Genomic DNA, 71,008 nt, shown 5'->3' with positions numbered 1-71,008 from the left:
CTGCTCAAGAAGTCCAAGCCAGAAGCAAACTCCAAACTCCTAAGTACCTTGAAGCATTAATGGGCCCCACTGAGGGCTGTTACTGACAAAGCCTCCCCAGGGACTCGTTAGAGCAGATAATTGGAGGCAGTGATTGCATCAGGCAAAGGCAAAGTGCAGCAGCTCTGATGCTGAGAAAGCCCTTGGCTTGTCTGATGAAGGTCAATGGCCAAGCCTCGAGCCCCTGCCCCTGGGAAGGGAGATCCTGTCCCTCACGTGTGGCTCAGGTCTCTTCCTGGGGCTGTGGGGAGTGCGATGCCCAGTGCAGGACAATGGTGTGACACTCCCTGGGGGTGCAAGGAGGCAATGGGGTGCCATGGCCATGACAACCATGTGTTTCCTCTCAGGCCTCGGTAGCAGGGGCACCAGCTATAGCCAAGGGGACAAAGACCTTGGCTGTTTCAGGGACATCCAGCCTTGCCAGCGCCCTTGGCCATCTCCACCATGGCCCATCCTGCACTGTCCCAGAACTGTGGCTGTTTCCCCACAGGCTGCAGACACCCCATGAGCTTCCCCACCTTGTTCTCACCCCAGTGTGTCCCCACCTGTGCTGCTGTCTCTCCATCCTCACCAGCTGTTCCTTGAAACACAAAGTCATAGCTGATCCAGAGTCCTTCTGAATGACCACAGCACTGCGCTCAGAATGACATTTCTTTATCCTGAGCTCCACTCTGAACCTCCAGAGCTGCAGTTTCTAATGGTTTTCCTTTCTCATGCTGTTTCCCAAGAACAACAAAAAACATTAAATATTGACACCATCTTGGAAAGTGATTTTCAAGATTTCTGAAGCTACTACTGCCCTTTCTTGTCATGGTTTTACCACAGCCACCAACCAAGACCATGAGAGCTGCTCACATCCTGCTCCCAGGCCCCAGGTGGGATAAGGGAGAGAACTGAATGGGGAGGGAGAAACTTGTGTGTTTAGAAAAAATATAAAAAGACAATAGAAATAATACACTAATAATAATAATATACTAAGATATACATAAAGTAAAATATATGACACTCAGTGCAATCCCCCACATGACTCCAGTTGTGCTGAACAGGCAGCCCAAAAGAAGAGAGCACCCTGGTCCTGAACAGCTGATCCCAGCAAGAGATAGTACAGGTGCAAAAGGCAGAGAGGCCCAAGGGCCAACTGAAAAACAGCAAAACATCATAAAACTGAACTAACACTGAACTCCCAATAGAATGGAACTTCCAAACAGAGCTAAGCAAAGTAGCCGGAAAACCAAAATTAACAGTCTGGAAAAGGCATCTCTAGCTTTATACCTAGCATGACACTAATGGTAGAGAATAGTTGTTGATTGACCTGGATGTCAATCAAGGTACTGTCCTGTCTGTGCCTCCTCTTACCAGTTTGCACCTGCAGCTGCTCTCCAGAGAAGTCTTTGGTTTCACTGACAATAGTCCAGGTAAATTAAATAGAAATAGATAAATTAAATTAAGAAAATATACTCAGTGCTACCCCCTGTGTAACTCCAGTCACACGGAGCAGCCAGTCCTGCAGAAGGGAGCACCTTGGTCCTGAACAGCCCATCCCAGCAAGAGAGAGCAAAAGGGCAACAGGCAGAAAGGCCCAAAGGCCAACGGCAAAATGGCAGAACGGCAAAAGGCCGAACTGACATCGAACTCCTGACAGAATGAAACTTCTGAATGGAACTGACCAAACCAGCTGGAAAACCCAAAGTAACGGATGTAACAAGCCCTAAAAGCCGGCTCCAGCTTTAGACTGAGCATGACGCTAATCATAGGCAGTATTTAATTGATCAGCCTGCACGTCAATCCACGTGCTGTCATGTCTGTGTCCTCTCCTGCCAATCTGCATCTGCAGCTTGATGGCCAAAGAAGTCCTTGGTTTCCCTGACAACAGCCAAGAAATCAGTGAGTTCTGACATTCCTTTCATAGCAAATGGCAAACACTGTAAAGCTGTTAAAAGAAAAAATGAACTCTATCCCAGGGAAGAAGCAGCGTTATCTCATTATTCTCACAGTAAATCTAAACAAAAGACTGTACTGGCTGTGAAGGAGACAGGTTCAAAATGCATGAAGAAAATTAACTCAATTTCAGTAAAACCAGCACGTTTCCTCAGGCTCCACTTCACCAGGCTAAAGAAGTTTGGGTCTCTCAGCATGTCCACACATGACCCAGACTTTCTCTGGCCACAGGACAGCTCCTCCCGTTCCTCCAGAATGGGCAACCTCACACTGGGACACACGGCTCCAGATGTGACCACACCAGTGCTGAGTCACGATGGACAAAAACTGCCCTTGTCTGGGTGGCCACGCTCCTCCCAGTGCAGCCCAATGTGCTCATGGGCATGTTCCTGTTTAGCACCACTGAGAACTGGCTGATAATCCAGGCTCAGAGGGTTGTGACCAGTGGCACGAAGCCCAGCAGGAAGTACCATGAGGAGCACTAAAGGACACCATATCCCCACCGAACATCTCCTCCTACAAGTGTCCTTGGGTCCCTGGAACCACCTCAGTGCCAAGGGGGAGAGCACTGCCTGTATGGGGTGGAGGAAATGGGGTCTGGAATGAGGGTCCATGGGCAGTTTCTGCTGGTTGTTCAGACAGCAACAAGGTGGGCTGGATATTTGGAGAGAGGAACTCTTCCTAAGGGCCTCCAATGGGCTTGGGGATGGTCTAGATGCATTCAAGGACCTTTACGTCCTTGTTGTAAAAGTATGTGGGGCCCAGAACTGCACACAGCTCTCAAGGTGATGCTGCACTAATGCTGAATACAGCAGCATATTCACCTCTTTTGATCGCATGGCCATGCTGTGTTTGATGCACCCCAGGGTGGGGGTTACTGTCTTGACTGCTGGGGGACAGTGTTGGCTCCTATTGACCCTGTGGCCAACCATCACGCCAGATTCCTTTCTGCAGGGCTGCTCTCCAGCTGTTCTCTCCCAATCTACACTTGCACTCAGTGTTACTCTATCCCAGGTGAACAATCCAACACTTGGACTTGTTCAATTTCATGCCAAGTGCTGTATCCTGAACTTGGGTCACAACAACCCCAGGCAGCACTACGGGCTCAGGGAAGAGCGGCTGGAAATACGCCCAATGGAAAAGGCCCTGGGGGTGTTGATGGACAGTGACTGAACATGAGCCAGCATGTGCCCAGGTGGCCAAGAAGGCCACCAGCATCCCAGCATGCATCAGGAATAGTGTGGTCAGCAGGACCAGGCAAGTGATCATCCCTCTGTTCTTGGCACTGGTGAGGATGCACCTCAAATCCTGTGTTCAGTTTTGGGCCCCTCACTACAAGAAAGACCTTGAGTTGCTGGAGTGAGTTCAGAGAAGGGCAACAAAGCTCGTGAGGTGTCTGGAGAACAAGTCAGATGGGCAGCAGTGGAGGTAACTGGGGCTGTTCAGCCTGGAGAAAAGAAGGCTGAGGGGAGACCTTATTGCTGTCTACAGCTACCTGAAAAGAGGTGGTAACATGGAGGGTGTTGGTCTGTTCTCCCATGTAGCAAGTGGTAGAAGGAGAGGAAACGGCTTCAAGTTGCACCTGGGAATATCCAGTTTGGATATTAGGAAAAATTTCTTCATGGAAGAGTTTGTGAGTCATTGGAACAGGCTGCCCAAGGAGTGGTTGAGTGACCATCCCTGAAGGTGTTTAAAAGACATATAGATGAGGTTCTTAGGGACATGGTTTAGTGCCAGAGTTAGGTTAATAATTGGACTCAATGATCTTGAGAGTCTCTCCCAACTTAAATTATTCTGTGATCTCTTTGGGATGAGAAACGTGATGGGGCAGCTCACCCAGATGGAGAACTGGGATGGATGGATGGACAGATGGGTGGATAGATAGATGGATTGGGACAGGGATAAGGATCAGCCTATCAGCCTAAGGCCTGGGGCCAGCCATGGCATGATGGAAGCAAGGCCATCCCCCTTTGTCCCCTGCTCTTGTTTCCAAGAGATCCTTTACACCCGTTGCTGGCAGCCCTCCTGTGCCAGCCCCTCTCACCAGCACACGACTCCTGGCCAGGAGCTCTTCATGCTGCTCCTGCTACCGCAGTGACAGAGCAGCCTGCCCTGAGCTGGGGAATGCAGAAATAGGGTTCTGTGGGTCATTCATTCTCCTGCTGAAGCACAGAGCACAGGGAGCAGGCTGTGGTGCCTGGAAACCACAGCGAGACAGTCCAAGGCAGATCACTGAAGGTCCTTCACCATCTCCAGGAACACTGGGCACCCACAGATGGACACTCAAACCAGCACCATGACGTAACATGGTGCCCCATGTCCTCCCCTGAGCCATGAAAAACACAAGTACAGCAGCATGGCCTTGTGGGGGAAATTTATTCAGGCTGACCACAGCTTTGGAAGAAGAGCCCAAGCTCCAAATACTGAGACTGAGGAAATCCCCTTTTGCAGGGTGTTTCAAAAAGATGGCCCCAATTTCAGAAATACAGTGATTTCAAAATGGGTCCACACCTGTATTACAGAGATCTGACACAGGGCACCAGCCGTACCAGGGTCCCAGAAACAGGTAGACAGGCCTCTGAGTCACTGCTCTGGAGAAATGCCGTGGGTGAAGAAATTCCTTGACAAACATGGTTATCACAGATGAAATGCTCAATGCACAGGAGGGTCCTGAGATGAACTGGAAATCACTTCTGAAGAGACACAGGTAACTTACTGTTGCTGACAGAAAAATGATTGAATCGGCCTCTTCAGTGCCACTTTCAGTTCTTGGTTCCTCATGCTGTAGATGAGGGGGTTCACTGCTGGAGGCACCACCGAGTACAGAACAGCCACCACCTGGTCCAGGGATGGGGAGGAGATGGAGGGGGGCTTCAGGTGAGCAAATATGACAGTGCTGACAAAGAGAGAAACCATGGCCAGGTGAGGGAGGCAGGTGGAAAAGGCTTTGTGCCGTCCCTGCTCAGAGGGGATCCTCAGCACGGCCCTCAAGATCTGCACATAGGACACCACAATGAACACAAAACACCCAAATCCTAAACAGGCACTGACCACAAGAAGCCCAATTTGCCTGAGGTAGGAGTGTGAGCAGGAGAGCTTGAGGATCTGGGGGAGTTCACAGAAGAACTGGCCCAGGGCATTGCCCTTGCACAGGGGCAGTGAAAATGTATTGGCCGTGTGCAGCAGAGCATTGAAAAACCCAGTGGCCCAGGCAGCTGCTGCCATGTGAACACAAGCTCTGCTGCCCAGGAGGGTCCCGTAGTGCAGGGGTTTGCAGATGGCAACGTAGCGGTCGTACGACATGATGGTGAGGAGACAATACTCTCCTGTAACAAAAAAGACAAACAGAAAGACTTGGGCACCACATCCCAAAAAAGAGATGGTCCTGGTGTCCCAGAGGGAATTGGCCATGGATCTGGGGACAGTGGTGGAGATGCAGCCCAGGTCGAGGAGGGCGAGGTTGAGCAGGAAGAAGTACATGGGGGTGTGGAGGTGCTGGTCCCAGGCTATGGTGGTGATGATGAGGCCGTTGCCCAGGAGGGCAGCCAGGTAGATGCCCAGGAAGAGCCAGAAGTGCAAGAGCTGCAGCTCCCGTGTGTCTGCGAACGGCAGGAGGAGGAACCGGGTGATGGAGCTGCTGTTGGACATTTGCTGCCTGTGGGCATGAGGACCTGTGCAAGAAGGAAAGACAGTGACAAGTTAGGGGAGACTTCTCTGAGGAAAATAAACAGACTGTTTCTCATGGAAAACCTGATGGAGGGATGTTTCAGCTCATTCTTTATTTCTAACAAGTGAGAAAAACAGTTCATCACAGTTTAAATGCAGCTTGGGCATCTAATTTCTATGAACACACCTCTGCGTCAAGACCCCCTAAATTGCTGTCAGAACAAAAACTGACCCACAGTGCCACCCCAACCCCAGAGAGCAAGAGCACCAGGGACAGGTGCAGAAACAGGACACTGCGGTGCTACCAGAAAATAAAGCAAGGACAGAAAGGCAGACGGACATGCTGTGGAACCTTCTCCTGACCCGGCTGTGCTGCTGCCACTCACGTGGTGACAGCGGAGAGCAAGTACTTTTAGCACCTTATTTGTGTGCCACGTTGCAGGAACCCTTCACCTGGAGGTCCAGCTGCTGAGGTGGAGACTCGTGACCTGGACCCCATGGCTTTGGGGCAGAGGGTCTGCTGGGGAGGAGAGGAGACCAGGGGTTGCACTGGGAAATGTGTCTGAACTGCGGGGGATGGCAGGGGGGTCCTGAATCCCCTCCCCAGCGTTTGTGGTCCATCTCCCTCTCCCTGCCCATGTCTGTGCTGCCTGCAGCTGTGTGTCTGTCCCTGGTCTGCTCCCTGTCAGTGTCACAGACCCCGTCCCACCCGCTGTGTGCTCAGCTCTGTCCTGCTCACACCTCCTGGCACTGCCCAGGGGCAGCTCTGTGTGTGCAGGGGCTCAGGAGCAGCTCAGACACGTCCTAACGAGAACTGGGGTCTCAGTGTCTTCTCCAAAGAGAGAAATAAATCCCCATCTCCCACTGCACACCCAGACAACCCAGAGTGGAAAACTGAAAGCACAGACTCCTTCCCTTGCAGCTGTTCCTGTATTGATGTCCTTGTTCAGAAGGACCCCCTGCCATGTTTGTGGGGGGATCTGGAGCTCTGAGCAGCCCTGACCCACACAGCCCCCTTCAGCCCCACAAGCTCCCTGCCTGCCCTGCCGGGGGTCGCTCCTTCCCCCCACAGCTGCTGCCATGGGATCTCCCGGGCAGGCTGAGCGCTGACCCTGGCAGGCGGCAGAGTCCCTGCCCGGCACAGCCCTGGGGTGCAGGGACCCTGCTCTGCAGGACAGCCCTGGGCACCCCTGGGTGCTCACCCGGCTTCACAGCTGTTCAACATGGCCTGACAAGAGCCCCGTCCTTACAGATCCCACCAGCTGTGCCTGTGCCAGTTTTAGGAGATGCCTCCAGGAGCTACAGCTGCACTGCCCTGCACCAGAGACTTACCTTGGCAAAGGCTGCAAAGGTTTCTCCTCCAGTGAGCTCTCAGTCATCCTCCAGTCCTGACCACCTTTAATCTCTCTCTGCCTTGCTTGTCTCCTGAGATCCCCAGGCAGAGCCCTCAGCCCTGCTGCGTGTGCAGAGGAGCTGCTCCTGGGCAGAGCTGTCTCTCTGCAGCGCTGCCGCTGCCATGAGCTCCCTGTGTCCCAGGAGCCCAGCCCAGCTCAGCAGCGCAGGAGCAGCCCCAGGCGCTTTAATGACCCCTCTGGTGGGTTTGGTGCTGAGTCCATGAACTTCAGACCCTGGAGGAAGGTGATGAAACTTCTCAAGACGTCAAAGTCAGATGCAAACTCCAAAGTTTCTTGTAATGTTAATGGGTCCCACTGAGGGACACAACTGAAGAACTGACCCCAGAGTTTGGTCAGAGCAGAAAACTGGAGGCAGTGATGACAGGTCAGGAAAAGCAATATAAAGGTCTCTCTGATGCTCAGTAAACCTGGATGTGTTTCATTAACCAAGGGACCAAACCTTGACTCCCCTTTGGAAATCAGATCCTGTCCTTCCCACGTTGCCCAGGGCCCTTCCTGGGACAGTGTGATGTGGGGCTGTGCAAGGCCAAGGGCAGGAATATGGTCCCACACCTCCCAGGTTCCTGGCTGGGGACAAGGAGGCCATGAGGCCCCTGTGCTGGAAGGACAAGGTGTCTCCTCACAGGCATCAGAGGTGCAGACAACAGCCAAGGCCAAGGGGAGAAGGAGCTCATGTCTGTTGGGGCTTTCAGCCTCTTTACATCCCTTGATCATCTCCACGACAGCCTGTCCTGTGCTGTGGCATCCCCTGCACCTCTGTCCCTGCAGGCTGGAGACATCCCCCCTGCTGCCCCACCTTGCTCTTGTCTGAGCATCTTCCTTCCTTTGCTGAGATCTCTCCATCCTCCCCAGCTGTTCCTTGAAGCACAAAGCCTTGGGCTGATGCAAACTCCTTCTGGTGACCTGCTCCACCACAGCACTGCCCTTTCATCACATTCCTTTCTGCTCATGTCCAGCCTGGACCTCCCCAGCTGCACTTTGGGCCATTATTTCTTTCTCATGCTCTTTCCCACTCTGCAGAAACCTCCACCACCTCTGAAACCGCCCTTCAAGCACTGTCAGGCTACTCCTGCACTGCTGCAGCCTCCCCAGCACTGCTGGGCCAAAGCAGCCCAGGTCCCTCAGCACCCCACCCCATGTGCACAAGGTGCTGAACCTGCCTTGGCACAGCCCTGCACTCTCCAGTTCCTCCCTGCTGCTCCAAACTGGGATGCCACACACTGGCACACACCCGTGTGTGTGGGTCACACCAGTGCTGAACCGAATGGGATGAGAACTGCAGGTGTCTGGGTCCCCACGCTCCTCCTCATGCAGCCCCGTGTGCAGCTGCCTTGTTCATGGTGAGCGTGCACCACGGGCTGGGGTGGGGACCTTGTAGTGCCCAGGCCCTTCTCCTCAGGGTCACTGCTCAACGTGTCAGGTCCTGCTCTGTCCTGGTGGATGGGGTTATTGTCCCACCATGATACAGCACTGCTCATTTCTCTGTGTACAAATTAGAGACCTTTCAGATGGGTGAATCCCAGATTTTCTCACGGTCTAGACCCTCCTTTGACTGAAGCTCCATTTGCTCAGCTGTTAATATTTGCATGCAGACTGTTTATCCTGATGGGTTGTCTCTCCCAACATAACAGTATGAGGAGTTATACCGTACTATAAATACCATCTCCTGTAGAAACAGCAGGGTCTTGGGGCACTGGTGCTCATAATACCGGAGATCTGGATTTAGAGAGCAAGTTTCTGTTCATGTTGGAGAGCAGCAGGAATGTGTGGAGCTCTGCCTGGGGACAGACAATGTCAGCTGAACGTTGAGGAGTCAGCATGAGAGGGCAGAACAACATGGGCAATGTTGTGGTGACTGGACATCAGCTACTGACTCACTGATGAGGAAGAGGAATTAGATGAGGCCTCCTTCAGACAAATGAAAGAAGCCTCATGTTTCCAGGGCCGTGTTGTCATGACAAAACTAAGATATCCCAATATCTGCAAGGAAGTGGCCATCCAGCAGGGTTTGGAGCTCATTGACAACATCTTCCTGACACGGGTGACTGAGGAGTCAGTGGGTGAGGTGCCCTGTGGGACTTCACACTTACAAACCAGAAAGAGTTGGTCAGGATGGAACAGTCAGGGATGGGAAAGTGGAGCTGAGGCTCCTGGGAGATGATCACAAGGCCAAGAGCAGGATTTCAGGAGAGCAGGATTTGGCTGCTGAGGGACCTGCTTGGGTCCTGTGGGATATGACCTCGGTGTCTGCAGAGCTTTTCTCTCCCATCTCCTCCCTCCTCTCTCCCACCTGCTGTTGTGCAGCGTTTTTTACCCTTTCTCAAATACAATATCCCAGAGGTGCTGCCAGCATCACTGAGTGGCTCAGATTTGGGAAGGAGTCCATCTTGGAGCAGCTGAAATCGGCTCTGACTGACATCGGTCAAACTCCTGTTGTCTTCTCAGAGAGGTGACAACTGTAGCACATCAACACCTACACCCAGTTCCAAGACTTTGTCATGTAAACCCAACGGAGAGTGACAATGTGTTGGGTGTTACAGACTATATGATAATGTAGAAGAAATGGACAAGGTCTTCTGTCAGTAACTCAAGGAGTAAGTCTGCAGTCAATGAGCAGGTTCCTATGGGGAACTGTAATTGCTCTGATATTCACTGGCCTGACAAAGTTGCAAGTGCCAACAGTCCAGAGGATCTTGGGCCAACTGCTTAACAAGTCTGCATCGTGGGCCAATGAGAGTGATGCTCACCTGGGTCTGGAACTGGGAAACAAGGAAGGGCTGGTGAGGGATGTGAACACCAGTGTCCACCTTGGCTGTTGTGAGCAGGACACAGAGGGGTCCCAGGCACCAGAGGGGAGGGAGGAAGGCCAGCAGCACAGCACAGGCTGGTGGGCTCCAGAGGAGAAGACTTTGCCAAACTGGGGGGGCTGATTCAGGTGGTGCTAAGGGACAAAGCTCAGAAGGGTGAAGGAGGTGAGGAAATCTGATCAGCCTTACAGGACAGGCTGCTCCAAGCACAAGAATGATCTCTCCAAGTACCCAAGGAAAGAAGTATTTATGTCATGAGGCTGCTCGTCTGAACTGATGGAGCTGCAGGGCACAAAGGCAGCACACAGGAGGTGGGAGCAGGGGAAGCTGCAAAGGAGTAATTTAGAAACCTTGTCCATGGATGCAGAGAATATGCCAAAGATGCCCTGGAATTGATACCTGCAGGGGAGGCTGAGGGCAGCAAGATGAGCTGACAGAGCTTCCTTACAGAAAAAGACCAGGGTAACATAGACCTGCTGCTGAACTTTGTAAGAATAGAATCAAACAGGACTGAGGTACTTCATGGCTTCTTTGTCTCCATCTTCACCAGCAAGGTCTCCTGGGCCTTTGTTCCTGAAGGCAGGAGTCAGGAGAACACCCAGCAGTGGATGGGGCTCAAGTCAGGGGTGACCTGAGCAAACTCAGATGCCATTACAGAACAGGAGTTGGGTCACTTGACCAGCACCCTGAACACAAGTATCACTGTGCTGTGGCACCTGAGATTCCCAGGAACACCCACCTCTTGGTCCAGAGGAGTGTGACTCCTCTAGAGCTGTCCTGGCCTGTCTCCTCACTCACATGGTGATTTAGGCACCCACTTTTCTGACATATTCAGTCTTTATCAGGAGATGCAACACATCAATATGAACTGGAGGCTGCTGATGCCACCTGTTCTGGAAAGGGAGGGAAGGGCAAGAAGGGAAGGAAATAGAAGAAATTTGGCTTAACTGCTATTTATTGTGGAAATGCTCTCTGTTTGGCTATTCCTGAAATCTCTCTAATCATCCACACCAGACTTGAAGCCTTTAGGAAAATGATGCACAGAGCCTTGGCTTGTAAGAGCATTTTAGATGTTCATGAGCCCTCTGCTGCCATGATCCTGAACTGCAGCTGCTGAAAGGATGAACAAACCTCTAATGAAGTGAAAGGCAGAAGCAAACTGCAAGTTTCTGCCATGTCAGCCCTTGATGCTTGTTCATCACCAGAATGGCTGAGCCCTGACCCCTAGGACCTGGTAGATTTTTCTCAAATATTTTTCAAGGCTTTTCCTGTGGTCAGTGTGAGTGTTTTGTGTTTTGGTTGTGGGTTTTATGTCAAGTGCTGTTGCTTTAACTGCAAGGCTCTGGATTTCTGTGGAGTTGGAAATGCCTGTGAGCTCCTCACAACTCATCCAGCTTCTTTCATTCACCTGGCAATGGTCACCAGTCACCTCAATGTCCCAGTCCCAAACTTGCTTGAATCCCCTATTTTGATCCATAGCCATCACTCCAGGAGGTTCACACATTCTCCAGGCTCATGGATGATTCCTGAGGACCATCCAAGTGTGGGCAGTGTAAGAGAGGAGCAGAGCAGGGTCAGCTCATGGGCCATGACTGAGCACAGCCACCCCAGCAGCAGCCGTTCCCCATCTCCCAGGCACAGCCATGCCCACAGCATGCAAATGGCACTGCCATACATGATCAGCCCAAGAGAGGCCTTTCTTCCTTCCATATTCCCAGGAAAATCTTCCTCCTGTTCCTCCTCCACCTGCAGACATCAACTGCTTTCCATTTCTGGGCTCAGACATGGCTGGAAGGGTTCACTAAAGCCATCAGCCATCTCATTGCTTCTCCCTGACATGCCCTGACCCTCTCCCACACCTACAATGGCCAATCACGGCTGCTCAGGCCTCCCGCTCTTCAGAAGAGGCCTCGAGCTTCTTGGTTCTTCCTGGTGCTTATTATAAACTTCCTCGCTCTCTCCAGAGTTCATGGTTACATTTCTTGTCCATAACAGCCCTTTATGACCATGTCTCACTAAACGGTTGTGTTTGTATGATCATTTGTGCAGAAAGGGCAGTCACAGGACAGCACCCAATATGTCAAAACTGATGCTGAGTTAAATGCCGTAAAGCCCTGATGAATTCCCCCTGTGTCTGTGTCTCTCCTGGAAGGAGTCTGTCCCGAGAAGGGGATCCAGCTCCTGCCACTCTGTGCAGAGGCACATGAGCAGTGTCCATCACCTGGGGACACAAAGGGTGACGTTTGCCAGACACCCGTCATCTGAACCACTTAGATGTGTGCTTGTGGATGGGGTATGGAGCCTTATAGTGCAAATGCGTATTTAATTGTCATTGCCGGAGGGGCTACCAGAGATGCAGAGTACTATTTTACCAATATGTAAATATAAGCATATACGACTGACATTCCTAGACATATTACACAAACACTTGAAAGATTATTGATGCCTTTTAACATGATTATCCTCAGAAGCCCCATCAGCTTTGCATCTCAGGAAATGGGATCCAGAGTCCAAGGGCAGGATGGTTTGGGCTCTGTGCTGGGATCTGGAAACTGAAACGTGCTCCCATCTCCCAGCCCCCTGCCCTCCTCAGTGAGGGTGTGAGACATTCTGCCAGCGAGGGCTGAACTCACAGCCATGACCAGTATCTTATGTCCAACTGCAGCCAATGGTGTCCTGCCAGCTCAGGATTGGAGCTTCCATTGCGGGAGGTGTTTAAAAGATGTGGAGATGTGGCGCTTTGGGACATGGTTTAGTGGTGGAGTTGGCAGTGTTTGATTTACGGATGGACTCCATGTTGTTAACGGTCTTTTCCAGCCTAAATGATTCTACAATTCTCTGATTTGGGTTGAAACCATTTCAGTTCTATCACCTCCAGCTTCCCTCAGAGGCTGCTGTTGTGTGGCACAACTGTCCTGGCTCTCCAGGCAGGTTGGGCACTGGGTTGGTGCCTGCATTGGCAGTTTTCCCCTTCCTGGGGTAAAAGGCTGTTGAGCAGAGACAGTTGTAGAGATTTGGGTCACAGGGGTTTGCAGCAATCCTGTCAAACTCTGAGCAGGCTGAGCTTTGGAGCCCAGGAAAAATGGAGATGGGCTGAAGGATGTTTGTGAACAGTGGTGCTGTCACTAGTAACAGTAACAGGGAACTCCTTCTTCTCACTGATGATGATGATGATGATAAACAAAATGTCTTTGATTTCATTCCTAACAGTCATTCTTGCTTTTCAAAACAACTACCACATCTCAGCAGTTGTGTCTTGAAAGAAGTTCATAGAATAATGATTTTTCTCTCCTTTTTTTTTTTTTTTTTTTTTTTGTAATCATATAAAGAGTACACCTCTTGGACAGAATTAACACAAAATCATGCATCTTTCATAACTTTTTTTTTTTTTTTTTTTCCTGTTGTGAGGTGTTGTTGGCACAGGAGAATAGTTTCTTTTTGAGACAAAGGTGGCCAAGGAACAGATCCCAGGTCAGTGCAAAGGCACAAAGGAAGCCAGAATCTTTATGTGTGTGCACTGACACACGCTGTCACCTGCATTTCCAGTCTCTGCAGTCCCAACTGTGCAGCAGAGCCTGGAGTTCTGAGCTCCCTTCATCTGGCCTGTGTGACACGTGTAAAATGGAACTACCCCAGTCCAATGGCTGGTTTTTATTCTCTTCACAGCCTGAAGCACCACATGGGTCAGGAGACGAGCCAGGATACCAAACCAGGACTCACATGCTCTGCTCTTACAGTTCAGGTGTCCCCAGGAATCTGAGCAGACATGTCACGCTGATATCTGGGTGCAAGGAGCTGGTCAAGAGCCTCGTCTCCGTTTCTGCAATGGTGGCTTTGCTGCCTGGCTGCTGTGCAGACTCTGTACATGGAGGCTGACACCTCTTGAACAACCTGCTATGAACAGATTAACAAGGGGGGCTGTTCTTTCTGCAAGGGCATTAGACCCTGGATTCCCACTTGTAAAGCAGCCCTGCACCTCATATGAATTATTCCTGTGCTCAGGGAGAACCTGAGAGCTGTCCCTAAATTGAAAACATGAAGGGGAAGGAAGGACAGCGTCATTCAGGCTCAAAGGGACCTCGGCAAGTGTCTTGACCTACTTCCTGCTCACAGCAGGGTCAGACCAGATTACTCAGGGCTTTATCCAAACACATCTTGGTCACTTTCTGGGACAGAGTGAGTGCGCACTCCTGGAAAACAGCTTCCAGTGCTTGACTGTCCTCATGACTGGAAAGTTTCTCCCTTTCTACAGCACCTGCCCTGGGCAAACCCCGTCACCTTCTCTTCCAGACACCCAGAAATGGGGTCCCAGTGGACATGTTCTGGGGCACAGCCCTTAGTTCCCCTGCTCACCCATTGGCCATTTTGAAAAGTGCACACAGTGTGTGAGAGCTGCCAGTGGTCAGGGAGTCCCCCCAGTCTCCATGAGCTTTCACAGACGGTGGAGAGTGGCCTCACTGTGACATGGTCCTGCTGTCCCAGCTCCTGGGATGCTGCCCCTGCTGTCCCATAGACTGGAAAGGATTGTGTTAGTTACAGTGACCCTTGACCTGATCTCCAAGCACTGCTGGTTGTTCTGACTCCAGTCACAGAGACCTTGCTGGTGAAGAGGGAGGACAAGAGCACACAGAGATTCTCACCTCTTATTATATTCATCAGTGTCCGCACAGTGTCTTTGTTTCTCCTTTAACTGTTCCTGCAGTAGTAACAGCTCATTATAGGGCCCTTGAATGTCCTTCCAGGTCTGGACTGAGTTCTGATCTGCACTGTTGCTGTGCTTGGTGGCTGCTGTCCTTGCAGACCAGATGAACTCACTCCTGCCACCCTGCCTGGCAGTTCATTCCATCCGTGTCACAGCTCTGTCTGCAGCACTGACAGCTCCAGCTCCCCCAGTCAGGTCCCTGGCTGAGGACATTGCCTCACATCAGGGCTGAACCACCCCAGCTGTGGCACCAGCCCAGCTCTGACCTGCACAAGAAACCTGGTACCAAGTGTCCAAGAGCCCATGTGTGCAAAGGCTTTGAATGAGAGCACAGACATGCCATGGCCAAAGACTGATGAATGTCTCTCTAGCCCTAGGAGTATAAAACGAGAACAAAATACCTAAAGTCATTCAAATGAAGATATTTCTCCCCTAGCTTGGAGAAATTAGATACTTTGCTGTAATATTCCTGGTGTCCTGTCTAATGGTGGGACAAGAAAATATGATTCTCATACCGATTTATTTTTTAAAATGAAAAATACAATGCTGGAAAGAAGTGTCTCTGAAGAGGAGAGAGAATCAACATCACTGATTGCTTCAGCTTCGAAGCTGTGCCATCGGAGCCCCAGAGACACCACGATGGAGCCCAGAGTGGACAGAGAAAGGGACATCATGGGCTGCTCCTGTGCTGCTGAGCTGGGCTGGGCTCCTGGGACACAGGGAGCTCACGGCAGCGGCAGCGCTGCAGAGAGACAGCTCTGCCCAGGAGCAGCTCCTCTGCACACGCAGCAGGGCTGAGGGCTCTGCCTGCAGCACCGAGGGCACAGGAGCCAGGCAGAGGGAGGGAAACGCAGTCTGGGGTGGGAGGATGCTGAGAGTTCACTGGAAATGAAATGCTCTCAGATATGAAGCCTGTGGCTGCAGGACATTGCATCTGCAAATCTTGGTAGGATCTCAGAAAGCTGTCACATTGCAGAGCCTGCGAGAGATGTAAGTACAGCTCTCAGAGATTCTCTGATCAGAGGAGAGGATGTGCTGCAGAGCAGGGATTGCCTTCTGCACTGTCAGTGACAAGACGTGAATGCTGCGTTCTCCCCAGGGTGGCTGTGGGGTGCAAATGTCAATGTGCAGGATGGGTGCCCAGGGCTGTCCTGCAGAGCAGGGTCCCTGCACCCCAGGGCTGTGCCGGGCAGGGACTCTGCCGCCTGCCAGGGTCAGTGCTCAGCCTGCCCGGGAGATCCCAGCAACACTGAGGGGAGAAGCTGCCATGTGAAGGAGCAAACCCTATTGTGCAAGAAAGGTCCTTCTGCTGTGGAGGGTGCTGTGTGGGTCAGGGCTGCTCACAGCTCCAGATCACCTGCAGGATTTTCTAAGGCGATGCCCCAATGACAAGATCAATGTAAGGATTATCAGACAGATAAGGAGCTTTCCTGAGCCTGTCTTTTCAGTTTCCTCTCCCAAGGGGTGGGGGGTGCAGGAAAGGATAAAATGAAAATGAACTCTCATGCTTAAACAAGTCACTGAGACTCCTGAACTGCAACTCTGAGTGGTCAGTACATCTGCCAGAAGGCTCATGACATCCCTTCCCCACCCCTCTGCCTGTGCACAGCACCTGCATCACCTTGGCTGGACCCAGCAGCCTTAGTCTGACCTGTCCTGTTTTCCAGCCTGCAGACAGGAAGATGCCCCCAGGCAGTGCCCTGTGAACAGGCAGGATCTGTAGGGCCAGGGGGAGGGCACAGAGGGTGGGATGGTCTGTGAGCACTGACAGGGAAGAGACATGGACAGGGAAACACCTCCCAGGGGGAGAATCTACAGGCAGCGGGGAAATGATCAGACATGAGAGGAAACTAAACCCAGAATTGTTATGGGAGGGAGAAGAGAGAAAAGTCCCTGTGATCCCCTGCAGGTCAGATCCCTCCTGTGAGCAGCCCCCTGGCCTCCTGTCCCACCCAGCAAAGCCTCTGCCCTCAGGGCCGGGGGCTCCAAGGCATGAAGCAGCTCCTGTGCAGCCAGAGCTGCAGTTCCTCTGCAGAGCACAGGGGCTGAGAGCAGCTGCCCGGCACTGTTGGTGTCTGGGAGGTGGCTGCACAGCTGGGGAAGGGTGACGCTGTCTGAGTGCCCGGCTGCCTCTGCCCTGGCCTCTCTCACACCCACCCTCACCGCATTTTCCTTCTCGCTCCCCTGCTCTGGGTCACTGCTGTTGGGATCTTGTTCTTGCTGTCAGGCTCTCTGGGGATGGCAGTTTCAGCTGCAGAGTCACAGCCTGATCTTGTGGGTCCTTTCCTGCAGGTGTGTCCATGGGAACACGTGTCCCAGCTTTGCTCTGACCTGTGGGCTGTGGCAATGCAGTCTGTGGGGCTGGGGAATGAGCTGAGTTTCCCTTAATCAAATGCCATCGTCAGGACACTTGTATATCTCGTTGAGGTTTCCTTAGAAGCTCTGTACTACCCTCCAGGCTGCAAACCTGTCCTACAGCATCTGTGTGTTATCTTAAAGCCCCATGGAGAAGCACAGAGATGCTGCAACAGAGAAAATGTTGTTGGGTTTGTGAGATGAGCCGTGTGTGTCCTGGGCTAAACGTGGGGTGCTTAGACCTTGGGAAAGGGTGAGACCTGTCATGGTCTGAGGTGGATCCCTCTGCTCTCAGCAGTGCCTGGTGGCTTTTCAGGGTAACATGGGAGTGTGATCTGCCCCCATCTCAGAAAGGTGCCAGCCCAGGGCAGCTGGAGCAAGACAGAGGGACAGAGCAGCTGCCCTCACTCTGCACTGACCCACAGGCACCCTCTGGTCTTGCAGGACTCGCTCTGTTCTCCCTGAGTGCAGCAGAAATGCTGAGGGTTTCTGACACCCAACAACATTCTCTAGGGGAGCTGCGGGACTAGACTGGATGATCTTTCGAGGTCCCTTCCAGTCACTAACTTTCTGTGATTCTGTGAAGCTGTAAAAAACCCAAACATTTCAAACTTCATTCTACCATCCTGTTTCATTCTGGTGATACTGCAGATGCTGACAGGCCCTTCTTCACCTGCAGCAGTTTCAGATGACAACTTTGAACCCCAGGTCTGGCCCCTGCCACTATTCCCATGCCCCCTGCTGCAGAGCAGGGCTGACTCCTCAGCAGCCAGCGGGCACAGGCCCTGCTCCTCACGGCACCTCCAGCCAGCACCACCCAGGGCTCAGACACGGAGCTGAGGGAAGGTCTGGAAAAGGACAAGGGGGTGTGGAGCAGGGGAGAGTGTATGAGAAATGGCTTTGATTTTGCTCAGAGAAATTTCCCCTGTCTTGTCACTGTCTTTTCTTCTTTTGTCAGTGTCCTATGTCCAGAGGCTGCAGATGTCCAACAGCAGCTCCATCACCCAGTTCCTCCTCCTGCCGTTCACAGACACACGGGAGCTGCAGCTCTTGCACTTCTGGCTCTTCCTGGGCATCTACCTGGCTGCCCTCCTGGGCAACGGCCTCATCATCACCACCATAGCCTGGGACCAGCACCTCCACACCCCCATGTACTTCTTCCTGCTCAACCTCGCCCTCCTCGACCTGGGCTCCATCTCCACCACTGTGCCCAAATCCATGGCGAATTTCTTCTGGGACACCAGGAACATCTCCTACACAGGATGTGTTGCACAGCTCTTTGTCTTTACCTTCTTGGTAGTAGCAGAATATTGTCTCCTCACCATCATGTCCTACGACCACTACGTTGCCATCTGCAAACCCCTGCACTACGGGACCCTCCTGGGCAGCAGAGCTTGTGTCCACATGGCAGCAGCTGCCTGGGCCACTGGTTTCTCTATTCTCTGCTGCACACGGCCAATACATTTTCACTGCCCCTGTGCAAGGGCAATGCCCTGGGCCAGTTCTTCTGTGAAATCCCCCAGATCCTCAAGCTCTCCTGCTCACACTCCTACCTCAGGGAAGTTGGACTTCTTGTAGTCAGTGCCTGTTTAGCATTTGCGTGTTTTGTGTTCATTGTGGTGTTGTATGTGCAGATCTTGAGGGCCGTGCTGAGGATCCCCTCTGACCAGGGACGGCACAAAGGCTTTTCCACCTGCCTCCCTCACCTGGCCGTGGTCTCCCTGTTTGTCAGCACTGCCATGTTTGCCTACCTGAAGCCCCCCTCCATCTCCTCCCCATCCCTGGACCTGGTTTTGTCCTTTCTGTACTCGGTGGTGCCTCCAGCAGTGAACCCCCTCATCTACAGCATGAGGAACCAGGAGCTCAAGGATGCTCTGAGGAAACAGATGACTGGATTTCTTCTGAAGTAATAAACTGTCTCTAAATTCTTCTATATAAGAGTTATAGTCTAACTCATTGCAGGTTCATCCTGTGTGCAGTATTTTTTGTTTCTCCTTGTGTTTGTTTATTATTAAAATATTTTAATTCCCTTTGTAATTCACTGCCTGCTTTTCTTTTCTCACTGAGTGGCTGCGTCAGTGACCAATTCATGCTCTCTGTGTTTAAGTAAAATAAAGGGACCTTCCACAATTTTTTTCTACTGACATTGTAACTCCGAGGCCTTTCTGGAGCTGCAGGGACAGTTCCTGTGATGGGAAGAGGGGAAACGTATCCATCATGGCAGCCCTGCCAGGGAGCACCAGCGCTTGGTCTTCCAGAGCTGTTCTGGTTCCACTCCCACACTCTCTTTCTCATCCCTTGTGTTGGTGCAAGGCCTGAGTGCTCTGGCAGCTTGGTCACGTCCTGCTGTGTGTCAGTCCTGTGAGCGCAGGCAGGGACAGGCCACGGGCACTGCTGTGACAGAGCTGGCCTCACAACAGCCTTTCCAGATAGAAAGGTGATCTCCTATGGGTAGTACATGATGGTTTATGTCTTCAAGCATATGAGTATAAAAGTGTCCCACAGATTCAAACACCATTGTACAGCTGAACAGCGTGTGTGTGCAGGGCTGGCACACAGCAGTGTCCTCTCACAGCCAGGCTCCTGCCAGAGACCTGCAGGACCAGCAGAGCAGGGGCTGGGCTGTGCCCCTGTGCACTGGACACCCCGTGGAAGGAGCCTCAGGTCAATCACCATGGACTGGCCCCTCACAACCACCATTTGCTGCCCTGGCCTATCTCCCCAGCTCACAGAGGTTGCTCTTCCCTCCATGGAGGGACCCTGAATGAGTAGGTCAGAAATCCATGTTTGCACTGTGGGACAGGCAGTTTCTCGAGGTCACTTCACATTGGGAGTAACAGCCCATGGGAAACCACCCACTGGGATCTTCTTCCTTGAACTGAGGTCCCTGCGTCCATTCCTCATGATGTGGGTGTCCTGGTTTTGTTAAAAACAAGTTTCTCTTTCAGTGAATTTTGCCTGTCAGCTATAGCCTTCATATTAACTGCATTTTCCTGGAGAACCAGACACATGTTTTGGTAAACCTAGCAATGGAATGCAAACTTATTGATAAGCATGGATGGACATCTCGCGAGAGGGGCGACGAGAAACAAGTGACTAAGAAACTGACCAACTGTGTATAACATTCCATTCACGTGAATACTTCATATAAAAGTGGGAGATCACAAGGATCTCGTCCCTTTTGCCCTTTTCCCTTCTGCTTATGGCCGACCTTAGGAGAGGATCTTGCTGGTCGTCCCTGAGAACTGAGGCCTAGTAAGAGACTGAATCCAGCTCCGCTTGGTTGTAGAGTCTAATCCAGGACTTTGGTGGCCGGCTCTGCAGTTGCTGAGACTTTCAAGATTGGTTTTGTATATTTTGTATTATTTTCTCTATTCTTATTAGTAGCATTAGTAAAACATTGTTAATTTTTCCAACTCTCTTCTCTCTGTCCTTCTTTCCCTCCCGATCGCCTGTCCTTAGTGGGAAGGGGGGAGAGGGAGGGGCAAAAAGGGGGAAGTGGGGGGGGAGAGGGGGTTAACAATACATCTGCCAGGGTTTGATTGTCACCCCGCAATCTAAACCTCGACAGATAATTGGCACCCAACGTGGGGCACGAGAAAGGGGCAAATGTGAAGATTTTTGGCTTTTCTACTGCTCTGACGTACATTTCAGTTTTCTTGGCACAGTGCCAACTCATAGAGTTGTGATACTCGCGTGTCTGTTTGCTTTGGATATTATTTAGTGGTATTAAGGTAAAGTGAATTACACTGATTTAAAGATGCTATGGCATAAGTTGTATCAGCTGTTTTCTACATTGTGCTCACTGATTCCATATCTGTGTTGGGCTTTCTTTTTAAATCGAAGTATTCATTATATAACAACAAGGAACTGGACAATGATTATGATGATACTGTGTGGTTTGTCACTGGTTTATTTCGTTATACTGCAGCTGCTAATGAATTTCTACTCGCTTCTGCTTTACCTTGAAAAGCCTCCAGGAGAGATTAAAGAGCAGTACAGCTCTGTGTTTGCTAATTGGTCAAGCGAGTCTTTAGAAAGGCTGACTAACAATACTTTTGTTTTTTCGCTAGGACAGTTCGCAAATGTTTTAGAGGATTTTGAATATCCTTGGAGTTTGGATAGAACTTTGATGGTGTTATCTGGTTTGCTGAATGTGTGTCAGTTTGTGCTTCTGTTAAGAGAAATGGCGTTCAACAGGAGGTTTGCGTCTCTTTTTAGTCCTGAGATTTGCGGTGCGTCTTCGGAAGCTTTAACAAAAAGCTCTCCTGGCCGCTCGAGAAAGAGCAAAACAGCAAAAGCTGCAGCTGCTGCTGCCCCAACCGCGGCTTCGCAGGCTGAAGGTACAGCTCCTACGCAGAGTTCCTCTGCCGCTGCTGATAACATTACTTCTCCAGCCTCACAGGCTAAGGCAGCCCCCCTTTCTTCACACACTGGGCACTGTTGCTGCTGTAACCACAGTAACCACTGTGACAGTCATTCAGACTCTGGAAATGAATCAAATGATGGTAAACCCGTATCAGCATCAGTTGCCGGTTGTAAGAAAGTCACTAGAAAGACTACCCGTGCAGCAGATGATGGCACAGGGCCAACATCAACCCAAGGGGCACCATCAGGACAGGGAGGAGATGAAGTGTCCACCACTCGGTCCTTCTCTCCAGGTGAGCTGAGAGATCTGTGAAAAGACTTTAGTCGTCGTGAAGGCGAGAATATTTTAACCTGGCTGCTCCGATGCTGGGACAATGGGGCAGAAACAATTGAATTGGAAGGTGGTGAAGCCAGGCAGCTGGGATCTCTGTCAAGAGATTCCACCATTGATAGGGCAATTTCAAGAGAGTCTAATGCCACTACCCTCTGGACCCGACTCCTGGCAACTATGAAAGTAAGATTTCCCTACAAGGAAGATTGTATATCCAAGTTAGGGACATGGAATACTATGGAGAGAGGTATTCAATTCCTGAGAGAATTAGCTGTGTGAGAAATCATCTATTTTGGACCAAACAGCCAAGAGGGGACAGACCCAGATAGAATCAATTGTACACGACCTCTGTGGCGCAGATTTGTACAAAGTGCACCACCTGCATATGCTAAGTCATTGGCAGGAATGGTCTGGTCAGCTGGAGGTAGACAAGATATTACTGAAGTGATTGAGCAGCTCCGGAACTCTGAGGACAGCCTTGCTGGTTCTCTATGGGCTTGTGTCTCTGCTGTGGAGAAACTGTGTGAAAAATCTGATGACCGGTTTGAAAAGCTGTTGCAAGAAATCAAAGAACTCAGAGAAGACTCGTACCATTCACAACCTACACAAACCTATGTTTCAGCTGTTAGGAAAAGGCGTTTCCAATCTCGAGAGAGAGGACAGAGGCAGCCCACAAAAAGAGGTTCACTGTGGTTCTTCCTACATGAGCAGGGAGAAAACATGAATAAGTGGCATGGAAGACCTACCTCAGAACTTCAGGAACGAGTACGTGAGATCAAAGGAAAAACTCCTAGGAAGGTGTCTGCTCCAGTTTACAAAAGGAGCAGAAGAGATTCTGATGCTCTTGAAGGAACCTCTAATTCACACCCAGAGACTGTGCAAAACAGAAATTAGAGGTGCCCTGCCTCCAACCAGGTGGAGGAAAGGGATAACAGAGTTTATTGGACTGGCAACATAAAGGTGACCTTTTCCTAGCTCGGTGGGCCCATGATGCTTCAGGGCATCAAGGTAGAGATGCAACATAGAAATGGGCTCGCGATCGAGGGGTGGATTTAACTATGGACACTATTTCACAGGTTATTCATGAATGTGAAACTTGCGCTGAAATCAAACAAGATGAACGGTTAAAGCCCGTATGGTATGTGGGGCGATGGTTAAAGTATAAGTATGGAGAAGCTTGGCAGATTGATTATATTACACTTCCACAAACACGTCAAGGTAAGCGTTACGTACTTACAATGGTGGAAGCAACCACTGGATGGTTGGAAACATATGCTGTACCTCATGCTACAGCCCCAAATACTATCTTGGGCCTTGAAAAGCAAGTCCTTTGGCGACACGGTACGCCAGAAAGAATTGAATCAGACAATGGTACTCATTTCAAAAACAATATTATAGACAATTGGGCCAAAGAACATGGTATTGAGTGGGTATATCATATTGCATACCATGGACCAGCCCCTGGGAAAATTGAAAGGTACAATGGTTTCTAAAAACTACACTAAAGGCACTTGGTGGTGGAACCTTTAAAAACTGGGAGTCACATTTAGCAAAAGCCACTTGATTGGTCAACACTGGGGGATCAACCAATCGAGCCGGGCCTGCCCAATCAGAAATTCTACGGACTGTAGAAGGAGATAAAGTCCCTGTAGTACACATGAAAAACATGTTAGGAAAGGCAGTCTGGGTTCCTCCTGCCTCAGGCAAAGGCAAGCCCATTCATGGGATTGTTTTTGCCCAGGGACCTGGCAGCACCTGGTGGGTGATGCTTAAGGATGGAGAAGTTCGGTCTGTGCCTCAAGGAGATTTGAGTTTAGGTGAAAATATTCAATACTGAACTGCAGGATGTGAATTGCCATACTAACAGTATTTAATAAGTGTCTTTCAGATCAAGACAGTGATGATGAAACCAGAGCTAGTTTCTTCGAGTGGCGCCTGACATCTTCTTCGAAGTTGATGTCTTTAACCCACAAACAGTGGTCATGAGATGCACTTGCACCATTTTTCCTGCCCTGGGAGACTGTCGTGACAAAATGAACTTAATGAACTTTTTAAAGGATGGTCCACTGATTAATTAGTCCTGTGTATATATGCACATATGTGTATATATATATATAGTAGTAGTGATTAATTAGATTGTATTGACAGATTGTATTGATAAGGTTTAAGTGTTCAGTGAATGGTATATTATAAGGGGTGGAATGTCCTGGTTTTGTTAAAAAACAAGTTTCTCTTTTAGTGAATTTGCCTGTCAGCTCAAGCTTCCTATCAGCTGCGTTTTCCTGGAAAACCAGATACATGTTTTGGTGAACATAGCAATGGAATGCGAGGTCATTGATAAACATGGATGGACATCTCGCGAGAGGATGCCATCAGCGTGCCCGGGCTCGGAGAGGGCAAACGGCGTCTTGGGGACGTCAAACACAGCCCGACCAGCCAGCCAAGAGAAGGGATTGTCCCACTGGGTCCAGGCTTGGTGCAGCCTCACCTGGAGCACTGTGTGTCGGGCTGGGCCCCACCATTTGAGAAGGACTTGAATGTCCTTGCATGTCCTTGCATGCATCCAGAGGAGAGGAACAGCTCCCACTGGCTCCAGCCCGGACGCTTCTGCCAGCTGGGAACAACCCCGGTCCTGACACCAGCCTGGTGGGGAACAGCTCCAAAGCCCTGCACATGTGTACGTTCAGAGCCTTAAACAGCAGCACCTACAGCTGCAAAACCTTCTCCCTGATCCTGGCACAAGCCGTTCCCAAGGCTCTCATGGCCCACTCGTTGCTGGTGACAGCTTTGCTGTTGGGGACACCGCTCTCCAGCAACCCATGAACCAACCCCACTGGTGCCCAGTGCCATGTCTCTGCAAGGGGGACCCCTCTGTGCACAGGGACCCCCTGTCCCCGGGGTGGCCGTGCCAGCACCCCCCGCCACCCCCAGCCCCAGGAACCCAGAGCGAGCGGAAACCACAGCTCTGCAGATACAAGAAAATGACAGAGAGCACAGGTCTGAAAAAACATAAATCAATATATTTACCAAAACAAACAAACACACAAAGAAACAAAACTATGTACAGAAAAAACAACTACAGATAAGTACAAAAAAACCTAAAACTCCTGTCTACTGTATAACCCACCCACCAACATTATTGCAGCGGCTGCAGGCAGTGGCTGGGGAGCATGTTCCTATCCGGCTGCTGGTACGTCCATCTGTGATCATCAGCTATGCATCCACATCCATTGCCTCCTCCATCTCTGCATCTACCTCCATGTCTTCCTCTGTCCCTTCGTCCACATCCATCATCTCTTCCTCCACCATCACATCAACCTCCATCTCTTCTTCCATCACATCTACGTCCATCTTCTCCTCCATCTCGCCTTCCTTGATCCCAGCAGCCGGACATGCAGCTCCCCAGCAAGAGCTGGTGTATCCTAAGCCAAAATACAAGCAGAAAAGTGCATTGGCCCTGCCCTGACCAGCCCAGTGCACCTGTGGGACGGGGGTCTCAGCACCCCTAACCCCTCTCACTGCCCAGGGAGAGCTGTGGTGTGACAGGACCCCATGGTATGTCCCCAGCAGGAGCTGCCTGGAGTTTGGGCAGCTCCTGGGCCACCAGCACCCACGGGCCAGCACCTGCAGCCAGTGGATCCTGCGCTTTGTGCCCTTCAGCAGCTTTGGGAGTGACGCGGTCTTGCAGATGTGCGGGAGCAGAGAGGGCAGGGGTGAGCAGCCATGTCCCTGCCCTGTGGGGCGCCCCAGGCACAGACCCCAGCCCCACACCTGCCTCGGGACCCAGAAGCTCCTTACCTTGCACAGGTGGGGTTTTTGCCTCTGCGCTGCTCCCCGGGCAGGGCTGGGCTGCCCTGGCTCCAGCCTGGAAAGGGGCAGAGGAGGCACGGGCTCAGGCTCCGGGCAGCACCAGCTGCTCCCGCTGAGCATCCCTCTGACACGAGCCCGGGGTGCCCTGGGCTCCCATGGGGACGTGTCCCCCAGGCAGGGATGCTCGATTTCAGCAGGGGACGAGCAGCCCAGAAGGGCTTCTCCCAGCCCGTGGCCTCGCAGGGGTGGGTGGAGAGGACGAGCTGAGCTCCTGGTCCCCAAGCTCCCCAGAGTGGGGTCCCATGCCACGCCATCCCCCCAGGCAGTGGGGGCTGTACCTCCAGCAGCGCAGTTTTCCTCTTCTTCAAGACCTTCATAACAAAAAAAAAGTGGGAAGGGAAAGACGGGACTGAGTTGGTGGGAGCAGGTGAGAAGGTTGGATTTTGCAGCCAAGGCACGGGGAATGGGATACAAGGGCTGGACTGGGAACAGGACAAGCGGTAAGAAAGCGAAAAGGGAAGACAGGATGGGCTTTGCTCAGTGCTGGTGGGATTCTCTTTGTTGTGGTCGTTGCCGGGCACCAGCGCTGCGGATGGAACATGGGCCGTGACATCACACCTGGGTGCATGGGCACTCTGGTTTGGCTGCGCAGCAGGGATGGGGATGACACCCCTCAGTGGTGGTTATGGAGGTACTACTCTACCCCCTCCACCGAATTTTTAATCCCAACCAGTTCTACTTCCATGCAGCCTTGAGCGGTTCTTCCCAACCGTCCCGTCATGCCCGGCAGCCATCCTCACCCCTCAGCTCTGCAGATACAAGAAAATGACAGAGAGCACAGGTCTGAAAAAACATAAATCAATATATTTACCAAAACAAACAAGCACACAAAGAAACAAAACTATGTACAGAAAAAAACCACGAAATACAACAAACCACAAAAGTCCCTCTCTAATGCACAACCCACCCACAAAGCCCAACAACATCATTACACCATCTGCAGGCAGTGGCTGGGGGAACACAGGGGACCTGGAGGGGACATGAGGATCACGGGGGGGACACGTCTCCCACTTTTCCCTCCCTGCGCCACAATTTACCCCCAATTCCCTCCGGTTTTAGAATCCCTGAATAATTTGGGTTGGAAAAGACCCAACCGTTCCCCTGACACCTGAAATCAAAACACCCGACGCTGATTTACCACGAATCCCTTTGGGCCTCGAGCGTTTTATTCCCCCCGAGCGACCCCCGGATGAAACACTCGGATGCTCAAGTTCTCGCGTTTGCAGCAAAATCCCCATTTTGCCCTGTTTTTGTTTCTCAAACTGGGATGAACTCCCCGGGCTCTTCTCAAACGCAAAATAACGGGGGTTTCGCTTCCCTCTGGGCTGGGCTTTGCTGCTGCTTAATGGGGATAAACTGGGCATTTTTATCAGCGTGAATTTCCTTAATTAGGATCTTCCCCACAATGCGTCCGCGTCTGTTGGTTCCAGTGGGAGAATCTTGATCTGACACAATTTATTTAAACAATGTGAAAAGGCGTCTGTGCCGGCCCTGCTCAGAGGGGAGCGTCAACACCATCTGCACGATCAAAACACCCCCAAAAAAGCAAAAAGCAAACGAGACGCAAGCACAAAAATCCTGACTTCACGTCCCTGAGCTTGAGGATCTGGGGGATTTCCCAGAAAAAGGGCGTCGGGAGAGGCCGGAAACGCCGCCGTCACCTCAGGGCTGAAGGACGCCATGGATCGGGCTCCTTTTCCAGAGTTATTGTCAGAAAATGCAGGTGTTTCGGTGAGAAAAGCTGCACTTAAGCCGGGCTTAGCGGCGCCAGCAGCAGAGGGACCACGGGGTCGGCCGCTGTCTTGGCTGATTCGTCCTGGTGGTGAGGAGGAGCGTGGTCTGAACTGCCAGGGCACGGGTGGAGGGGTCGGGGTCCCGCTCCAGGATCCCGAGGGCTGGAGGGAGAGAAATGGAGCCGAATTGAACCCCCATGTCTGCAGAGACACCCCCGGTGTCCCCCTGAGCTGGCTCAACTGGCCAGGAGAGAGCGGCTGCGTGGGAATGCCCAAAATCGGCCAATTAGCCAACTGTTTTGGGTGGAAAAGCCCCTCAAGGTCATCGAGTCCATTAACCCAACCCCGGCACTAAAACGTCCCCAAGAACCCCGTCTGTTCACCCTCCAGGGATGGTGACTCCAGCACTGCCCTGGGCAGCCTGTTCCAGCGCCCCACAGCCCTTTGGGGAAGAAATCACCCCCAATTTCCACCCTCACCCTCCTTCTCCAGCCCCTCACCAGCTCCGTTCCTTCCTCTCAGCTTGCTCCAGCTCCTCAGGGTTTTCTTGGCGTGAGGTGATCCCAACACCCCTGACGCCACCAGTTGAGCCCTGAGGTGATTCTGGCGCCATTTTGAGCCCTGAGGTGATTTTATGCCCCTGGGGCCACCATTTTGTGTTTTGAGGTGATTTTATGCCCCATGGCCACCATTTTGAGCCCTAAGATGATCTTCATGCCACCATTTTGTGCCCTGAGGGGATCTTGATGCCCCTTGGGCAGATTCTTTGTGCTTTGAGGCAATTTTATGCTCCTGACACTGCTGGTTTTTGTGCTGAGGTGATTTTATGTGCCTGGGGCCACCTTTTGGAGCCCTGAGGTGACTCTGGTGACATTTTGAGCCCTGAGGTGATTTTGGTGCCATTTTGAGCCCTGAAGTGATTTTGTTTCCCCCATGTTGAGCCCTGAGGTGAATTTGGTGCCATGTTGAGCCCTGAGGTGATTCTGGTGCCCCTGGGGACGCCATTTGGTGTTTGTTTTGAAGTGAGTTTAGTGCCATATTGTGCTTTGAGGTACCGGTGCTGGGGGGGCCTGAGTCCCTTCCCCAAACACACCAGGTTTCCCCTCACCGTGACGTTTTCCAGCAGCTCATAGGAGCGGCAGAAGGTCTCCAGGCCCTTTGGCGCGGTGTCGTTCTTGCTGAAGTTGCACAGCTCGCAGACGTTGTCGAGGAACCTCAGCTTCTCCTCCACGCTGTTTGCTGGGCTCTCAATGAACTTCACAATGAAGTCCAAGTTGTCTCTCCAGAACTCATACACCGATAACCAGCTGGTGTCTGGTAATGGACAGCAGGGAGGGCTGTGGAGAAGCCACTTCCTGCCGGCCCCACGGCCTCTGGGCAGGTGCTGTGTCCCCTCTGTCCCCGCTGTCCCCTCTGCACTCCCTGTCGCGCTGTCCCCTCTGGCCCCTCTGGCCCCGCTGGCCCCGCTGGCCCCTCTGGCCCCTCACTCACGCGGCAGCAGCCGGAACCTGGTCACCTCGTCGCGCTGCCGTCGGGGTCTGATGGCCTGGGGAACATTCACCTCCTCCCAGGCCACCCGGGGCAGCTGGGGGGTCTCTGCTCCATCTCGCGGGGAAGCTTTGGTGAAAAGGAAAAGCTTCAGCAAAAAGGAAAGTCTTCAGGATTTGAGACGCACTCGGGAGCTCCTTGCCACGGAAAGATGTGGGATGGTCCTGGGAGATCCTCGCCACGAAGAGGCGTGAATTGAGATCAAGAGCTCCTCGCCACGAAAACATGTGAAATGAGCTCGGGAGCTCCTCGCCACCAAAAGACGCGGGATGAGCTCGGGAGCTCCGCACACGAATCTGCCACCGGCAGCTCGAGTCGGGTTGTGGTTGGACTCAATCCGAAGGTCTCGTCCAACCCAAACGAGTCTGTGACTCTAAAGAGACGTGGGCTGCGCTCCGGGCTCGCGCTGGTCCCGTCGCCGTCCTGCCACAAAGTGCAGCCGGGCCCGGCGCCGTGGTGACCACAGGCGGTGTCACCAGTGAGGTGACAAAGGGCCCCATTGTCACCCCACAGGGGACCGCTGGGGATCTCCAGCCAAGCCGAGGATGGAGCAGGTGACACATGGGGGGTCCAGGAGGGTTGGAGGCTCCAAACTGCTCTGGGCTCAAAGGAAAGAATCGAAGAGTCATAGAATCGTGGAATAAAGGAATCGTAGAACCTTGGAGTCATAGAATCATGGAATTGAAGAATCAGGGAATCAAGGCATCATAATATCCCGGAATCAAAGAATCATGGGATCATCAAATCAAGGAATCATAGAACCTTAGAGTCGTAGAATCTTAGAATCGAAGAACCAGGGAATCAAGGAATCGTAATATCCCAGAATCAAAGAATCATGGAATCATCAAATCAAGGAATCATAGAACCTTAGAGTCGTAGAATCTTAGAATCGAAGAACCAGGGAATCAAGGAATCGTAATATCCCAGAATCAAAGAATCGTAGAATCACATAATCATAGAATCAGGGAATAACAGAATCATGGAATTACAGAAAAAAAAAAAAAAAAACATATCACAGAGTCATAGAATGAAATAATTGTAGAAACAAAAAGTCAAAGAACCATGGAATCAAAGAAACGTAGAATCTAAGAATCAAAGAATCATAATATCCTAGAATCAATAAATTATAGAATCAATTAATTATAGAATCAAAAAATCAAAGAATAAAAACATCAAAGAATAATAAAAATCAAATAATCACAGAATAATCAAATCATAGAAACACAGAATCATAGAATCACAGAATCAACGACTCAAAGAATCAAAGAATTATGGAATTGCAGAACCATAGAATCATGTAATGATAGAATCACAGAATCAAAGAACTGCAAAATCACAGAATCATCGAATCAAAGAATCACAGAAGAATCAAATCAATCAAGAATCACAGAACCATCAAATCTTGTGCCCCCGTCTGCCATCATACCCCCCATTTCATTCATTTCCTTGTGCCCCCCGTAGCCTCCCCCAGTCTCCTTGTGTCCCCCAGTCCCTTTGTGCCCCTCATATTGTGCCCCCCCCTTATAAGCCCCACCTTGTGCCCCCTAATTCCATGTGCCCCCCCAGTCTCCTTGTGTCCCCCCCACTCTTGTGCTCCCCCCTCTTGTGTCCCCCGGGTCCCCTTGCTCCCCCCACTTTGTTCCCCCACCCCCATTTCCCCCATTGACCCCCTCCCCCCAGAGCCCCCCCGGGCGGCCTCCACGACCCCGCAGAGCCGCTTCCCCTCAACAGCTGCAGCCTGCGGGGGGGCCGAGGGCGGGCAGGGCACAAGGCACATGGACCTGGCTTTGCACGTGGACCGGGCCTTGCACGCGGATCCAGCCTGAGGCAAAGACCCGTCCTTGCACGAGGACGCAGCCTCGCACGAAGGCCCCTCTGTGCCCCCCCAGCTGGACATGGGCCCCTCATGCCCACCACTCCGTGTCGACATGAGGGTCCTCGTGCCCCCCAAAAGCACTGGACCTGGGGGGGTGGGGGCTCCTTGTGCCCCCCTCCCTGGACCTGTGGGGTGGGGAGGATATGGCCCCATTTTGAGGGGGGGGGTCCACCAAAAGCCATTGAGGGGGCCCCTGTATCATTGGCAGCACTGAGCCGGGGCGAGGGGGGGGGCGGGGCTGAACTCCCCAAAACTGAGGGGGGCCCACCCAAAGTGGGGACCCCCCCCGGCTGACACTTTTGTTGCCAAAAACCCTCACATTCCCCCTGTTATAAATGAAGACAAGTTTCTAAGCCAATTAATCAATTTTATTGAGCAAGCGAATTTAAAGCAAGCAAGTAATTAGGCAAAACAGCACTGGGTGACCGGGGGAAGCTCGGTTCCGCCACCGGGCACACCCTCCAGTCTTCGTGGGTGCTTATATACGTTTTTACACGTGTTCATGCATTGGTTGATGCTGTTCGCGGGCTTCCAGTGGCTCTTCAGGATTGGTGGAAGGTGTTGCTATGGAAGAATTTGCTGTGGAAAATGATGCCTTTTGAGCCACTTGGATGTCAAAGCTGAGTCACTGGGGGGGTGCTTGTCCTCTGCACCCCCACAGTGGGTGCACCTCCAGCGGCTCAGTGGCACCTCGGCAATGGCCCTGGCCAGGGTGCTCTGGGGCCAAACAAAAGAAGCTGTTAGCCTCAAGTACCAGAGAAAGAAGGAGCAATCCTTACAAACTGAGGGGGGGAAGGGGAAGGAGGGGGGGTTGCATCCAGGCATTCAGGCCTTGGTTTTAACTGTCACTACAAAGTTCTACAAAACAGAATCAAACTTGTATAAACACAGTTACTGCTTACAACAATATGCATAATATAACACAACATACATAATACAACTGAGTTCCACTTGATTTGATCAACAATAACAATTTTGATCATTTACTTATTACACCCCCAAAAAAGAGACACCTTTTCCTTGTAAAATAGATGTAAATGGACCAGCCCCCCCCACCTGTGGAAACTGAGGAATGGCGGGGGTCTCCCCCCGAACCGCCCCCCCCCCCCGCGAGGGTTTCCCCATCCCAGTGGGGCTCCCCCACAAGCACAAGCGCCCCTCCAGCTTGGGAGCACCTCTCTGTGCTGTACAGAGGGATGGGGGGACCCCCAGGAATGAACCCCAAAAATGGAGGAGGGACAAAGGGACAAGGACACCCCCCGCTCAGGGCTTGGGGACCCCCGCGGGATCTCGGGACCCTCCCCCAAGTTTTGGGGACCGCCCCAAAATCTGGGGACCCCTGTTCAATTTGGGAACTCCCCAGTATTTAGCGCCACCCCCCCCCCCCAATATTTTGGGGACATCCCCCCAGGGCTTCAGGATCCCCCCCAGGGATCTGGGGAACTCTCCCCAAGTTTTGGAGACCCTTCTGGGCTCTGCAACCCCCCCAAATTTGGGGATCCCTGGTCAGGGGGGTCACGGGGTCCGGCCCCCCTCCAGGTTTTGGGGTGTTCCTCCCTTATCCCAGGGCAGGGGGGACACCCCACAACCCACTGGCCACTTGGGGACCCCCACATTTGGGGGGAAGGAGAATTTCCCCCCTCCCCCCTGGATCTTGGGGTCCCTCCCCTCCAGGTTTGGGGGGGGCCCCTTTCCCCTCCCCCGAAGTCCCCCCAAAATTCTGCCAAACCAGCTTTGGGTCGAGTGCGTCAAACCAACGAAACTGGAGGAACCCCAGGGGACAACGGGGCCATCAAGGGCCATCAGAGGCCACCATTGGGACAGCCAGATGGCCGTGGCCACCACGGGGACGGTCACCATCAGGGGACACCACAGGGGACAGCCAGGGCCACCAGGGTCACCGCAGGGGTGGCCGTGGCCACTGGGGACGTGAGCAGGGTCACCGTGGGGTCAGGGCCACCACAGGGACAGTCGGGGCCACCGTGGGGTCAAGGCCACCGCGGGGTCAGGGTCACCACGGGGTCAAGGCCACCGTGGGAACGGTTGCGGACGGGAACCAAACAAGGTGACACCAGTTCTTGGAACCGTGTCGGAGCCGTCAACTCTGTGTGAAGGGGGGACACGGGGAACCTGGAGGGCACATGAGGGTCACAGCAGGGGACACGTCCCCCACTTTTCCCCCCTTTCCCCCCATGACCCAGAGAGACGTATCAGCTTCTACGTTTACATAACAGACCTCCCTGTCAACACGGCTGTGTCAGGAAGTCAAGGATCCGCAGCACTCTAAGATCTGCAGCCTTTCCCTGTGCGTTTGGGGAGCACTGGACATGGCAGTCATTGCAGCCTCGCTCACTGTCATAGCACCAAATGTCAGCGAAAGGCACCAGCACGAAGCAGCCGGTGCCTCCTGCAGCCGGCCAAGCCAACAAAGGCGGTTGCCGCCCAGTATAGAAGGTTACGTTTCGAAAGCTCCAACTGCTCCTCCAGCTTTAGTCCAGGAAGGTTCGTTCCGACTTCAGCCGTGAGGTTGAGAATCTTTTTACTCCATCAGCCTCTGAAACCATTTCTACCAAAGCAGAAGTTGCTGGCCGTATTGTAATAAAAGCTGATTGTGCACAGCCCGACATCAACGGTCAGCACGAGGTCAGGAAAAACTCCTGGGGCACTGAGGATGAATTTGGTGCCTCTCACCCTCGTCTCCTCCTCTGCTGTGGCCACCACATGGAGAGGTAACACAGCCAGACAGAGTGACAGCACAGGTGGCCAATCAGAGAGAGCGTCACCTCAGGGAAGGGCAGGCCCAGGCAGAGTGCCAGCCTAGGCAGCCAATCAGAGGTCACATCTCAGTTGAGGGGCGGGTACTGCAGTGCAGGACTCTGAGCAGCCAGTGACCAATCAGAGCCAGCATCACCTCAGGGAAAGGGTGGCCCAAACCAGGGCAGAGTGACAGCCCGGGTGACCAATCAGAGAGAGCGTCACTTCAGGTGAACTGCATCTGAGCAGCCTGACCAGCTGGGGCCAATCAGAGGCCGCTCTCAGGGAAGGGCGGGCCCCAAACAGGGCAGAGTGATGGCCCAGGGGACCAATGCGAGGCAGCATCACCTCATGGGGGAGACGTCCCTTGCAGACAGGACTGCGAGACCCGCTCCTGCCAGGTGGGACTTTGCCTCCAAACGTGGCGTAGCCTCTTCATTGTGACATCACCCTCTGCCGTTGTGTCACAAAGCAGCGTCAGCGCTGAGGTCGGCGCAGCAGGGGATGAGACCAGGGTCTCCCTGCGCCTCGGTCACTCTCGATCTTGAGGGAACTGAGAGCGCAGAGTTTTTGGCTCATTCCTGAGCAAGGAAGATGCTTGTTACCTGCACCTCAGCAGGTACCGAGGGACACACAGAGAAGGTTGAACGTCTGAACGGGTATGTTTGAAAACTCCTCCTCCCCTTTCCCCAGGTGTGTTTTCCACCTCGTCAGCTGGGGTGGGTGGAGGGTGGGCAGGAGAGGAACACGAGGGCAGCCTGAGAGCTGGGGGTGGAGGTCAGTTAGGGGCAATGGGAGTCAATGGGGATCAATGGGGGTCAGTGGGGGTCAGCGAGAGTCGATAGGGGGCAATGGGAGTCAATGGAGGTCAATTAGGGGCAATGGAAGTCAATGGGGGTCAATGGAAGTCAATGGTGATCAATGGGGGTCAATGGGGGTCAACGAGAGTCGATAGGGGGCAGAGGGATTCAATGGGAGTCAATGGGGATCAATGGGGATAAATGGGGGTCAATGGGGGTCAACAGGAGTCGATAGGGGGCAGGGGGATTCAATGGGGATCAATGGTGATCAATGGGGGTCAATGGGGGTCAATGGGGGTCATGAGAGTCGATGGGGGTCGCCTTTCAGCCTCTTCATGAATGCAAGCACTGGGCCCAGAAGCCTTTGATCTCTGCAGAATGAGGGACAGCTCCATTTTGGATGGGACAGAGAGAGTCCCAGGGGTGGCCCAGACACAGCCTGCCGCGGTAATTGTGAGAGCTCAGCTCCGTCCTGCATTGTGCTCTGCAGGGTGGGTTCTGTCCCTGAGCCTGCTTGGTTTTCCTCTCCACGGGGACCAGAAGGACACCAGCGTGTCCTCTGTTGACCGTGGGTCTGACTTGTGTTCCTGAGGTTTCCTGAAGAGGTTTCCTTGGGAAACCTGGTCAGCTCCTCACCAGGGCTCTGCCTTAGGAAAGGGGCTCGAGATCCTCCGAGGGGTGCGAGGAGTTCTCTGGGAGAACAAAAGGGGTTGTTTCTTCCTGATGAGTGTACGCTGTGAGCCTGTTGAGAGCCTCCTGGAACAGGCAGGAGGAATTTCCCCTTGCAGAGCGGTGTGTGCTGTGTCTTGGCAGATCAGGCTCAGAGCAGCAGGGCCCAGACACCAGAGGGTTTCTTTGGCGCTTCCTTGGTAGCCCATTGCTTGCCAGCATGCATTGACATTCAGCCACCCTCCCTCTTTCCAGTCTGCATTTGTCTGCAGTTCTGCCAAGAGAAGGGCCAGAGATAACCCGGCTGCTAAAGAAACGCTGCGAGAGGGGAGAAACACACCCCCCTGGCAGCTGTTGGACTGTAGGGGCACAGGCTGAACCTTCTCTTGAGAGGGTGGAGAACAGGAGCAGCACAAGTGCCGATCGGATGCTGGGCACAGTAGCACCACAAGTGTGTGTGTCACAAACCCCCGTGGACAGCGTGTGTGTCACAAACCCCCCTGGACAATGTGTGTGTCACAAACCCCATTGCACAGCGTGTGTGTCACAAACCCCCCTGGACAGTGTGTGGGTCACAACTCCCCTGGACAGCGTGTGTGTCACAAACCCCATTGGACAGTGTGTGTGTCACAAACCCCCCTGGACAGCGTGTGTGTCACAAACCCCATTGGACAGTGTGTGTGTCACAAACCCCCCCAGACAGCGTGTGTGTCACAAACCCCATTGGACAGTGTGTGTGTCACACACCCCCCTGGACAACGTGTATGTCACAAACCCCATTGGACAGCGTGTGTGTCACAAACCCCATTGCACAGCGTATGTGTCACAAACCCCATTGGACAGCGTGTGTGTGTCACAAACCCCATTGGGCACCGTGTGTGTGTCACAAACCCCCCTGGACAGTGTGTGTGTCACAAACCCCATTGGACAGCATGTATGTCACAAACCCCAATGGACAGCGTGTGTGTCACAAACCCCATTGGACAGTTTGTGTGTCACAAACCCCATTGGATAGCATGTATGTCAGAAACCCCACTGGACAACGTGTGTGTCACAAACCCCCCTGGTCAGCGTGTGTGTCACAAACCTCATTGGACAGCATGTGTGTCACAAACCCATTGGAGAGCGTGTGTGTCACAAACCCCATTGGACAGTGTGTGTGTCACAAACTCCCCTGGACAGCGTGTGTGTGTCACAAACCCCATTGGGCACCATGTGTGTCACAAGCCCCATTGGACAGCGTGTGTGTCACAAACTCCCCCAGACAGTGTGTGTGTCAGAAACCCCTCTGGACAGTGAGTGTGTGTCCTGGTTTTGTTAAAAACAAGTTTCTCTTTCAGTGAATTTTGCCTGTCAGCTATAGCCTTCATATTAACTGCATTTTCCTGGAGAACCAGATCCATGTTTTGGTAAACCTAGCAATGGAATGCAAACTTATTGATAAGCATGGATGGACATCTCGCGAGAGGGGCGACGAGAAACAAGTGACTAAGAAACTGACCAACTGTGTATAACATTCCATTCACGTGAATACTTCATATAAAAGTGGGAGACCACAAGGATCTCATCCCTTTTTCTTCCCTTCTCCTTATGGCCGACCTTAGGAGAGGATCTTGCTGGTAGTCCCTGTGAACTGAGGCCTAGTGACAGACTGAATCCAGCTCCAGTTGGCTGCAGAGTCCAATCCAGGACTTTGGTGGCCGGCTCTGCAGTTGCTGAGACTTTCAAGATTGGTTTTGTATATTTTGTATTATTTTCTCTATTCTTATTAGTAGCATTAGTAAAACATCTTTAATTTTTCCAACTCTCTTCTCTCTGTCCTTCTTTCCCTCCCGATCGCCTGTCCTTAGTGGTAAGGGGGGAGAGGGAGGGGCAAAGAGGGGGAAGTGGGGGGGAGAGGGGGTTAACAATACATCTGCCAGGGTTTGATTGTCACCCCGCAATCTTAACCCTCGACAGATAATTGGCGCCCAACGTGGGGCACGAGAAAGGCGTAAATGTGAAGATTTTTGGCTTTTCTACTGCTCTGACGTACCTTTCAGTTTTCTTGGCACGGTGCCAACTCATAGAGTTGTGATACTCGCGCATCTGTTTGCTTCGGATATTATTTAGTGGTATTAAGGTAAAGTGAATTACACTGATTTAAAGATGTTATGGCATAAGTTGTATCAGTTATTTTCTACGTTGTGCTCACTGATTCCATATCTGTGTTGGGCTTTCTTTTTAAATCGAAGTATTCATTATATAACAACAAGGAACTGGACAATGATCATGATGATGTTGTGTGGTTTGTCACTGGTTTATTTCATTATACTGCAGCCGCTAATGAATTTCTACTCGCTTCTGCTTTACCTTGAAAAGCCTTCAGGAGAGATTAAAGAGCAGTACGGCTCTGTGTTTGCTAATTGGTCAAGCGAATCTTTAGAAAGGCTGACTAACAATACTTTCGTTTTTTCGCTAGGACAGTTCACAAATGTTTTAGAGAACTTTGAATATCCTTGGAGTTTTGATAGAACTTTGATGGTGTTATCTGGTTTGCTGAATGTGTGTCAGTTTGTGCTTCTGTTAAGAGAAATGGCGTTCAACAGGAGGTTTGCGTCTCTTTTTAGTCCTGAGATTTGCGGTGCGTCTTCGGAAGCTTTAGCAAAAAGCTCTCCTGGCCGCTCAAGAAAGAGCAAAACAGCAAAAGCTGCAGCTGCTGCCACTTCGGAGGCTGAAGTTACAGCTCCTACACAGAGTTCCTCCGTCAAGGCCATTGCTGATAACATTACTTCTCCAGCCTTAAAGGCAACCCCCCCTTCTTCACACACTGGGCACTGTTGCTGCTGTAACCACAGTAACCACTGTGACAGTCATTCAGACTCTGGAAATGAATCAAATAATGGTAAACCCACATCAGCATCAGTTGCCGGTTGTAAGAAAGTCACTAGAAAGACTACCCGTGCAGCAGATGATGGCACAGGGCCAACATCAACCCAAGGGGCACCATCAGGACAGGGAGGAGATGAAGTGACCACCACTCGGTCCTTCTCTCCAGGTGAGCTGAGAGATCTGCGAAAAGACTTTAGTCGTCGTGAAGGCGAGAATATTTTAACCTGGCTGCTCCGATGCTGGGACAATGGGGCAGAAACAGTTGAATTGGAAGGTGGTGAAGCCAGGCAGCTGGGATCTCTGTCAAGAGATTCCACCATTGATAGGGCAATTTCAAGAGAGTCTAACGCCACTACTCTCTGGACCCGACTCCTGGCAGCTATGAAAGTAAGATTTCCCTACAAGGAAGATTGTATATCCAAGTTAGGGACATGGAATACTATGGAGAAAGGTATTCAGTTCCTGAGAGAATTAGCTGTGCGAGAGATCATCTATTTTGGACCAAACAGCCAAGAGGGGACAGACCCAGATAGAATCAATTGTACACGACCTCTGTGGCGCAGATTTGTACAAAGTGCACCACCTGCATATGCTAAGTCATTGGCAGGAATGGTCTGGTCAGCTGGAGGTGCACAAGATATTACTGAAGTGATTGAGCAGCTCCGGAACTTTGAGGACAGCCTTGCTGGTTCTCTACGGGCTTGTGTCTCTGCTGTGGAGAAACTGTGTGAAAAATCTGATGACCGGTTTGAAAAGCTGTTGCAAGAAATCAAAGAACTCAGAGAAAACACGTACCATTCACGACCTGCACAAACCTATGTTTCAGCTGTTAGGAAAAGGCATTTCCAATCTCGAGAGAGAGGACAGAGGCAGCCCACAAAAAGAGGTTCACTGTGGTTCTTCCTGCATGAGCAGGGAGAAAACATGAATAAGTGGCATGGAAGACCTACCTCAGAACTTCAAGAACGAGTACGTGAGATCAAAGGAAAAACTCCTAGGAAGGTGTCTGCTCCAGTTTACAAAAGGAGCAGAAGAGATTCTGATGCTCTTGAAGGAACCTCTAATTCACACCCAGAGACTGTGCAAAACAGAAGTTAGAGGTGCCCTGCCTCCAACCAGGTGGAGGAAAGGGATAACAGAGTTTATTGGACTGTGCAAATATGATGGCCTGGTACAACACACCCCCAGGAGTACAAAGCTTTAGTGGACACTGGTGCTCAGTGCACAATAATTCCTTCTAATTATAACGGAACGCAATCCATCAATATTGTTGCAGTGACTGGGGGATCCCAGGAACTGACTGTTGTAGAGGCTGAAATGAGCCTAACTGGAAAAAACTGGCAAAAGCATCCCATTGTGACTGGTCCAGATGCTCCATGCATCCTTGGCATAGACTGCCTCAAGAGAGGGTATTTTAAGGACCCAAAAGGGTATAGGTGGGCATTTGGTATAGCAGCTGTGGACACTGAGAAAATTGAACAGCTGTCTGATTTGCCTGGTCTTTCAGATGATCCTTCTGTTGTAGGACTGCTGATGGTTGACGATCAGCAGGTGCCAATTGCTACCACGACGGTGCATCGCCGGCAATATCGCACCAACCGAGACTCTTTGATTCCTATCCAGAAGTTGATCCGTCAGTTGGAAAGCCAGGGTGTGATCAGTAAGACTCACTCACCTTTTAACAGCCTAATCTGGCCAGTGCGTAAGTCTAGTGATGAGTGGGGGTCAACGAGAGTCGATAGGGGGCAGAGGGATTCAATGGGGATCAATGGTGATCAATGGGGGTCAGTGGGGGTCAATGAGAGTCGATGGGTGATGCTTAAGGATGGAGAAGTTCGGTGTGTACCTCAAGGGGATTTGAGTTTAGGTGAAAATATTCAATACTGAACTGCAGGATGTGAATTGCCGTGCTAACAGTGTTTAATAGGTGTTTTTCAGATCAAAACAGTGATGATGAAACCAGCGCTCGCTTCTTCGAGTGGCGCCTGACAGCTCCTTCCAAGCTGATGTCTTTAACCCACAAACAGTGGTCATGAGATGCACTTGCACCATTTTTCCTGCCCTGGGAGACTGTCGTGACAAAATGAACTTAATGAACCTTTTTAAAGGATGGTCCACTGATCAATTACTCCTGTGTATATATGTATATATATATATAGTAGTAGTGATTAATTAGATTGTGTTGATAGATTGTATTGATATGGTTTAAGTATTCAGTGAATGGTATATTATAAGGGGTGGAATGTCCTGGTTTTGTTAAAAACAAGTTTCTCTTTCAGTGAATTTTGCCTGTCAGCTAAAGCCTTCATATTAACTGCATTTTCCTGGAGAACCAGACACATGTTTTGGTAAACCTAGCAATGGAATGCAAACTTATTGATAAGCATGGATGGACATCTCGCGAGAGGGGCGACGAGAAACAAGTGACTAAGAAACTGACCAACTGTGTATAACATTCCATTCACGTGAATACTTCATATAAAAGTGGGAGATCACGAGGATCTCGTCCCTTTCACTTTTTCCCTTCTGCTTATGGCTGACCTTAGGAGAGGATCTTGCTGGTAGTCCCTGTGAACTGAGGCCTAGTGAGAGACTGAATCCAGCTCCGGTTGGCTGCAGAGTCTAATCCAGGACTTTGGTGGCCAGCTCTGCAGTTGCTGAGACTTTCAAGATTGGTTTTGTATATTTTGCATTATTTTCTCTATTCTTATTAGTAGCATTAGTAAAACATCTTTAATTTTTCCAACTCTCTTCTCTCTGTCCTTCTTTCCCTCCCGATCGACTGTGCTGAATGGAAGGGGGGGAGAGGGAGGGGCAAAGAGGGGGGAGTGGGGGGAGAGGAGGTTAACAATACATCTGCCAGGGTTTTATTGTCACCCCGCAATCTTAACCCTCGACACACTGATATAGCGTAGGTGCAATAATATCTTGCCTGTCCGGACCTCTGTCAGTTTGCAGCTGAGCATATTGTTGTTGTATCTGATCACCATAGGCTATAGGGCTTAAGAAATCTTGTTCCTCTGCCAATAAATGGATAGACATAGCTCCACTATCCCAAGCTGGCAAAATCTGTGCCGGAATTCCTTCCCCGCTCGTCTGCTGAGAGATCTCTGAAAATGCCGTTAACTCCTCCGGAGAGTGAGTATGTGCCATCCGCCCCCTCATCTGCTTGTTCCTGCTGCAGCATCATTTGTACGGGGGTTGTGCTCCCACCACCTCCCTGCCATTTAAGTCAGGATCAAGTTCAGACTCAACATTGGAGTCTGAGGATCCACTCCAAATATTTCCATCCCGTTCCTTGGGATTCCAAGAGTGGTTTGTGGTAAGAGCACAAACCTGAGAACACAAAAACTCACTTTTGGCATATTTTTCCTTTTGTTCCTTAGCAATACATGCCAGCAGCCGGTCTGCATTATCCTGCAGCTCATAGCACCGTCTGCTTGAACAGTAATTACTTCTTGTGTGATCGCCTTTGCATCCTGTAAAATCTCAACCTCCTTTTCCAGTTCTCTTCTTTTACTCTGCAATGCAACAACGTCACCATCAAGAGCTCTAAGACCGGTAACAAATAACCATCCCAACCTCCCTTGGATTGCTTGGATTTCTGGATTTCTGCAGGAGAACATCGACCCCAGCATCAGTTGGACCCCAGAAGGACATTGTTTGAAAACGCATGGCCAGGTTCCAGTGACGTGTTGGCTTGGGCGTGAGTGACTGGAAGTGCCTGTTGGGAGAGCAAAGCTGCCCGGTGTTAACAAACGCTGCTGCTGGGATTTGGGGGTAAAAGTGCCACAAATGTGATTTCTCAGGGAAGACAGAGAAATTTGTCAATGCCTGGTTGTTATATGGCACATTGTAATTAAGCGCAGTGGTAATTTTGCATCGATTTTACACAGGATTACTGGCTGTGGCAGACCCGTTGCATCAAATAAATGTTGACTTGCTGCACTGGTGGCCTTGGGAACAGCAGATGGCTTCTGGAGGGGGTGACATCTCCTGTGAGCCCAGGAGTGCTGAACCCATCGTGCAGGGAACAGCCCCCTCCCCGAGCAGGGCAGAGGACCCAGGGGCCAGGCTGCCTGTCCACGCTCCTCCTGCCCAGCACCAAAATATGTTCCCTGGGGGATGGTTCTCACCAGAGCCCCGCGAAGAATTTGTTTCCTGTGGTGACTGTAAAACACAGGGTACCCCAAGGGCTGGCACCATCTGCCCTTCACCTCACAGAATCACAGAATGTCAGGGATCGGAAGGGACCTCAAAACCTCATCCAGTGCAATCCCCCCATGGAGCAGGAACACCCAGATGAGGTTACACAGGAAGGTGTCCAGGCGGGTTGGAATGTCTGCACAGAAGGAGACTCCACAACCCCCCTGGGCAGCCTGGGCCAGGCTCTGCCACCCTCACCAGGAAGAAGTTTCTTCTCAAATTTAAGTGGAACCTCCTGTGTTCCAGTTTTCACCCATTGCCCCTTGTCCTGTCACTGAGAAGAGCCTGACTCCATCCTCCTGACACTCACCCTTTAGATATCTGTAAGCATTAATGAGGTCACCCCTCAGTCTCCTCCAAACGAAAGAGACCCCGCTCCTTCAGCCTTTCCTCACACGGGAGATGCTCCACTGCCTTCAGCATCTTGGTGGCTGCGCTGGACTCTCTCCAGCAGTTCCCTGTCCTGCTGGAACTGAGGGGCCACAACTGGACACAATATTCCAGGTGTGGTCTCCCCAGGGCAGAGCAGAGGGGCAGGAGAACCTCTCTGACCTACTGACCACCCCCTTCTAACCCATCCCAGGTCCCATTGGCTTCCTGGCCACAATGGCCCAGTGCTGGCTCATGGTCACCCTGCTGTCCCCAGGACCCCCAGGTCCCTTTCCCCTATGCTGCTCTCTAATAGGTCATTCCCCAACTTACACTGGAACCTGGGGTTGTTCCTGCCCAGATTCAAGACTCTACACTTGCCCTTGTTATATTTCATTACATTTCTCCCTGCCCAACTCTCCAGCCTGTCCAGGTCTCTGATGGCAGCACAGCTTCCAGTGTCAGCCACTCCTCCCAGCTTGGTGTCACCAGCAAACTTGCTGACAGTCACTCTATTCCCTCGTCCAAGTCAATCATGAATATATTGAGTAGTACTGGCCCCAGCACTGCCCCCTGAGGCACTGCACTGGATACAGGATCAACCGACTCTGCCTCATTGACCACGACTCTCTGGCTTCTCTCCTTAAGCCATTTCACAGTCACCTCACTACCCGGTCATCCAGCCCACACTCCCCCAGTTTAGCTGTGAGGATGCTGTGGGAGACTGTGTCAAATGCTTTACTGAAATCAAGATAGACCACATCCACTGCTTTATCGTCATCTGTCCACCTCCTTATGTCCTCATCAAAGTCAATGAGTTTGGTCAAGCATGACTTCCCCTTGGTGAAGCCATGCTGACTGCCCCTAATGACCCCTAATCTCCTTGATATGCCTTGAGACGGCACCAAGGATAAGTTGTTCCATCGTCTTCCCAGGGATGGAGGTGAGGCTGACTGGTCTAGAGTTACCCGGATCCTCCTCTTGCCCTTTTTGCAGACTGCAGTGACATTTGCTTTCCTCCAGTCCTCAGGCACCTCTCCTGTCTCCGACGACTTATCAAAGATGATGGAGAGTGGCCTAACAGTGCCCTCAGCCAGCTCCCTCAGCACCCACAGGTGCATCCCATCCAGACCCATGGATTTATGGATGTCCAGATTGTTTAACTGGTCCATAACCCAGTCCTCATGAACCAGCCTTCTCCAGCCCCATGGGGAACACTCCACTTTCCCCTAATCTGCCCATATCTGGGGGCACATGGCAGGTGGGAAGGAGGTGTCCTCTACAGTGACACCCGGGGTGTCCGGGCTCCCTCAGCCACTCCACTCATGGCCGTGGTGTGGCCAGAGAGGACCCAGGCGTCCGAGTGCCAGCACAGCAGTGGGAACATGGACACGGACACACACGTCCACACGCAAGCGGAGCTTTGCTGAAGGGATTTACTGATTATGAGAGGGAAATGGCCCAGGGCTCCCAGGGGATCAGATGGGTCATCCAGGGATGATCATCTCCTCATGCCGCTGGAGGGGGGACAGGACACGGCTGTCACCATCAGTTTCAGTTCTGAAATCAGAGCCCACAATGAGACCTCCAGTGTCAGCTGGGACAAGAGGGGAGGCTTGTCCCCACTGTCTCTCTGCAGAGACCCAGGGAAGGAGACAAGAGCTGGAGCCCTCAGTCAACCCAGGACAAGACTTGGTTCTCCTGAGATCCATGTGGCACCCAGAGCTCTTTGGCCAGTGTGTCATTAGCCCCGGATGCCCCTACATCTCGCAGAACCCTGCCCAGCCCTCAGGGTGATCCTCGGGGTCTGTGTGGCCCCAGAGCCCCTGCCTGGCCTGCACGGTGACCCTCTGGGTCCATAGAGCCCCACTGGGTGCAACAAAAGTCATGGGGGCAGCTCTGTCCAGTGTGGCCTGGGACAAAGGTCATGGACAGTCCCCTCTGTTTGCTTCTCCTAGATCCACGTTCTGCCCACCCAGACAGCTCAGGGATGCCCCGGGGTCCAGGACCCTTCGTGGGGCTGGAGGTGCCCTGATGTTGCTCACCTCGAGTTCAAGAGGTCGCAACAGTGTATGCTGCAATTCCAAGCCAACATCTGGAAGATCTGGAACCTGACATTTCTGCTGCAAAACATCATCCACCCTGACAGACAGAGGGAGCTGGGGAGAAGGGTTGGGTGAGGGGCACACTTGGGTGCACTGCGAGGCAGGAGAAATCGATTGGGTCCTTGGGGAAGGTGACTCCAGGGAAAAATGGGGTATGTGAGCTTGTGTGGTGGGCACAGAAAGCAGTGGAGGTCCTGGGGAAGGGGCTGTGTCCTGGTGTATCCTGGGGTGCACTGGGGTGTAGTGGGTTGTGATGGAATGGACGGGAATGCATTGGGTGCCCTGGGCTATGGGGCATCCCTGGGAAAACACTGGGGAGCAGGGATGTTCTGGGGGGCTGCGGAGGGTGCATGGGAGCATACTGGGGCACACTGGCATGTTCTGGGTCACACTGGGATGCCCTGGAGTTTCGTGGCCATGGGAGGGAGGGTGTGAGGCCAGCAGAACTTGTGACACCTACCGCAGCCCTCTTCACTCGCCCAAGTTTGAGTCCCCCCTGTAGAGAGACCATGAGACCTCACTGGTCACTGGGATGTCCCAGTCCCAGCAAGGGAGGGGAGGACCAGAGTGCCTCCAGTTCCTCAGACTGGATGCCCTCCAAGTCCACCCCACTGCTTACATGCAGGAGAGAACCTCCACTTGCTTCCAGCTGTGCTCGTTGAAGTGCCTATGAAAGAAGAGAAAGGGGTTGGTCTGGGTTGGAGAGAAATGGGGCTGTGGGTGGGACACAGGTGACACCAGCCCACCCAGGCCCGTGGATTCTCCCTCATCTGAGCCTGAAAATCCCTTCTGCTCCCCCCAGCCTCATTCCTCCAAGTTTCACTGGGATACCTGTTCATGCAGGGACCAGGGCTCGGGTCGGAGAAAAGGATAACATGGGAATTTGGGGCCTCCAAGGAGGATGGTGGTTGGGGGGGACCCGGAGACAGGGCACTGGGGTGAACGAGCAGAACCCAAGGGACCGGGCTGGGGGTGTTGGAGGGACAGGACTGCATGGGATGCAAGTGAGGGGTAAAGGAATTCAAGGGGAGGGTGTGCAGGGGTCTTGGTAGATAAAGGTCTGTTGCTGAATTAGTCAGGCTCAAAGGAATCTCAAGGCCGCTTGGAGAAGCAGAGTCTGCTGTGAGAAAGAGGGGCGTTCCTCAATCAGCGGGGTCCTGGCGTGGCGTGAATCATCGGACGTATCATCAGTGAGACTCCAGAGCACGGACAGCCCACGATACTCATTTAGCGAATCCATGCCTGGAGCGTGGACGCGTGATTAGAATATAGTTACGTATATAAGGAGACTTGTTTCTGTAATAAATGGCTTAGCGTGATTCACATTGAATTGACTGGTTTTGCTAAGTCCTTATCTTGCTCTAACAAATGGTGACCCCGACGTGATACTCTGAACGGCGTACCACTGAAGTTGGGGAAAAGCCCTAGAGCGGCCCAGCCGGAGGCGGATCAGCTGGACTGAAAACCGGGCGGAGGGTACGGACGCTCCGCATTAATTGAAGAAGTCACCGTAAAGGGTGAGCGGCTGGGAGTGGGAGGAGGGAGAGTGAAGTTATGGGGCAAAATATATCCTTTGAGGAAGAAGCCATAGTTAAACTCCTCCTGCCTATTCTCTCTATGAGAGGACTTAAATAAGAAGAAAGTAACATATGTAGACTATTAATTCGGTACAGAATTAATGGCTACCCGGGAGAAAATGAGAAGGCTTTTAAACGTTAACTTTGGAATGATAAAGGGCAGAAATTATGGAATAAGGTCAACAATGGAGATGATAAAGAAAAGAAATCATTAGTGACTACATAGAAGCTTAAAATTTCCACCTTAAAAGACTTTAAGGCCGAGCGGGCTACCGTTGCCAGAATATTTCCAGCGTTGCAGCCTGATAACAAACCTAAAAATGACTGTGAAGTTTACCCGGATTGTGTCTTTTGACCCCCTCCCCACTCCATCCCCCGTTGTGCCGTCGGCACCCCCGATGATACAGCAGTCTGGGGCGGAGGGAGGAAAATTACCGAGTGGATGGACTCCTGTACCATTACCCGACTCTAGAGAGATCAAGAAGTCCAAAGAACTGGAATCAGACAATTTGTCAAAAGAACTGGTGAAAGCTGAGAATGCTAAAGTCGTAAATAAGTGTAATATCAGTCCTTTTACTGATTCATGTCCGCCTTTACTGCCTTCTACCCCTCTAACTCCTACAAAAGAGCAGAAGGAGTCGCCGGATAAGAACTGGGCAAAAGAACTGCGTGAAAGATCAGATCAGCTATTAGCGAGTGAATCTAACAGTCAGCAATGTGGTCATGCTGATCGTGACGGGAAAGGGGATGCACTTGGGGACTCAGGTTATACAAATAATTATGATGCTAGAAAGTATTGCCGAGAATGTGCACTGTTCCGAAGCCCCCTGTTACTAATGATTCTCCAGCACCGTTCAAGTACGTGTTAGCTGATGACTCGGAAGAGGATGAGGGTTTGAAGCATTTTTCTTGACAAGTTAAGTATGTGTACGAGTTGTCCCGAGATCAGATAAGAACCATGAAAAACTCAGGCAAAATTAGACCTATCCAATGTTACAGCTATAGATCATTTAGGACAGAACAATGGGGATTCGTTGAAAGGGGCAGGTAACCCACAACTCCTGGAAGAGACACTAATTGACACACCACAACTACAGACACGATAAGTTTCTGAAATCCTGAGGCAGTCAACAGATCTTGCATATCAAGCTATGAGAGAGGTGTCTGAAACCAACAAAGAAGCCAAATCATTTGCAACTATTAATCAGGGTCCCAATGAGAATTACATGCAATTTATTGACCACCTTCAAGAGGCCACCAGTAAGCAGGTTGAAAACTTAGAAGCTAAGGAAGCACTAGTGTTGAGCTTAGCAGTAGAGAATGCTAATGTTTGCTATCAACATGTTATTTGCGAGTTTTACAGTACATATTATGTGTTCCTGTGTATTGCTTCTCTGAAAATCAAGCAGCTTGTCAGGAATGTGAGCTAATTGTTTTCAAGCAGCTCTGTGCCTTCCTCCCCTCCTCCCCCTCCCTCCCTCCCTCTTCTCAAGGTTTTTACTTGCAAGATGGGGTCAGGAATAATTGTTTTCAGTTGTGTTCCTAAAAAATCAGTATTGGGAGGTGTTTTAAAACTTAGGAAAGCACTCGGAATTATAAGGAAGGAAGATCTTGTTAAATATTGAAATCAGTGTTGGCTGCTGTATAAGTTAAATGATTGGGAAAAGTGTCCGGAGAATAGAATCTTGTTGCGATTAATGTTGTTTTTGAGGCCAGAAGAGCAGGACAAAATAAATCTCTACAAGAAATCATTAAATCATTTCAGAGAGTTTTACAGGCGGGGCGATTTGAACTTCAACAAGCTGAGAGAGTTAACTGATAACACACAGGTCAGAAAACTTGTTAAAGTCTGCAAGATGCATCCCTTATTAACCTGTTTTCTTTGTGGGTATCTGTTTAAGTATGTTGCAATTTTGGTAGGTCTGTGCTGTATGGTACGATAAGTTCACAGTCTGTTAAATCATGAGAATCCGTTGACTCAAAATGTGCATTTTGTGATAATACAGAAGATCATCAGTAATTTAGTTCTTTACTGCGTGAATGTGATGGTAAAATTTTGTGTGTAGTAGCTGCTATTTTTCTCTCCAGCATGCTACCTTTATTCCAGCATTCTGACTTGCGCAACTCTGTGACAGGCTGTGTCTCATCTCGGTGTGGTGGATTTGGCTTTTCCGTATGCACACCATGTAAAGAATCCTGGTTTTGGAATAACAGTTGTAGCGCACCAGATGAGACACTGAAAACAAAACAAAACAAAACAAAACAAAACAAAACAAAACAAAACAAAACAAAAAAAAAGGCCTTGCCCAGTCCAGCTCGCTGCAGCGGCAGGGGGGCAGGTGCTGATGGGGCTCCAGCGCGCACTGACCTATTTTGTCAGGGAGACCCAGAGGTTCCTCCACCTGGCTGAGCAGTAAGCGGCCCAAAGGTGCAATGCAAAAATTGAGATATTGTCTTAAATTAGTGTGACTCTGATCCATCTGCATATTTGAACTTGGTATTTGGTTTTCACATCTGAGCTCAGTATTTTAGATTGCATATTCATATTTGGTACCAAAAGAATCTTGTTTGGGGAGATAATTACAAAATGGGAACCGGTTCCACTGCTAAAATTCCACCTTGCTCTCCCTTAGGATGCATCCTTACACATTAGAGTAATTGCTTATATTGTTAGAAAAGCATTTAAATTGTTAAAATGCTATGATAGATGAGAATTTAGAAGGGGTTGTATTTAAAAGTTGCTAGAACATTAACTGATTTGGATCTAGGAAAACAGAATAATGGATTTATGTTTATTATACTGGTTTATACTGTTTTTTGACATCTCTAAATTGTAAAAGGTAAATGGAGGTAAGGAATGTAACTATTGCTGAGCTACTTGAAATTGCATATAAAGTGTATTTTAGTTGGAATGAAATGCGAAAACAAAAGAGCAAAATATCCCAGGCAGGTGTGCAGCTCATTGTAACTGAGAAGTTTCCCAGAGCCTCTCAGTTCGTACCAGCCATTATGCCAGCTGCATGACCTTGGTTATATCTAAACTGCAGCAAGAAGAGAAAGAAAAAAAAAAAAAATGGAAAAACCTGGCTGCCCACTTTTAAAGCAGTGAAAGGGAGGTTCTCTCTCCCCCCCACTGCAGTGATGTAATACTGAATGGAGCACTCCGAGGGTGAAGTTTAAAGGCATCCTTAGCAGACCCATAGTTCTAGTGAAACTGGAAAATTAAACCAAAAATTTGTTGATAGACTTATTCTGTGGTAATTAGTTGTAAGAGACTTTTTAGTAAATTCACCATGCTAGTTTATGAGGTCATGGGAGAGAACGAAAGAAAGGCCATTTTTTGAGACCAATGGAATGCCAAATTTGGAACAAAGTTTTAATACATGAATTCTTATAGTTGCCAGAAAGTCCTATACCTCTCTTAGGTTAAGATTTGTTAAGTAAATTGTAAGCTCAAATAACGTTTTCTGAGAATTCTGTTTAGTTGCATGACCTACAAGAAACTGCTGGGATGGTGCAGATCTGCTTGCGGCAAGTGAGAAATCTCCAAGGAAATTTCAAATGCTGTAGTTCCACTAGTATTAACAGCCAATGTTGCGATAGAGCAAATACTACGCTGAGAAATCTGAAACAGGTCTTCGATCTGGTAAGGGAAAGCAATATCCAATAACTATGACAGCCAAAATGGAGTTAGGAACTTTGAGGAATGAATTTATGACAACTTTACAGGCTGGCTGCATTCGATTGGACTTGCAGATTTGTCTATTTCTAGCTACCACCTAGAAACAACCTGTGGCTATTGTGGGACAGTATGATGAGACTGCTAGCACACTGATATACTCACTGTTATATACCAATTGTCACTCTGATCAAGAAACTGCAGGGAATGAATTTAAGTCTTAATAGGCCATGATCCTTTTGTCATATATGTACCATTTGTGAAATTTAATTCTGATTTTTTTTTTATTTGTAATCTATGTCTTTATAAATTGCACTAGCTGGTTTTCTTAACTGCACAGCTTTTGGCATGCCTAAATGTAAATTGCTGCAGAACCTGCAAGTCTTTAACCTCAGGTCATAGGCCATACTTGTATTTGGTCTGATCCTACATACTTGCAAAGTTTTTGTTGATGTTTCTGGGAAGTCTCATAAAGCTGTAGTGGTTTGGTGTGAAGATAACAATTGGCTTCATTCTGTAAAAATTATTGAAGGTTCAACCCAATTAGCAGAACTTGGCACAGCTTTAAATTACTTAGAGCTTTTTAAGGAGGAACCTCTAAAGTTGATTTGTGATTTTGAGTGCGTAGTCATGATCCAATGCATGTATCTGGTTCTGAATTTTCTTTTGTTTGTTTGTTTGTTTGTTTGTTTTAAAAAAAGAAGGGGGGAAGTAGGGGAAACACCACAAAACCAATTGTCAAAAGCATTGTATGTGATGAAATACTTTGCAAGTATGACCAAAAACCATGCTAAATCAGAATGAACCTACATTAGTTATGGCCAAATCACTAGTCAATGGAAAAGGCCTCATCAATTGATAACCTGGGGAAAAGGTTATGTTTGTGTCATTACAGGCCGAGGATTGAAGTGGATTCAACAAAGATTCAATGGATGCAGATGGACAGGAGGGAGATAAGTTTCAGATGTAAACCATGGATCCCAATTCAGTGTTATAGATGCTCACAGACCTGGTGGTCTAGAAGCCTATTAGCAAGCAGTGGTGTACCTTCTGTGGAGAATGGCAATTTGAACAATCAGCAAGAGATCCAAAAGGGTGATATTATGATTAGATAGTCAATGCATAGATAAGGTAAAATTATGAGATATCTCTACCATAGTAATCTAAGTTTAGCAACTGATAAGTTTTAGAAGGGATATTAAGGTTAAGCTATTGATCTTTTAAATAGGTTAAGATAACTTTTAAGATATTGATTCAATTATTAGTATATACTGATGGTATTAAGTATGTTATCCTATAAACTGCACAGTTATAGATCTTTTAGGAATTTAAGAGAATATATTGTATTAACTTGTCTGGTTATTTTGAATCTATTAAAATAGTGTGTTAATAAGGTTGTCATAGTAGAATTAAGGTTTTAAGAATAGGCAGGTAGTAGTTTGATCTTATTAAGTAAGGTTTAACTGCATTATATGTAATTGTAATTATGTTGTTAATCACGTGTTCTATGTTGCAGTATATTTCAAAAATGCTGCACTGTGCAGTTAAAGGGGCCTGACTAATTCAAGAAAAGAAAGGGGGAAGTGTGGAGGGGTTTTGATAGATAAAGACCTGTTGCTGAATTAGTCAGGCTCAAAGGAATCTCAAGGCCGCTTCGAGAAGCTGAGAACAGAATCTGCTGTGAGAAAGAGGGGCGTTCCTCAATCAGCGGGGTCCTGGCGTGGCGTGAATCATCAGACGTATCATCAGTGAGACTCCAGCGCACGGACAGCCCACGATACTCATTTAGCGAATCCATGCTTGGAGCGTGGACGCGTGATTAGAATATAGTTGCATATATAAGGAGGCTTGTTTCTGTAATAAATGGCTTTAGCGTGATTCACATTGAATCGAATTGTTTGCTGAGTCCTTTATCACTCCAACACCCCACTTGTACCCAACATTTCTGGTCTTTAAGCTGTACATGAGGAGATTGAGCAGGGATGTGGGGATGGTGTAGAAAAAAAACGGTGTCAAACTGTCTCGGGAGGGCTGTTCTGGGCATCCCACAGTCAATGATGAGGGTGCTGGAGAAAACAGTGGCATTGGTGAAAGGAGCTAGTGGAGAACGCCTTGTGCCTGTCTACACTGGGCTAGGGAGCAGTGGTGCATTCATGCGATGCCCATGTGAACAGAAAGGGGACAAATGGCTCTGAAATGCAAACAGTACATGCAACAGTTGCAGGAAATAGTCCTAATACGTCTGTGAGCAGTAATGGTGCCGTCGTCAGTCACAAAACTGGGCAGCAACTGGGTCTGGGTGGCGGAGCTGTATCAGGTATCCAGGAAGGTCACACTCACCTCAGTTCAAGGAAGCACACCCCAGTGCTGCATTCAGGTGGTTTCTTGGGGCAGTTACTCTCAACATGAAGTGACCTCGATACACTGTCTCACAGGCCTCCATGGCATCCACAACAATAGCTGATGGCATTTGTGCTCATTTGGATTCATTTCCCCCCCACACAGGATGTGCTTGATCACATGCCATCTCAGTGCTCACCTGGACTTCTGACCTATTCATCTGGTGTCCTTCCATGGTGGGAAGAACGAGTTCCCTGAGTTGTGGTGAGAGGACAATTATAAAAACGGTGGCTGCAAGAGGCAACAGGCCCAAGCTGGCACCCGGCAGCATGACAGGCTGTTTCCATGTCTCTCTTGCACATACAGTGTGTCCTGCTCTTCTCCTGGGACACCCCATCTCCCCACAAAACCCTTCCCTAGGGAGAGCACACCTGCACTGGCCTGGCTGCTATTCCTGCACCCTGTCCCCACGCTCCCCACAGCCCCGAGCTGGGGGTTTTGCTCTGTAGAGCAAGTGGACTGTGGTGCCTGGGCTGTGGTGAGTCTGCAGGGCCGTACTGGTCAGGCTGGGAGGCAGTCCCAGCTGATTTTGGTCACTGACACTGACCCGTCCCACACAACCTCTTGGTGGCCATGGAGGGTGCTCAGAGGGACCCTGCCTTATTCACCATGTGTGTGGGTGCTGGCCACCAACAAGCAACACCTGAACAACCAGCGCGAAGTCCCTCAAAAGCCACCCTGGGACCATGATCTCATCACACTGAGCCCACAGAGAAACAAGCAAAGCAACGAGCATCCTGTGAGTTTATTCGTCATGCTGGTTCTTTAGACAAACTCTGGAAGAAGATCTAAACCTTCAGGCACTGGGCTAAGGAGATCCCCTTGCTGATGGAGATGCTGTTCTGTAGGCCAGCTCTGTCACAGAAGTGCCCATTGCCTGTCCCTGCCTCTGGTCACATGACTGTCACACCATAGGACTGTACTCAAGCCTCACGAGTGCTCAGGCCTTACACCAGCACAAGGGCTGAGAAGGAGAGTGGGGAAGTGGAAAGAGAACAACTCTGTAAAGAACAAGACTGGTTCTCCTTGGCAGAGCTGCTCTGCTGGGATCATTGAATTCTGCTTCACAAAGGTCTCAAGTGAAGGATCTCAGATGAACATTTCACTTCAGGGTCGTTTATTTTGTTGAAATACACAGACAACACAGCTTCTCATTTACTCAGTCAGTGACTCAAACTATAAAGGCAGACAGTGAATTAGAAGTGCATTAATAATTACTTTTTTTTTTTTTTTGTGGGCAACATTATCACAATTTGAAAAAACAAAACCAAACAAGCCTTCCCCAACTGCAAACCATCATCTACAACTAAAAAATATACAAAAGAGGCTGGGCCTATCATGAGTTGTGTCTTGGGTGATGTGCAGAAGATGGGAAGTTCATATCTTTTGAAAAGCACCAGTCATTAGTTTCCTCAGGGCATCCTTGAGCTCCTGGTTCCTCATGCTGTAGATGAGGGGATTCACTGCTGGAGGGACCACCGAGTACAGAAATGAAATTACGAGATCCATGGATGGGGAGGAGATGGAAGGGGACTTCATGTAGACAAACATGGCAGTGCTGACAAACAGGGAGACCACGGCCAGGTGAGGGAGGCAGGTGGAAAAGGCTTTGTGCCGTCCCTGCTCAGAGGGGATCCTCAGCACGGCCCTCAAGATCTGCACATAGGACACCACAATGAACACAAAACAGCCAAAACCGATTATCAGACTAAACACAATAAGCCCAAGTTCCCTGAGGTAGGAGTGTGAGCAGGAGAGCCTGAGGATCTGGGGGATTTCACAGAAGAACTGGCCCAGGGCATTGCCCTTGCACAGGGGCAGTGAAAATGTATTGGCCGTGTGCAGCAGAGAATAGAGAAACCCAGTGGCCCAAGCAGCTGCTGCCATGTGGACACAAGCTCTGCTGCCCAGGAGGGTCCCGTAGTGCAGGGGTTTGCAGATGGCAACGTAGCGGTCGTAGGACATGACGGTGAGAAGTGAATATTCTGCTGTAGCACAGGATAAGAAAAAAAAGAGCTGTGCAGCACATCCTGAGTATGAGATGGCCCTGGTGTCCCACAGGGAGTTTGCCATGGATTTGGGCACAATGGTGGAGATACAGCCCAGGTCCAGGAGGGCGAGGTTGAGCAGGAAGAAGTACATGGGGGTGTGCAGGTGCTGGTCCCAGGCTATGGTGGTGATGATGAGGCCGTTGCCCAGGAGGGCAGCCAGGTAGATGCCCAGGAAGAGCCAGAAGTGCAAGAGCTGCAGCTCCCGTGTGTCTGTGAACGGCAGGAGGAGGAACTGGGTGATGGAGCTGCTGTTGGACATTTGCTGTTTGTTGGCATGTGGGCTCTGTTCAAAAAAAGAAAAAGCAACTTAAAATTAGAACCGATTCCTCTTAGCAAAGCAACACCAATTCTTATAGATATCACCCCATCTGAAATGCATTTCCTTTCTCTCTTGTGTGCTGGCTGAGTGTGCTGTGAGCAGCAGAAACTCTGCCCATGTGCTGTGAAGAAGTCAACTTTGCTCTGCTGCAGTGGGGACACGGGAGCTGGCTTTTGACAGCTCCAATGTTCACACGGAATGGCAGATGTAATCCATCTTCAATGAAAAAGTTTAATATCTGTCCTCATAACTGTCAAGGGCTTGAGCTGCAGAGGAGACAATCACAATGTCTTTATAAATATTTATCTGTTTTTTTTTATTTTCCACCACCACATAGGGTGAGGGGTTTTTTTTTAGGGGTAGAAATCCTAATTTCTGTGATTTAAAATGTGAAGAGTCTTGAGATGGGACAAACAAAAAGGCTCAGCTTTCTCTGGCTCAGTGCAGAGTCAGACAGCAGAAGTGTCCATCAGGATTTTACTCATCTGTCCTGTGCTTCGGCTTTTGCTGCCTTGAAAATGACTTCAGACAAAAATTAATCAAATTAATCCAAACAACTGGACTCATACTGGATCAGGAGAGCCCTGTTAGAGAGGGCAGATCTGCAAACTCTTCTCTGTCCCAGCCTAGAGGTGGAGATGTGAGAGAGAGAGCAGGACATGACCCCTCACAGACAGAAGCAAATGGTTCTGTCATGGCAGTGCAGAGCCCAAGGAAAGGTTCAGCACTCCTGGGATCCTACAGCAGAGCTGGACCTTTCTGGGGGCAGCTCGTGAGCCCAGCAGGACAGGCAGAGCAGAGTCAGGGCTCCTGAAGATGGAATGTGCTAAAGGGACAGTCTTGGGATTCAGCTTTGTCAAATGGAACAACAACATGTCTCACTCTTTCCTAAAAAGCATTTTCTCTGTTGCAGCATCTCTGCGCTTCTCCGTGGGGCTTTCAGATAACACACAGATGCCGTAGGACAGGTTTGCATCCTGGAGAGAAGCTCACAGCTTGGAAGGAAACCCCAAGGAGACAGCCAAGAGTTTTAATGATGGCATTTGATTCAGGGAGACTCAGCTCATTCCCCAGCCCCACAGACTGCATTGCCCACAGCCCCACAGGTCAGAGCAAAGCTGGGACACGTGTTCCCATGGACACACCTGCAGGAAAGGACCCACAAGATCAGGCTGTGACTCTGCAGCTGAAACTCCCATCCCCAGAGAGCCTGACAGCAAGAACAAGATCACAACAGCAGTGACCCAGAGCAGGGGAGCGAGAAGGAAAATGCGGTGAGGGGGGTGTGAGAGAGGCCAGGGCAGAGGCAGCCGGGCACTCAGACAGCGTCACCCTTCCCCAGCTGTGCAGCCACCTCCCAGACACCAACACTGCCGGGCAGCTGCTCTCAGCCCCTGTGCTCTGCAGAGGAACTGGAGCTCTGGCTGCACAGGAGCTGCTTCATGCCTTGGAGCCCCCGGCCCTGAGGGCAGAGTTTTTGCTGAGTGGGAGAGGAGGCCAGGGGGCTGCTCAGAGGAGGGATCTGACCTGCAGGGGATCATACAGAGTTTTCTCTGTTCTCCCGCCCATAACAATTATGATTTTATTTCCCTCTCCTTCTCAGATCATTTCCCTGCTGCCTGGAGACTCTCCCTGTGAGAGGTGTTTTCCCTGTCCATGTCTGTTCCCTGTCAGTGCTCACAGACCATCCCACCCTCTGTGCCCTCCCCCTGGCCCTACAGATCCTGCCTGTTCACAGGGCACTGCCTGGGGGCATCTTCCTGTTTGCAGGCTGGAAAACAGGACAGGTCAGACTAAGGCTGCCGGGTCCAGCAAAGGTGATGCAGGTGCTGTGCACAGGGTGGTGAAGGGATGTTATGAGCCTTCTGGCAGATGTACTGATCACTCAAATTTGCAGTTGAGGAGTCTCAGTGACTTGTTTAAGCTTGAGAGCTCATTTTCTTTTTATCCTTTCCTGCACCCCCCACCCCTTGCGAAAGGAAAGAGAAAAGACAGGCTCAGGAAAGCTCTTTACCTCTCTGGTAATCCTTGCATTGATCTTCTCCTTGAGGCATCCACTTGGAAAAATCCTGGGGGTGATCTGGATCTGTGAGCAGTCCTGACTCACACAGCACCCTCTCCACAGCAGAAGCACCTTTCCTGCCCTGATAGGGGTCGCTCCTTTCCCCAGCAGATTCTCCCCACAGCACCGTGGAGATCTCCTCGGGCAGGCTGAGCACTGACGCTGGAAGGCGGCAGAGTCCCTGCCCGGCACAGCCCTGGGGTGCAGGGACCCTGCTCTGCAGGACAGCCCTGGGCACCCCTGGGTGCTCACCCAGCTTCACAGCTATTCAAAACTGCCTGACAAGAGCCCCATCCCTACAGATCCCTCAAGCTGTGCCTGTGCCAGTTTTAGGAGATGCCTCCAGGAGCTACAGCTGCATTGCCCTGCACCCAGAGACTTACCATGTCCAGGGCTGCATAGATTTCTCCTCCAGTGAGCTCTCAGTCATCCTCCCATTCCCACCTTTAATCTCTCTCTGCCTTGCTCATCTCCTGAGATCCCCAGGCAGAGCCCTCGGCCCTGCTGCACTTTGCAGAGGAGCTGCTCCTGGGCAGAGCTGTCTCTCTGCAGCGCTGCCGCTGCCATGAGCTCCCTGTGTCCCAGGAGCCCAGCCCAGCTCAGCAGCACAGGAGCAGCCCAAGGTGCTTTAATGACTCCTCTGCTGGCTTTGGTGCTGAGTCCGTGAACCTCAGACCCTGGAGGAAGTTGAAGAATTCAAACTCATATCTAAACTTCAATGTATCTTGTAATGTTAATGGGTCCCACTGAGGGACACAATTGAGAACCCATCCCCAGGGTCAGCTGGGACAGAAAACTTGAAGCAGAACAAAGGTTAAGCAAGTGAAAGGTGGCTCTGATGCTGAGTAAACCTGGACGTGTTTCATTAACCAAAGGCCAAGCCCTGACCCGCAGCCATGGGAAGGCAGATCCTGTCCCTCCCACGTTGCCCAGGGCCCTACCTGGGACAGTGTGATGTGGGGCTGTGCAAGGCCAAGGGCAGGACTATGGTCCCACACCTCCCAGGTTCCTGGCTGGGGACAAGGAGCCATGAGGCCCTTGTGCTGTAAGGACAAGGTGTCTCCTCACAGGCATCAGTGGTGGAGACAACAGCCATAGCCAAGGGGAGAAGGAGCTCATGTCTGGTGGGGCTTTCAGCCTCTTTACATCCCTTGGTCATCTCCAGGGCCGCCTGTCCTGTGCTGTGGCATCCCCTGCACCTCTTTCCCTGCAGGCTGCAGACATCCCCCCTGCTGCCCCACCTTGCTCTTGTCTGAGCATCTTCCTTCCTTTGCTGAGATCTCTCCATCCTCCCCAGCTGTTACTTGAAGCACAAAGCCTTGGGCTGATGCAGACTCCCTCTGGTGACCTGCTCCACCACAGCACTGCCCTTCCAGTCACATTCTTTCCTGCTCATGTCCAACTTGGACCTCTCAGCTGCACTTTGTACCGTAATTTCTTTCCTATTCTGTTTCCCACTGTGAAGAAAACCCCCACCACCTCTGTAACCACCCTTCAAGCACTCTCAGGCTACTCCTGCACTGCTGCAGCCTCCCCAGCGCTGCTGGGCCAAAGCAGCCCAGGTCCCTCAGCATCCCACACCATGTGCACAAGGTGCTGAACCTGCCTTGGCACAGCCCTGCACTCTCCAGTTCCTCCCTGCTGCTCCAAACTGGGAAGCCGCACACTGGCACACACCCGTGTGTGTGGGTCACACCAGTGCTGAACCGACTGGGATGAGAACTGCAGGTGTCTGGGTCCCCACACTCCTCCTCATGCAGCCCCGTGTGCAGCTGCCTTGTTCATGGTGACCATGCACCACAGGCTTGTGTGGGGACCTTGTAGTGTCCAAGGCCCTTCTCCTCAGGGTCACTGCTCAGCATGTCAGGTCCTGGTCTGTCCTGGTGGATGGGGTTATTGTCCTGCCCTGGTACAGAACTGGCCACGTCTCTTTTTAAAACTTACAAGATTCCTGATGGTGGAACCCCAAAGTTTATCAGACTCTGGACTCTCTCTGAACTGCTGCAGCTGCAGTCCCTCCACTTCTGGCCAGGGCAGGGACCACTCACCCCGGGAGCCCCCAGTGTCCCTTAAAGAAAAGGGACCCTGGCCTCCAGGACTCTCCTGAGCCCAGAAAGAAGCCAAGACAATGGCAGGAGTAGCAGGTTCCATCAAGAGTTTATTTGAGAAAAAGGAAATAATTTCCAATTTCCATAGCACAGTCTTTCAGTGCTGCTTTCTCCTCCTTATCCTGGTGCCTCTCCCTGACTGTTGTGCCCCACTTTTAGTGGCACCAGATTGTTGGGAGGCATGGCCATGTGCCCCCACAGCCCCAAGGCCCTGTCATTGGTGCTCTCATTCACAAGGAAAACCCATCTTCTCACTTGCCACATAAAGGAGCTCCATACATCCAAGCAACTTCTTCACTTTGAGGGAATCCCACTCCTCATCCTTCCAGCCCATCTCTTCTGAAAAGCCTGTACCCACCCATGGCAGCACCCCAAGCTGTGTGACTTGTCCCACCACTCCATGGATGTCAAACAGCACAGACTGCAGCTTGTCCTCACTGTCCCTGCAAAATGCGTTTCGGGGTGTGTGAGAGCTTTGGCACCACACGTAACACTGAAGGCCTGTAATTGGGATTAAAGGGAATAACTGCCCTGAATTTGATTCATCAATAGAAACACAGAATCATTTCAGCTGGAAGAGTACCTCAGGATCATTGATTCCAACCGTAACCCAACTTTAGCATTAAACTATGTCCTTAAGAATCTCATCTAAATGCCTTTTATACCCCTGCAGGGATGGTGGCTCCACCACTTCCGTGGGCAGCCGGTTCCACTGCTTCACAACCTTTTCCATGAACAAATGTCTCCTAATATCCAATCTGAACCTTCCCTGGCACAACTTGAGACCATTGCCTCTTGTCCTATCACTTGCTACTTGGGAGAAGAGACCAACACCCTTTATGTTGTAGAGAGTGAGAAGGTCTCCCCTCAGCCTCTTTTTTTCCAGGCTAAACAACCTCAGGTCCCTCAGCCACTCCCCATCACACTTGTGCTTCAGCCCCTTCACCAGCTTTGCTGTCTTTCTCTGAACTTGTTCCAGCACCTCAAGGTCTTTCTTGTCATGAGGGGCCAGAACTGACTCCAGGATTCAAGATGCAACCTCACCAGTGCCCAGTACAGGGGACGGTCACTGCCCTGGGCCTGCTGGCAACACTATTTCTAATACAAACCAGGATGCTGTTGGTCTTTTTGGCCACCTGGGCACAATGCTGGATTTGTCTCTGTTCACCACAACTCTTTGGGCCCGGCCCTCCAGCCAGTTCTTTGTCCATCGCAGATACATCATCCAGGCCATGAGCTGCAGCTTCTTCAGGAGATGCTGTGGGATATGGTGTCAAAGGCTTTACTGAAGTCTAAATACACAACACTTACAGCCTTTCCCTCATCTACTAGTTGGGTCACCTTGTCATAGAAGGAAATCAGGCTGGTCAATCAGGACCTGCCTTTCATAAACGCATGTTGACTGGGCCTGATCTCTTGGTTGTCTTGCATGTGCTGCCTGATGTCACTCCGGATGATCTGCTCCATGACCTTCCCCGGCACCAAGGGCAGACTGAGAGGTCTTTAGTTCCCCGGATTGTCCTTCTGGCCCTTCTTGTAGATGGGTGTCACATTTGCCAACTTCCAGTCAACTGGGACCTCCCCACTTAGCCAGGGCTGCAGCTAAATATTTGAAAGTGGCTCAGTGATCCCCTCTGTCAGCCCCATGTCAGATCCCATGTGGCCCCATAGACTTGTGGGTGTCCAAGTGCTGTAGCAGGTCACAAACCATTTTCCCTTGGACTATTGGGGCTTCATTGTGCTCCCCATCCCTCTCTTCTGGCTCAGGAAGCTGGGTACCTGGAGCACAACTATTAAAGACTGAGGCAAGAAGGTATTTAATACCTCAGCTTTTCCCTCATCTTCTGTCACTCTTTTTCCCTCTGCATCCATCATGGGATGGAGATCCTCCTTAGCCCTCTTCTTGTTGCTAATTATTTATACAAACATTTCTTGTTGTCTTTTACAGCAGTAGCCAGGCCCAGCTCTAGTTGGGCTTTGGTGCTTCTAATTTTCTCCCTGCATAACCTCACAGAATCCTTGCATTCCTCTTGGGTGGCCTGCCCCTCCTTACAAAGGTTATAAATTCTCTTTTTTATTCCTAAGTTCCAGCCCCAGCTCTCTGTTCAGCTAGGCTGGCCTTCTTCCCCACTGGCGCACCTTCCAGCACACAGGAACAGCTGCTCCTGCACCTCTGAGGTCACCTTATTGAAGAGAGACCAGCCTTCCTGGACTCCATTGTCCTTCAGAACTGCCTCCCAAGGGACTCTGCCAACTAGCCTTCTGAACAGGTTAAAGTCTGCCCTTCGGAAATCCAAAGTAGCAGTTCTGCTGACCACCCTTCTAACTTCTCCAGGGATGGAAAACTCAATCATTTCATTATCACTATACCCAAGGCGACCTCCCATGAGTCCTTCTCTATTTACAAAAAACAGGTCCCATGGGCCTCCTTCCCTGGTCGGCTCACTGACCAGCTGTGTCAGGAATTGTCTTCCATACACTCCAGGAACCTCCTGAACTGTTTCCTGTCTGTGTGGTTGTACTTCCAGCAGACACCAGGTAGGCTGAAGTCCCCCATAAGAACAAGGGCTGGTGATCGGGAGACTTCTCCCAGCTGCCTGAAAAATATTTCTCCTGCCTCTTCATCCTGGTTGGGTGGTCTGTAACAGACCATCACCTAGGATGTCCAGCTTATTGCCCTTCCCCTTGATTCTTACCCATAGATGCTCAATCCTGTCATCACCCTCATAAAGTTCCAAACAATCAAAACCCTCCCTAACATACATGGCCACCCCACCTCCTCTCCTTCCTCGCCTGTCCCTTCTGAACAGTTTATAGCCACCCATTGCAGCACTCCAGTTCTGAGAGTCATCCCACAATGTTTCTGTGATGACAATTAAATCATAGTTTTTCTGCCTCACAATGGCTTCCAGTTCCTTCCGTTCATCGCCTGTGCTGCGTGCATTCATGCAGATGCACTTCAGCTGGGCCACTGATTGCACTGGGTCGGCAGACCGAAGGCCATCATTAGCACTACCCTCAGATGCCAGCAAGTCGCCCTTGGGTGTGCCTCTGCCACATCTGGTTTAGTTCCCTCCCCCTTCAAATCTACTTTAAATCCTTCTCAATATGTTCTACTAACTTAATGTGGTCCATGAAATAAGAACAAATATCTTGCTTTTTTGTTGTTGTTTTCTAAAACCGTCTGAACTTTGGTAAGCAAGAGGAAGAGTGGTTGACAGAGTCTGTATTCTGAGAGTAACGTGTTCCTGTAACTTTCCCATCTTTCCATGGTGAAGGATTTCTTCCCTTGCAGACAGGACTGCAAGACCCGCACCTGTCAGGTTGGACTTTGCCTCAAGATGTGGCGCAGCCTCTTCCATTGTGACATCACCCACTGCCGTTGATGTCACAAAGCAGCATCAGCGCTGAGGTTGGCACAGCAGGGTATAAGACCAGGGGTCTCCCTGCGCCTCAGTCACTCTCGATCTTGAGGGAACTGAGATGGCAGAGTTTTTGGCTCATTCCTGAGCGAGCGAGATGCTTGTTACCTGCACCTCAGCAGGTAACGAGAGACACACAGAAAAGGTTGAACGTCTGAACGGGTATGTTTGAAAAATCCTCCTCCCCTTTCCCCAGGTGTTTTTTTTCCACCTTATGAGCTGGGGTGGGTGGAGGGTGGACAGGAGAGGAACACGAGGGCAGCCTGAGAGCTCGGTCTGGAGCTGCTGGAAGGCAGCAGCCGCCTTTCAGTCTCTTCATGAATGCAAGGGCTGGGCCCAGAAAGCCTTTGATCTCTGCAAAATGAGGGACAGGTCCATTTTGGATCAGATAGAGAGAGTCCCAGGGGGTGGCCCAGTTACAGCCTGCCGTAGTAATTGTGAGAGCTCAGCTCAGTCCTGCATTGTGCTCTGCAGGGTGGGTTCTGTCCCTGAGCCTGCTTGGTTTTCCTCTCCACTGGGACCAGAAGGACACCAGCGTGTCCTCTGTTGGCCGTGGGTCTGACTTGTGTTCCTGACAGAGGAGGTTTCCTTGGGAAACCTGGTCAGCTCCTCACCAGGGATCTGCCTTAGTAAAGGGGCTTAAGATCCTCTGAGGAGTGCAAGGAGTTCTCTAGGAGAACAGAAGGGGTTGTTTATTCCTGATGAGTGTTGCTGTGAGCCTGTTGAGAGCCTCCTGGAACAGGCAGGAGGAATTTCCCCTTGCAGAGCGGTGTGTGCTGTGTCTTGGCAGATCAGGCTCAGGGCAGCAGGGCCCAGACACAGGAGGGTTTATTTGGCGCTTCCTTGGTTGCCCGTTGCTTGCCAGCACGCATTGACATTCAGCCACCCTCCCTCTTTCCAGTCTGCATTTGTCTGCAGTTCTGCCAAGAGAAGGGCCAGAGATAACCCGGCTGCTGAAGAAACGCTGCGAGAGGGGAGACACACAGCCCTCGTCTGGCAGCTGTTGGACTGTAGGGGCACAGGCTGAACCTTCTCTTGAGAGGGTGGAGAACAGGATCAGCACAAGGGCCGATTGGATGGTGGGCAGGAGAAACAGGCGTTCCTTATGTCCTTCCATTTCTAAAGAACGCCTCTCCAGCCCCAAAGATGTGAAGTGTGGCCAAAGCTGTTGTTGCAACTCCTGCCCTTAATCCGGACAGGAACCACCAGCTTCACCAGCCTTTTCTTTATCTGCTCCGCAGGAAGATGAAGGCGCTGAAGGCAACGACCCTGGTGCTGCTTCTTGGTCTATTCTCTTTTGGTGAGTCTCTGGAGATCTCTGACCTGAGGACGGTCCTTTAGGTACTCGGGGCTCCATCCTGCCCTGTTCCGCTGTGACCAGAGGAGCTCAGCTAAGAGCAGAAAGTCCCCACAGAGCTGTGCCAGTCCCTGCTCCAGCGGGACGGGTGTGGGTGCGGAAGGGCTGAGTTGCCTTCCCCAGGAGGGCTGAGCCAGTTCTCTTCAGCCCAGGGAGAGGCCGTGGCTGAGCTCTCCTGCCCCAGGGACTGAGAGTCTTCTGCAGGACAAGGAGCACAGTCCAGGGCAGGGAACATCCATCTATTGCAGAGCCCATACACCATGACAGCCACTGTCAAAGGCAACAAGAGGAAGACAACTGTGGCACTTGGGAGAGGCACAGAAACTGGAGTGGGCAGCCGAAGACATAACCTAGCCTTAGACAAAGTTCTAAGCTCTGATGTGTGTCTGACAGGTGTTTACCATGTGGGACGACTCAGCACTGAAAGCCTCCGGAGCACCACAGGCGAGTTAGAAGACATGAGCAACACCCTGCCCCTGCCAGTCCAGCTCCGTAAGCTCCAGGAAAAGCTTTATGATCTGCATTGGAGTGCCAAGGATGTCACCGAGAGGGCTCTGCAGGAAGGATTGAAGCAGGCAAAGGTCCCAGGCTTTACCGGACGGGTAAGGGCACAAGGCAGAAGGATCTGCTCAGGGGTTTTATCCTCCCTCTGGCACGTATCCTCCTCCATTCCCTGTCATAGCCAACAGGCTGGTGCTGCTGGAACAAGTGCTGTCATGGCCATGCTTCCTTTTCCTTATGGGGAAGAGAGAGAGAGAGTGACAGGAATGACAGCTGTCTGAGTCAGACCTTCCTCTGCATCCAGATCTTGGGTCCTCCTCAAGGGAGGACTGGAAAGAAAGAATAGTCTCAGAGGTCCAGAGTTAAGCCAGGCCTACCTCATGCCCAGAAGGCTTGTCTGTCCATGCTGCCTGGCCTGGGGCCTCTCCACGGGAAAAGCCCCTTCCCATAGGTCCAGCAATCAGAGCACTGGAGTGAGCAGCCTCCCCTTTCTGATTCTGTCAATCACAGCAGAGCAAACTTGGGAGGCTTCCGGGTACTTTGGGTGTTCCTTCCATCTGAGATGGGCCTTGTCCCCGTTCACCTTGGCTGGCCTTGCAGGGGAGCTGCTTGCCCTGGTCCTTTTACTTCTAACAGATGCTCTCCTTTGTGTTCCTTCCCAGGCCATTCAGGAGATCATCAATCAAGCCCTGGAGAAGCTGGAAGAAATGCAGGTCCAGATGCCGGATTATGCCCTGAAATCAGCAGGTGCCGTGACATTATACAAACAAACCAGTTCCAAAGTGCTTCCTGTTCAGATTGACAAGATGGGCATTGGAATGTGCCCAGGAGTAAGAGAGAAGGGGCAAGAAGTCAGGGGTCAATTTGTACCCTAAAAGTGTCCCCACTGACAGAGCCTGTAACAGGCCAGACCCCATGGGAAGCACAGAAAGGCTGGTTCACAGTCTTGCCTATTTCCATGGCCAAATACGACAGTTTGATGACTCCCTGCTATGTGTTCCAGAGGGGTCGTGCCAGCAAGACAAAGGGGAACCCACTGTAGGACATGGATGACAACTGAGAAGCATTTTTCAAGTCAACAGTGCAAGATTCCTCCTGACACTGCCTGATGATCATGCTCATGTTTGAATTTCCAGGGGCAGCCATCATTCGTTCCAGGACTTCTACATCCCTCCGGACTGCCAAAGCAAAGGTGTTCCTGTATTCCCTGCCAGTGATGGATTACATGAGGTCCCCTGAGCTTATTCTGGAGGTAGGAGCACCAAGAAGCAGTAAAACAAAGGCTGGGAGAATGAACCACACATGCTGCTCTGAGTGTCCTTCCCACCTGTCTTTGCTCCTTGAAGCTTCGTTTCCTGCCCCCTTCTCACATGGACCTGCTCTCCTCCTGTGTCTCCTTGCTGAGTGTTTCCTCTCCCAGAGTGCCCCAGATTTCTGAGTGCCTGCAGATTTCTGGGAGAGTGCCAGGAAACCTTCTCCATGTCAGTGTAGTTTCTTTGTCTTTCTTCAGTCAGAAATTCATCCTGGCAACTTCTGGCCCTTCTCAGGAAGTCAGGGACGTGTTCAGCCACACTATCCCTGGATTGTTCTTGCTGAAGGCTCTGGACACGGAGAGGCTGGTGAGCTTCTAGAAGTAGCACACCCAGCTCCCAGCCATCGAAGGGCTTCTCTGCTGAAAGGGCCTCTCTGCTGAAAGGGCCTCTCTGCTGAAAGGGCCTTGTGATACGTGAATTCTCACAACTTCTGCTCTGTTCTATACCCGCATGGTCTGACTAAAGGCACCGGCTGCAGTTCAGAGCAGAAATGATTGGCCAAATGAGTTCTTAATCAACTGATGCTCATGGCAGGAATGAGAGCCAGGGTGATATTCTCCATGTGAATGTATTTTCTTCTTCTCCTTTCAGACAGAAAATCATCCTGGTAACTGCTGGCCCTTCCAAGGAAGTCAGGGACACGTCTTCATCAAGCTGTCCGTGCCGGTCATTCCCAGAGCAGTCACCATCGACCATGTCTCAGGGACAGCGTTCCATGGAGAAAGTATCTCCGGAGCTCCAAAGGACTTTGCTGTCTACGTAAGTGATTTCTCTGGAGTTGTGGGGAGGGGTTGCACAACACTTCTAAGCAGGGGGTGAAGATGGGGACAAAGAGTCCAGTGGCCTGAAGCTTCCTCCCAGCTCTCAGAAGAAACAGGCTCCTTGGAGTCGCTCCCTTCTTATTGTATTCCTGTTTTAATCAATGTACCACTTGAAAGGAAGCTTCTGGGGCAACTTCTAGGAACCACAAGGAAAAGGGGCTGGACAGTGCATGGTCCTAGACCTTCTTGACTTCCAACCCCAGTGGCATTTGTGATCCTCAGGTTACCTCCCTCTCACTGGGAGTGTCTGCTACTTTTCTGACTGCCAGCTTGGACTCGTTGAGTAGGCAAGTGTGACGTGCAGCTTCAGGTCTTTTCCTTGTGCTCATCATCCTTGGACTATGTAGCTGAAATAACCCCGTACTTCACCAACTGAAGTTCAGTCTTCCATGGTGCACCAAACGCTCTCGTTTTCTCCACCACATCTTTCTGTAGGGCTTCAAGGAAGAACGCGAGGAGCAGGGAACATTCCTGGGACATTTCACTTTCCTAGCAGCACTGAATCCCAGTCAGACCTTCCAGCTGAAGGTATGGGGACAAAGAGGGAGGAGAACTGTAGGAGAGAAATGCGGTTGGATGGGGAGAGGCTTCCCTGCCAAAGGGCTACAGGCAGCCCTGTCCTTGAGCATGCGCCACACTGGCCTTTCTTCTTCTTCAAATTCCTGGTGGCGGATGCCTGGACTGCCGCTCTTCTTCTCTTTCATTTTGGGTGCTTAGTAGCACCACAATTGAAGCTGGAATCAGCTTGACTGTCTGGACCCCAAGTGCACACATCCTGTATGATGCACGACTGTTGGTCTGCCAGTTAAGGACCAGAAATACTGGGCTTCCTGAGGGTTCAGTTGGTGCTGGCAGTGAGTAGTGACAGGGAGGCCATTCTGTTTCCGTGGCTTTCTAGAGAAGGCAACGAGACATTATACTGACACCAGCACTGGGTCTTCTGACTGTGGAAACGTGTGCCCCAAAGCGGGTGAGAACTTTTCAGTGTATTTACTGAGGCATGTGGTAGCTGCTTCTTCCTTGGCTGTTCTCATGGCCCAGTGGGGTAGAGCAGGATAAGACCATGTTGACCACAACAGGTCAAAAGTCCCCACAGGACAGCTGGATGGAAGCTGCTGAACGAGGCCGTTGCTGCGGCACTTCTGTCAGTGCTCACGGGCCAGAGAGCAAAAGGCGACCCATTTCTTCTTGTCCTTGCAGAACGAGCTCCCTGGGGTCGTGAATTACATCAGGCTGCAAGTGCTGAGCAACTGGGGCCACCCGGACTACACCTGCCTGTATCGGTTCAGGGTACACGGTGATCCACGCAAAGATGGGGGAGAGGTTCCTGTTTCATCTATCAATAAATTCCATTAATGTTCACCAAGTCGAGTTCCACTCTGCTTTGCCTGTGACGCTGACTGGTCCTCCCTGAGCTCACTGGAGCTCCCCATCCTTCTCTCAACCCACCAGCTTATGGGAGACTTCAGGAGTGCACAGCAAGATTTTCCATCTTAAGAGAAGAAACAGGAAAACTCACAAGTCTGCAAAAAGCCTGACATCCACACACTTGCTGCGACAGAGGAACATCAGCAAGGCCCTGCTTGTACACCAAAGATTAAATTAATGGGCAGGTTTCCTGTGCAGGAAGCAACTAAGGGTCAACTGAGTGGAACCATCTGTTGTTACCTGTCACAAGGGGCAGATGCTGCTTCAGCTCACGCTTCCATGCCAATACCGTATTTACATCATACTTCAGGTGACCGTGCTCTCTTGTGAAGCTGGAACTTGTGCGCACAAGCTTTCCTGTCCCTGGTGCAGAATGGTCAGAGAGCATCAGTGCTCAGGAGGGCTGAACAGGCTGTTGAGGAGGGACAGACAGGGCAGGTGAGGTGGGGGAGTTGCAGTGTATGTAAGGGAGAGGTTTGACTTGGCAGCCCTTACGGTTAGGGGTGATGTGTGTGAGAGCCTGTGAGTGAGGATTAGGGGCTGGAAAACAAAGAAGGTTCATTGTGGGTGTCTCCTATCAATCAGCCAGGCAGGGTGATAGCACTGGTGAGTTACTGCCTAGGAAATGAGGAGCAATCTCTGGCAATGCTACGGGCATGAAGCATCCTGGGACACGTGCACACAGACTTGTGAGCCAAAGCAGCTTGGCAAAGCTGCTGGCAAAGAGCGTGGCACAAAAGGTCCTGGGGTCCTGGTGGACCCCAAGTTGAGGAAGAGCCAGCAAGGTGAGCTTGGCCCAAGGCAGCAGCCAGTGGTACCCTGGGCTGCTCGGGGCAAATCCTCCAGCTGGAGGGAGGTGACCCTTCCCTCTGCTCAGCGCTGTTGAGGCCAGGCCTGAAGTGCTGTGCCCAGGGCTGGGATCCCAGTGCCAGAGAGACATGGGCATAGTGGGGAGAGCCCCCAGTGCCCCTTCCCCAGCACTGCGGTCACAATGGGGGGCTGTGTTGACCCGGCGCTTTCCCGGCAACGGTTCTGTGCCAACATGGCGTGTCAGGGGGCAGAGCCACGCTCTGGCCCCGCAGCACGACTCAGCACTGGGATGCCCTTAGGCAGACATCCATCCATCTGGCCAGCACCTTGTGCCCCACAAGCGAGCCCTAAGGGAGGCTTCTCTTGGCTTGGTTGGGATGGGCCGGGTGAATTGCTGCCGTGGCTCCAGGTAGGCTCCCCCCATGCACGGCCAGGAGACAGCCCAGAACAGCTGGACCGTGCAGCAGCTGATTTTCTCCTGCCCGACGCCATCTGCTCTGCAGGGACAAGCCTGAGCCCGAGCAGCCGTGCGTGCCCATCCCGGCATCAGGCGAGCCACTGCTCCGGCAGCGTGTGCAGGTGACCCAGGGCCACGCAACGAGGAAGAGGGACCTCCTCCTCTTCAGTGACACCTCGGGCATCGCCAAGCACCAGTAAGATTTGCAGAGCCCAGCGGCCTTTCCTCCCAACCCTGGACATGGCAGCAGGGCAGCAGGGCAGGGACAGCCCAGGAGCAGCCCCAGGTGGCCGGCACCCTGGTGCTGGATGCAGCCATGGCCGTGACCATGGCAGGGGCACTTGGGAGGGGAGACAGCAGGCTCAGGCACCTCCAGGTCACTCCCTGCCGCTCCTCTCTGCAGATGTATTCCATATCATGCACCAGCCCCTGGGAAAATTGAAAGGTACAATGGTTTGTTAAAAACTACACTAAAGGCACTTGGTGGTGGAACCTTTTAAAATGGGGAGTCACATTTAGCAAAAGCCACTTGGTTGGTCAACACTAGAGGATCAACTGATTGAGCTGGGCCTGGGGTGGAATGTCCCGGTTTTGTTAAAATCAAGTTTCTCTTGTAGTGAATTTGCCTGTCAGCTAAAGCTTCATATTAGCTGATTTCCTGAAAAGCCAGGTCCATGTTTTGGTAGACACAGCAATGGAATGTGAGGTGACAGTGACAGACCCGGGGCTGACAGGCTCCCCCTCCCCTAGGGGGCGCTCGGCTGCCACACCCAGCTGACATAGAACCTGTGTCACAATGCCCGCTACCATAGTGGGGATGCGGTGACACTGCAGGTGACAGGGACACTGCAGGACTTGGTGTCAGCTCAGCTATTTCTCAGTTCCCTGAAGAAGCTGAATTCTGCAAATGGCTGGTTTGGCTGTTGAAATGATGTCATCAGGTGGGTGTTTTGGTGTAATACACTGAAAAACAGAGCAGAAATGGTGAAATATTCCCATGATATGCATGATCCCTGAACCAAATCACCATGACAGAGCCTAATTAGATCTGCAGCTTTTTTTTTGTGTTGCCAGCAGATTGTGGAAGTACAGTATAAAAACCCATCCTTATGGAGAGATCTTTGCATTTTAGGCTTAGTCTAAGTGTCTCAAGTAGTTGGGGTTTTTGTTTAGGCCTAATCTAAAAGGTCTGATGGCTTTCCTCATTGTCTAAAGAAGCATGTGGTAAAAATATCAATAGAAAAACCCTCCTTATGGAGGGATCTTGGTGTTTTAGGCTCAGTCTAAGTTTCCCAAGTAATTGGATTGGTTTTTTACTCTTCTGTGAAAAATATATTGCTGCTCATACATTTTCAAAATGTCTTGTTGGTATGTGGAGATGATAGAAGTGTGATGTTAGGTATAAAATTTTGCATTTGTATCTGTAAAGGGATTCTCATATTCATATATACTCATGAATTTACTAAATCATTTTTCTTTTCTGTATTTCTGTTGTTTTCAGAACACACAGATGACAACGCCCCAGTCCCTAAGAACTCACCAGGAACTGTTGGAAGAATCGCAGCTGCAGTAGTTAAAGCTCCCAGCAAAACACACGTTTTGTAAGTATTCCTAGGGCTTTGCATTCTTTGTGAGGTGTTTCAGTGTGGTTTAACCTTTTTGATAGATATGAGTTTACAGAGGCATTCAGATTGTATCTTGCTCTGACTCTGTGACTAAGAATCTGTGTCTCTGTGACTGAGAATCTGTGTCTCTATGACTGTGACTCTGTGACTGAGAATCTGTGTCCCTGTGCCTCTGTGACACAGTGACTGTGTCTCCGTGACTCTATGATTTTGTGAGTCTGTGACTAGTATTCTGTTATTGTGATTCTGTGACTATGTAACTATGATTGAGACTCTATGACTGTGACTCTATGTCTGTGAATGTGCCTCTGTGACTCTGTGACTAATAATGTTACTCTGTGATTCTGACTCTGTGATTGTGACTTTGTGACACTGTGACTGAGACTCTTTGTGAAACTGAGACTCTGTGACACTGTGACCCTGTGACTCTGTGACTGACTCTCTGACTGTGACACTGTGACTCTGTGACTCTCTGACACTGTGACTCTGTGACTCTGTGACCCTGTGACTCTCTGACACTGTGACTCTGTGACTCTGTGACCCTGTGAGCCTGTGACTCTGTTACTTTGAACTTGTGACTCTCTGATTCTGTGATTGTGACTCTGTGACACTGTGACCCTGTGGCACTGTGACTCTGAATCTGTGACTGTGTGTCT

The 71,008-nt window shown here is 50.9% G+C and overlaps 2 protein-coding genes, 1 long non-coding RNA gene and 1 pseudogene across 4 annotated transcripts; 2 read left to right on the top strand and 2 right to left on the bottom strand.

Annotated features, from left to right (window-relative positions):
• Positions 1–4,689: 4,689 nt before the first annotated feature.
• LOC309446614 (olfactory receptor 14A16-like) lies at positions 4,690–5,625 on the bottom strand (the record flags this gene model as incomplete). The annotated part of the gene is made up of 1 exon (XM_082066480.1): positions 4,690–5,625. The coding sequence occupies one exon, from the start codon at positions 5,623–5,625 to the stop codon at positions 4,690–4,692; it is 936 nt and encodes a 311-aa protein (XP_081922606.1).
• Positions 5,626–17,903: 12,278 nt separating this feature from the next.
• On the top strand, positions 17,904–18,832 carry LOC309446613 (olfactory receptor 14J1-like; annotated as a pseudogene). The gene has a single exon. The product of its transcript is annotated as an olfactory receptor 14J1-like (transcript).
• A 21,814-nt stretch (positions 18,833–40,646) lies between these two features.
• On the top strand, positions 40,647–41,690 carry LOC309446350. Its single transcript, XR_014185449.1, has 2 exons — positions 40,647–40,880; positions 41,249–41,690. It is a non-coding gene; the product is annotated as an uncharacterized lncRNA (long non-coding RNA).
• Positions 41,691–53,455: 11,765 nt separating this feature from the next.
• On the bottom strand, positions 53,456–54,388 carry LOC309446590 (olfactory receptor 14J1-like; the record flags this gene model as incomplete). Its single annotated transcript, XM_082066457.1, has 1 exon — positions 53,456–54,388. The coding sequence occupies one exon, from the start codon at positions 54,386–54,388 to the stop codon at positions 53,456–53,458; it is 933 nt and encodes a 310-aa protein (XP_081922583.1).
• Positions 54,389–71,008: the final 16,620 nt, after the last annotated feature.

This window comes from Streptopelia decaocto, assembly GCF_964273445.1.
Source record: "Streptopelia decaocto genome assembly, chromosome: 15".
NCBI lineage: Eukaryota > Metazoa > Chordata > Aves > Columbiformes > Columbidae > Streptopelia > Streptopelia decaocto.
This window is presented reverse-complemented; position numbering and strand designations above follow the sequence as displayed.